This window comes from Talpa occidentalis, unplaced genomic scaffold (genome assembly GCF_014898055.3).
Source record: "Talpa occidentalis isolate TD23 unplaced genomic scaffold, MPIMG_talOcc4v2.1 talOcc4.4, whole genome shotgun sequence".
Classification (NCBI taxonomy): Eukaryota; Metazoa; Chordata; class Mammalia; order Eulipotyphla; family Talpidae; genus Talpa; species Talpa occidentalis.
The window spans coordinates 33,322,041-33,382,988 of NW_023604295.1; the positions used below are offsets into that span (position 1 = coordinate 33,322,041).

General features: G+C 41.0%; 3 protein-coding genes across 3 annotated transcripts; all 3 read left to right on the forward strand.

The window, feature by feature from the left end:
- The first annotated feature begins 7,062 nt into the window (after positions 1-7,062).
- Positions 7,063-16,475, forward strand: LOC119257378 (fetuin-B-like). The gene is made up of 7 exons (XM_037525254.2): positions 7,063-7,352; positions 7,666-7,776; positions 8,990-9,077; positions 10,971-11,134; positions 12,104-12,205; positions 14,971-15,054; positions 15,943-16,475. The coding sequence occupies exons 1-7, from the start codon at positions 7,128-7,130 to the stop codon at positions 16,339-16,341; spliced, it is 1,173 nt and encodes a 390-aa protein (XP_037381151.1). The 5' UTR covers positions 7,063-7,127; the 3' UTR covers positions 16,342-16,475.
- Positions 16,476-27,255: 10,780 nt separating this feature from the next.
- Positions 27,256-37,769, forward strand: HRG (histidine rich glycoprotein). The gene is made up of 7 exons (XM_037526590.1): positions 27,256-27,453; positions 30,222-30,338; positions 31,070-31,160; positions 32,576-32,742; positions 33,961-34,041; positions 35,737-35,838; positions 36,930-37,769. Exons 1-7 carry the CDS (start codon positions 27,256-27,258, stop codon positions 37,767-37,769), a joined length of 1,596 nt encoding a protein of 531 aa, XP_037382487.1.
- A 3,147-nt stretch (positions 37,770-40,916) lies between these two features.
- Positions 40,917-58,498, forward strand: KNG1 (kininogen 1). The gene is made up of 10 exons (XM_037526591.2): positions 40,917-41,129; positions 43,441-43,551; positions 44,555-44,639; positions 46,893-47,065; positions 48,403-48,510; positions 51,736-51,840; positions 52,735-52,890; positions 55,924-56,031; positions 56,148-56,216; positions 57,675-58,498. Exons 1-10 carry the CDS (start codon positions 40,935-40,937, stop codon positions 58,482-58,484), a joined length of 1,920 nt encoding a protein of 639 aa, XP_037382488.1. The 5' UTR covers positions 40,917-40,934; the 3' UTR covers positions 58,485-58,498.
- Positions 58,499-60,948: the final 2,450 nt, after the last annotated feature.

Genomic DNA, 60,948 nt, shown 5'->3' on the forward strand with positions numbered 1-60,948 from the left:
TCTCTATAGACAACGCAAAACTGAAAGCTAAGTCCTTTCTGAGTCTGCCTCACACATTTTCCTACTGTCACAGAAAATGGACAAATGAATATGCCTTATGGTCTGTTTTCTTTTCTGATAACAAACCTATACCTTAAAAGGAACGTCACTGATTTTGACAATCTAAATAAACTGGCATCTAGTCCCTGACACATGAGAAAATAAAAGAAGTCAAGAGACTGAATGGTGAACTTACTGGGTAAATAATAATAATCTCCAAAAGTCAAAGAAGAACAATTGAAAGAGAGACTGGTCAGAGGGAGGAAAATGGGAAGTCAATGAATTGCCATCTGTTTCTAAAATGACCTATATTATTTTTATTTATTTTATTATTTTTTTACATCATTGTTCATTTTTAAACAATATTCCCCCCACGCCCTCATGTGTAGTCCCCATAGACTTTCCATCACCAATGCAGTCCTTTACCATCACCTCAGTCCCCTGTGCTCCTCCCTCCCTCTGACCCCTCTCCCTCCTCCTCCCTTGCAGGATGTCTCTGATTTTTAATTGTCTGTTTTTTTTTGTTGTGTTTTGTACTGTTATTTTTTTACACTGGTGTCTTATTTGGTTCCCCTAAATTCCTCCTATATGTGAAACCATCCAATATTTTTCTTTTTCCTTCTGACTTATTTCACTGAGCATAATTCCTTCTAACTACATCCATGTTGCTGTGAATGGCATCAGTTTATCTTTTTTGAATGCTGAGTAATATTCCATTGTGTGTATATACCACATCTTCTTGATCCACTCATCTATTTTTGGGCATTTGGGTTGTTTCCACATTGTACCTATTATAAATAGTGCTGCAATAAACATAGGGGTACAGGTATTCTTTTGAATCAATGTTTTTGTGTCCTTTGGGTGGATCCCTAGGAGTGGAATTGCTGGGTCATAGGTAGCTCCTAAAATGGGCTATTTTATACCATATAATTATGCCCACTTGACAAAGCTAGTCTAATAATCTTCTTTCTCAGTAAGAGTGTTTCTCATAAGTCAACATTTTCTGTTTATTCATTAACTATTCTTTGCAACAGACTCAGAGTTTTCTGTTTTTGCTGAGGCTAGAATGAGTAATCCTTCGTTTTCAACAGATCTGAGTTTAATGAAAAATATGAAAACAGAGGAAGAAATATAGAGGCAGACTTGCTAAGAAATTCCCCTTTTTTAATAATCAGTAAAGGAATATCACAAGATGTGATACAAATTGTTCCGGGACAAAATGAAGAAACAAAATGAGGAAATGCCTCCATGACCTTACTTTATAATCACATCATCTTTTTGCTACTAAAATTCCATTGCCTTATCATGAGAAGGAGATGTACATTTTATAACCTGTACTGTGATGTTGCCTGGAGAAACAAGAGAGGGCTTTCGACGCTACATTCACCTGTGCGTGTGTGCACCACTGCCATCACTTTATTGCATGCTTCTGAGCCTGAGTTTAAAATCTTTTCAAATATTATCTGTATTTGTAAACAAAGAACCAGTGTTTATTGGTTCTTAAAGTCTCACCTTGTCAACTTCGTTTTTTCTTTCATTGAATGCTAACATCAGATTAACAGAGTTCTGCTATATTTACAGGGGCTCCAAAAGTCCTGCGTGTACCAGGTCCATCCTCGGGAGGCAGGGGCTGGAGCAGCTCCTAAGAATGAGGCAGTGCCCCCACAGCAGGCACAGTAACCCCACCAGCCCCTCTCAGCAGCCCCGAGTGCACAGACAAGAAGATGAGATGGAGTTTAAAGAGAGAAGAATGTCATTTCATCACTCTGTTGCTGAACCAAATAAAGTTCTGTGTTGATAGTCTCAGTCCTGATTAATTCACAGTGGTTTCCTTCAACCACACCTCCTGCAACAGTCAGGCGATGGAGTGCCATGGCTGGTGCTGCTGGGACTCAGAGCTTGCTTCTGAAGCACCCTTGCTGACCAAGGCAAGAATCCCATAGATATTGTATTTTTCCCATGACAAAGGTAGGAGAACACATCTAGGTATCATTCACATGCAAAATACATAAAATAATTTGTTATGTATTGGGTAGTAGGCATAGATTTGGCTTATAATTAACTTTTTATTCATGTATTATAGCATAATATGAGACCCATTGCTTTTAACTTCATTTAAAGGAAGTCTTAATTCTTCAAATGGAAGCTATACCATTATAAGCAATCATTTTATAATTATTGTAGATTTATTAATCTTTTTTACCTGGCCATTTCGTAACTATTAGGTGGGTATCAATTTGCCTATCACTAGTTTTTCATTATAAAATTAAGGGGAATAGCAGGTTACTCAACGGATGTTAAATTTTCATTATTCTCATGCAAAATATTTTGAGTTTATATTAGACAACAATAAACATACAGCTGAAACATTTATTAAAATTTACTTTCCAGAGGCAGGGATGGATGATACATAATGATTAAGGGAACAATACATAAGGAAACATAATACTCTTCAATTTATACACATCAAATGAAGGAACATAATGTATCAGGTAATTACTATCAAACGTGAATACAGACACCGGGAAAAACACATTAGTGGCTGGAGACTTCACTTTTACCAATGGAAGACTCAGCCACACGGTAAATAAGGACACAATAACCTTAAACAAAGACTTACACTGCATAGGAAGGGCAGGGTGGGCAGCACAGGACACCAGACCAGACAGCAATGGAGGCAGCAACACCGGGAGGTGGTACCAGGAGGTCAGGAGCTGTTAACAGCCCTCAGAGGTGACCTGGACACAGAGTGCTGGTCACTCTCAACAATAGGTCACCACTGGTCACTAGGAGGCAGCAGTGTCAGAAACACCATCTTAACATCTCTTTGTAAGTTGTTGGCCCATCGCAACAACAAACAGCTCTTTAGGACACCGGGCCGGGCCTTTGGAGTTCTTTCAGGTAATGTCAGAGACAGGCTAGAGGCAGGTGCCGCCCGCCCAGCTGCTGGGAAGCTCTTTGGGTCCTCTGCAAGGCTTTCAGCATCGCTTCTTTCTGAGGTCAGCTGCTTGTTCTTCTTTCTTCTTCAGAGATTAGGGACAGAATCCTTCTGTGAGAGTCCGAGTGTCTGAGCATCCCAACCTATCTTCTGCACTGCCTTATATTCTCTTCCCGGGTTCTCCACCCCTCCTCCAAATCTGATTGGAGTGTTTTCAATTTTATGGCTGATTGAACCATTCCGCAATCAGCTCATAGCACACACCTTATGGTTCCATGCTATGATCCAGGCATGGGCCTCTCTACTCCTGGCAGCTGCAGCCAAGGCATTGGGCCTGGCCCCATGGAGGTCTGTGTTCCTCCCTACAGTCTCCCTGCAGCTGCATGCCCTGGGGCGGTGTGGTAGGGGAACCACTGCCAGCCACCATCACTGCCCACCTCTGCCTGTAGTCTGAGCCCCAGTGGGGCCACTGGTGACTGGTGGTAAAATGCCCACCACCCACAGCCGCTTGCAGTGCCCACAACAGCTTCTGGGGCCAGCCACTGGTCTTGCCCTGCACAAGCTATTAGACTCTGGCTTCAAAAGCACTCTCAGAAAGTGCATAGTTCTAAACCTGACTTCACAGATAGGAAAACTGGGCTTCAGAGTGCTTATGCCACTCACATTTCACCACACGGCTAAGGGTAGAACCATGACATCTGGGTCTGCTTTCCTCTCCCATCAGGGTCAGTCATCATTTAATCCATTTTGAGTTGTTTATTATAGTTCTGCTTTTATGTATATCTGTATATTTATATATCTATCTCACTATATATAAATATATATTCTTACATTGTTAATTTTTGCACAGTATTTGATTTCTACCCTCAGGTGTAGTCCCGAGTTCTTGGGAGTCCTGCTTTTCATTCTAGCTGGAGTGATGCTCCTTCAGCGTGCACACCTGATGCGCTTCCTCAGGCCTCACACCTTTCTTCCCCTCCCCATGCCTGTGGTCTCATCTTTCCAACCTCTTATCATACAAAGCACAAGACCTGTGAATAATTGTTCACTCACCGGTTGAAGCTAACTCTTTGTTGTGTGCAGAATTTGAACACATAGTGTCCATAACCACTGTCATTGTGGATAAAAGAAAATGCCCAATGCCCAGCTGGAGGGAGCTCAGGTCATTAGCTATGGGTTTGTTAATCAAGCCTTGAAAACAGTTTGTGTCTGGAGTTATTTAAGAGCTGTAGATTAGTAATCTAACTAGATTTATTGCCCCTTGATTCCAGAGAACCTAACAATTCCTAGCATTGTGGAGTTGCACAATAAGGTTTGTTGAGTTTCCAACAATTATCGTGATATTCTTGTAGCACAGCTGTCTCTTTGTGACACGTGTGGGTCTAGCCCTCCCTGTACAGAATCTCCTATGAGGAAGGTGCTAGGATATGATAAACCCATTTTACAGATCTAGATACTGAGGCTTATAGTAGTTATGTGACTTTCCAAGTACTTTTGTGGATAATTGAAGAGTTACAATCAGGCTAGAGGTTTAATATTTGGTCTGATGAACAGCGTTAACACGAGCAGATTTCTGTCCTGGTTCTGTAACTATTTCATTCATGATTTTTATTTAGACATGCTTCCTTTCCACCCTCAGTTTTCTCACCTGGGAAATGGGCCACTTGGATTTATTAAACTACATTCAGAGGTGATTGACTAATTTACCTTTAAGACAATTATCACCAGTCATTTACAACACCGTGATTGGGTTTTCAAGAGCAGGTTTATCAAATTGTTATAGGGCAGCCCCGATATTGAACGGGTTCCTGGCTGTGGGTCCTCACCCGCACGCTTAAAAGGGACTTATTAATACTCCACTGCAGGCATACACAAAAGGTTAATACAAGGTTTATTTACAAGGGAAAAGGAAATAAGGAAAATCTACAACTAAGGGAGAAAATAGGGAAATAAAGTCTTTAATGCGTCCTACCTGATCCGCCGAACTGGAAACACAAAAAGCACTCTCAGAGCTGGCCAGACACTGCGAGCTGGCGGAGAGTCAAAATGGGGGATCCCTCCAAAGCCCACATGTCTGGCTTTATACCAACCTGGCTGCTTAACCCCACCCTCAGATCCCAGCCACCTTCCCTTTGGTGGTGATGGGATTTGGAGTTCCCAGTGTCTTTGGCTTTGGCCTGGGGTGGGGGTGGTGTCCACAAAGCCTGTATGGAATTAGCTTTAGGACATCCTTTTCCCCCTAACAGTTTATTATGGAAAACCTCAATGAGAATGATCCCTACTTATCTGCTAGTGCAGCAATTCCAATACTGTGTTTTGTGGTTCATGGCAAATACCTAGTTTATAGTCAAGTAAATGTAGGAAATTGTGGTCTAAAATAGGTTTCTTCCCCTCAAGGCATCTGAGGTGATACCTTTAATGTGCTAATGAATGCGAAACCATCCTAGATCCTGCTTCTGTGGGTGCAGCAAGGGCTATGCTTACCTAAGCAAAGACCATTGGGGACAGGGGTGGGAGGAAGTATGAAGTGGGGGGCGCAGGATACAGATCCATGGACTACACTTCCATGATATTCCAATCTAGATGCTTCACTCCATTTCTGACTCTTTTTTTTTTCTCATTGCATGTACAGTTTTTAATTCTTTTTTCTTAATCATTTCCCTGAATCATAAAAAAGCTTTAAAAATGTGAGTCTCACAGTTATATAACATCCCATTTTATAAATGATGTATTATAATTTACTTAGACAATCTCCTGTGTTGAAATCAGTATTTACATCCAACTCTCTACTTTCACTTTAATTTATTTTTTTATTTTTTTAAATAATAAATTTTATTTTTATATTCCCCATACAATTGCAACCCCCCATTCTGACCCCAATCCCTCCCCTCCCGCCCCCCACCCCCCAAAAAGTGTCTCTGGTTCATAGTTTTTTGTTGATTTTGATTTTCACTTTCTTATAGTTATTCATTTTCCTGGTCCCTTATTTAAGTTTTCTAGATTCCTGCTATGAGTGAGACCATCCGGTATTTTTCTTTTTCTTTTTGGCTTATTTCGCTGAGCATGTGTGAAAGCACTTGTAACTGCAACAGGGTGGTCCCCAAGAAAGGGGGAGCTTCCAAGTTTCTGCCCCACCCAAAGGAGGGTGGAGCTGAGCAGAGAAAGAAGAAGCTGCAGAGGAGACTGAGGAAGGAAGGAAGCAGGATGAGGAGCTAGAAGCAGACCTGAAGGAGGCACATGCAACCGAGAGACACGTGAAGAAACTACACTTGCCTTTTGGTCGTGGACTGGTTAAAACAGATGTGGGTAAGACACTGTGGGGAGGTGACGGCGGGTTTTGTCTTGATTTTGACTTTGCTCTTTTCCCTCCAGACTTGTCTGCTTGTTTCTGATACTTTTCTGTGCGTCCCCACTGGAAGGTGCTTTAGACTTGTGACAGGCTTTGGGGCCTTGCTCTGGGCCAATCCTGCTTGGGTGGACTTTTACCCACGAAGGGATGGGTAACTTTGAATGCTTGATTTAGAAACTATATTCTTTGCCTTTCCTGTATTGTTTCCTAATTGTATTAAAGTTCCTTCCCATTAAAGTCTCATATGTTTTGTGTTGATGTGGCAGATGGCAGAACCTATTTAAAGCAGGCAGGTTTGCCGGGTCTGGGATGCACCTCACCCTGCCCTGTAACATAACCACTGGCACCAGGGCCCAAGCTGGTTCATGTCCGAGCATGGCTGAGGATTTCAGCTGGAAGGAGGTGCAAGAGAACCAGGGAGGGTGTGAGAATCCTGCATATTCTGATGCAGGTGGATACCTGGACACAGCAGAATCCAATCACCACCAAGAAGGAGACTTGACACAGGTGTTTATTATGATTTCATGGGCAAAAATTAAGACTTAAATTTGTTTGCACACACACGCACACACACATACACACACGATTAGGTTAGGTAGGATTGATGGGGAGATCTAAAGTTAGAAATACTGGCAAAACCATCCAATACTGACTTAGAAATATAAAATTTAAAATTCAAACTCTGGTCACCAGATTGGACTCAAATTACGAAACTGTTTGACTTGACCTTTGAAAGCCTTATAAATAGCTCGTCCTTAGAGCTGCCTGCACTGCCGCCTTCTGGGATCTGCTCCCCACAGAATGGGTCTGCTCCTGCCCCTGGTGCTCTGCGCCCTGGCTGTGGGCTCTGGGGCTACATCTCCACCCCAGCAAGTCTTCAACCCTTCGCCTTTACTCTCCCGAGGCTGCAATGATTCAGATGTGCTGTCATTTGCTAATTTTGTCCTGAGGGACATCAACAGGGACCGCAAGGATGGCTATGTGCTGAGCCTCAACCGAGTGAGCGATGTCCGTGAACACAGACAGGCAAGTGATGGTCCCCTACCCGGGCAGGTGCTCGCTGGGCTGGCCAGGGTTGGGGACCAGGGACACATGTTGCCGGTGCTTTCCAAATTGAAAGCTGCTGAGCAGCTCTGCTCTCCTCTGCTGTGTCTGCAATGCTCTCACTGTCACTAGAGACAAAGCTAATCGCTACCCCTGTCTAGTATTGCAGATGTGATGAGAAGTTTTGACAGGCATCTTAGCCTTGACTCTGCTATAAAACAGAGATATCAGTGGCCAGTCTGTAGGAGTTGCTGCTCATGTGGGATGTGGTTCCTTTCTCCACCTCTGCCTACAGGACGGACCAGCAGCTGTGTACTATCTCACCCTAGATGTGTTAGAGACTGACTGCCACGTGCTCAGCAGGAAACCTTGGAAGAACTGTGGAGGGAGAGCACTGCATGAATTAGTAAGTGCTTGTGTCCAGGGGCTCAGGGGAGAAAAGAGGTGTCCTCTGTGTATGGGATGAAGGTTGTTCGGGGTAATCATCTTTTTAAATACCACTCTTTATAATCACCTGAACATGGTCCCTTGTGCTCATTCTAGTTCCATAAACAAAATAGTTTAACTTATTTTCAGAAGGGTTTCTGAGGGTCCCTTTGGAATTATGAAACCCAGAATGAAAAGTGGCCCCAAATTTATTTCTACATCCAGGACCCTCCTGTAGATGCTAAGCCACTGTTTAACTTGTGAGATAAAGTTCCGAGGTGAAGTCCTCTGTTGTGTGTTTAAGGAAAACTGTTGGGTGATTGAGGGAGATGGATGGATTTGCCAGAATCAATAACACTGGATGGATTTGCCAGAATCAAATAACCTAAAGATTTAAAGGCCTTCAGAATTAATCATTTTAATGATGACCATGGGAGAGGCTTAAAAATAAAAGTCAGTTTATTCTCAACATGCTGGGCTTATTTCGTTTGTTAATAGAAAGCTTATAATATGAGTGCAGGATCACGTTAACAAGGAAGTTATTGGATCTAGATATATTTTCTTATTATTTACTAAAATTGTCAAACCAACCTGATTTTGATAAGCAAATCATCTGTTTACCCTGCTGGAAATTGTATACTTGTTAAGGTCGCACTAGCTGTGATAACAATAGACTTAAAATTGTATACTGAGTCCAATATGACAGAAGTTTGTATCTTTTTCATGTGAAATTCAAAATAGAAATGTGTGATCAAGAAGTCATTTTCTCCAGGAGTGATTAGGGGACCTGAGGTCCTTCTGCTTTGTGGCTGTGACTCTGCCACCTCCTACTCCAGGCTTCTGGGGTCACAAGCACATCTGCCTCATCTCTGGCAAGAGAACCAGCAGCAGGAGGGCAGATGGCTCAGGGGAGGTCTTCATGGGCCTGACCTGGCACTGGTTACAGTCACTTCCGCTCACCTTCCTGTGCCCAGTCATGCGGGACCAGGAAGGAGTGTGGGGGATGAGGTCTGGCTGTGCCCCAGAAGTAGGTTAAACTGCTTGATAATCAGCTGGTGGTTTCTCACAGTCAAAGCCACCAGAATAGTCATTCAGCTTTTCAGAACTTAAAAATTAAATGTTCAATTTGGGTTTTGTTCTTTTTAAGTCTTAGACTCTTCTTCCATGTCATAAAATGCCTGTGTTTGTTCCAGGTTTATGGTCAATGCAAAGCATTATTTTATATGCACAAGACAGCAAGAATCCTCCATACACTTTCTTATAACTGTACTCTTCGCCCAGGTAAAATGTTGCTTTGGTTTTGTTCATTTTAGTAAAAGATGAATAAGAAGCATTTAAGCAGGGCAATGCCCACATGTGCAAGGTTTTCTTTTCTTTGCTATCATCATTCCAAGACCATGTTTCCACTATATCCAATACTGGCACTTCCCACTTCCACAAGTCACCTGCAATAATTGCTCAGCATTGGGTACTGTATGAATCCTAACTCATTGGTAAGTTACAAATGTCATAATTTCTATGTCTGGTGCCCAGGTGCCCTTTCTTGCCTGTTTGCAGATATTCTGACTCTACCGCTCTGCACTCCACCAGGCTGGATGCCCCCCTGTTTTCTGAACACAGCTAACATTTTCCAGCCTGTGCTTCTTACTCATTTGGCTCCCTCTGCTCAGGATGCCTCCCCTGATAGCCTCTGATTTGGAATTCATATCCATTCTGTGAGGACCATTGACACAGATGCTTCTTCCACAATGTTCTCTGTTCAAGAAATGACTGAAATGACTGGTGCTGTCCTTTCTACATCCCTGTAAAACTTTAATTAGGCCACCCTTGGAGCTCACACCATGCACTGCCTTGATTTGGGGGTCTTTAGTCATCTATCATGGAAACCTTGCATCTCTTCTTGCTGCCTGTTACAACCCTCCCTTATTTCTGTCATATGTATGTCGTCCATTATGATGTCTAAAAAACAAATGTCCTAAGATAATGCTAAAAGTCATGATTTTTGAAATATGTAAGAACATGCATTCTGGATCCTGCTTGAATAAGCATCAGTCAGGACCTGGGATATAGGATATGGCCACTTATCAAGCTATTATGTACATAGGATACTCCTTGCCAATTATATTCCACTGCAATTTCTGATTCCCTAAGTCTGGGGTGGGACTTGAGAGTCTGTATTTCTAACAAGCTCCAGGTGATAACTGTGTTGCATTTTTCTTGAGGGACAATGCAACAGAGCAAATATATTACTTACCATCAGTTAAGGTTCCTGAGTATAAAGATGGGACTTGCCTAATATAAATTAAATAACAACCATTAATCAGAATCAGGACTTAAATAATTTAGTCAGAATTGACCCCAGAATGGTGCCACGAGTGATAAGCTGGACATAACTACCCCTTAATCTAAATCACCCCAAACTCCAGCACAATAAATATGCAAATAACTAATACAATTGTCTAATAACAGTTGTCTGACAATATATATACTCTAGAAAATGAACTTCAGTCAAGTCTCTGATCAATTTTCTCACTAGATTTGCCACCCCCTTCTGCTTCCAGTCAGAAATTCTGACTGTACCACTAGTGTGATAATTCTGTCCAGTCACAGACTGACCTAATCAATTTTTGTTTTCTGACTCATTTGCATTTTCTAACCAAACACCTTCTGCCCCCACCTTCAGTTGGGTTATTTCTTCTTTCAATCAACAAATATTTGCTAAGAATTATCATGCATTAGATATTACGTTTGATGATAGGGACTTAAAGGTAAAAAAAAAACCATGGTGGTAATGAAATCTCAAACTTTTAAGACACCCAGACTCCCTTACAGAGGCAATGCTTCTGGATGTTATTGAACCCACTGGAAGTGAAGTATTTAAATCAATATAAACATGAGTTTTCAGCAATATCCCATCACATACATAAACCAATGTGTGAGAGGGAAAAAAACTTACTTTGATTTTACTTTAATTATCAAAGTAATACATTCTATTGCACAAAACTCACTGCTGACAGCTTTCTATTCAGAGAGTGCCATTTCCATTCCATCCTTGATGAAACTCTGCATTATCATTTTTCCTTACAATGTCTGTCTCTGTTGTGGTCATACAAAATTGGGATTAAAAATCATAAAGGATCTTTGTGGCTCAAGTATTCTTTTTGTCATCAACAGTTTCTCGAAGAAGCATTCACCAAATCTGCCCCGACTGCCCCAGCCCCATTGATTTATCAGATTCCAAGGTCTTGGAAGCTGCCACTGAGTCTCTTGCAAAATACAACCGCGAGAGTGCCTCAAAGCAGTATTCTCTGGTCAAAGTCACCAGGGCTTCCACCCAGGTGAGACGGAACGCCCCTGGTGGTTACACCAACAGTGAGTCTCCCACGTGTAGCCATGGAGCCAGACCTGAGAGGAGACTGTCAGTGGTGCCCTTTGATAAGCAGCCTCTTGGATTCTTGTCTTGGAATACCTGATGCCCGCACAATCGTGTTTCAGTGTCTGAGCTTCATGGGATTTCCACAAGTGTGTGACTCCTTTATTTCATTGGCCTTAAGGCAAGGAGGGAAATGTGAAACCCAGTCTCTGGTTTCTCTACTTGAGGTCACTGTTTATTGCTACATTTCAGATCTGAGTGACCAAGGGCCATTCAACAAGTCAGCTTCTGGTCATGTTAGGGTTGGGAGTGGATGCTGAGGGAAATGGAGGCAAAATTGTATTTGCATTATGTTGCTATCTATCAAAGTGAGGAAAACTAATCTAAAAATAAATTTACCTGAGGAAAAATGAGGTCACCCAAGTGAAGGCTTTTATTTATTTTTTTTTATTAATAATAAATTTTATTTTTATATTCCCCATACAGTTGCAACCCCCCCTTTCTGATCCCAATCCCTCCCCTCCCGCCCCCCACACCCCCAAAAGTGTCTCTGTTTCATAGTTTTTTGTTGACTCTGATTTTCACTTTCTTATAGTTATTCATTTTCCTGGTCCCTTATTTAAGTTTTCTAGATTCCTGCTATGAGTGAGACCATCCGGTATTTTTCTTTTTCTTTTTGGCTTATTTCACTGAGCATGATCCCCAAGTGAAGGCTTTTAGAGCCTGTTCATTCCTGAGAAGGGGAGGGAGGAGTGGTGGTTGTTTTCTACATATCAGAATCCTATTGCATGCTTTGTTCATGGTGGGGTTACAGGGACACTGGGATACCTGTGCTAACTGCAACTTGGGTGTGTACGTTTCTGTAAATATCATGCTGTCAATCATTTCCCCATATGGAAAGTCTGATTTTTACTGCTCAACTATTGTCTTACAGTGGGTGGTTGGACCTTCATACTTTGTGGAATATTTAATTAAAGAGGCACCTTGTACCAAATCCCAGGCCAGCAGCTGCACGCATCAGTCTCCTGACTCAGAGGTAAGTATCTCTGAATTTCTTCAGAATTTAAGATTTGTGTTCACAGGTGAGAAATATTTAGTAAGCATATTTATTTATTTATTTTTAAATTTATTTTTTTTTAAATAGAGGCATGTTTTATTTATTTATTTGTTTGTTTGTTTGTTTGTTTGTTTTGTTTGTACATGCACTGGGTACAGTCAGAAGCGCGGGAGGGTGAGAGAATTCACCAGAGCCAGAGCGGGGAGCAGAGCAGGCAGAAGGACCGAAGTACACTGCTGAGGGGAGCAGCGGGCGGCAGGAGAGGTCTGCGCGCCATGTGGGACCCTCCTCCGGTGGCCGGGAAGCAGCCGTGGATCGAACTGGCGCCGCAGAGGCTGCGGGCAGCTTCGCAAGCCAGCGCTCAACCGCTGCGCCACCGGGGAGGCCCAGCATATTTATTTTTTATTCTAAATTACACATGAGGTTTTATAATGCATGAGATGCTTTTGTTCACCTCAAGGGACAACTGACTAATAGAGATTGTGCTGGCACACCTACACTGACAAGATTTTATTTCGTTACAAAAAAGTGATGGTTTTGTGAAAATGAGCACTTAAGGTTGTAAAGTATAAATGAATCTCCTCAATGACTGTCCTTAGCTGAACAAATCCAGTTATATTTGGAATCCATCTTGGTGTTCTTTTCCCTGGACTACTCCTTCAGAAGGAGCAAGTCAAAACAAGTTAAAACAAAACAAGCAAGTCTTCATCAACAGAAAGCATCCCAGGTGAGGAGGGATCCTTGAAGCCATGGGAATTCCCACACCTGCCGGGAACATCAGTGGCACCGTGTTTTATAGTACAATTGGGCAAAATGCATCAAAAGTTCTGTTTTGTTCTTAGTCAAGATTATTTGGGGTATCATTGATCATTTGCATCTTCACAATAATCTTGGTTTCAACTTAGCAATTTCATTCTTTATTTTTTTTTATTTAAATAATAAATTTTATTTTTATATTCCCCCATACAACTGCACATGCCCCATTCTGACCCCAATCCCTCCCCTCCCAGCCCCCATCCCCCAAAAAGTGTCTCTGGTTCATAGTTTTTTGTTGATTTTGATTTTCACTTTCTTATAGTTATTCATTTTCCTGATCCCTTATTTAAGTTTTCTAGATTCCTGCTATGAGTGAGACCATCCGGTATTTTTCTTTTTCTTTCTGGCTTATTTCGCTGAGCATGATCCCTTCCAGCGCCATCCATGTTGCTGCAAATTGCATGTGTTTATCTTTTTTGAATGCTGAGTAATATTCCATGGTATATATGTACCACATCTTCTTGATCCAGTCATCTATTTTTGGGCATTTGGGCTGTTTCCAAAGCTTAGCTATTGTAAATAGTGCTGCTATAAACATAGGGGTGCAGGTGTTCTTTGGAATTGATGTTTCTGTGTCCTTTGGGTAAATACCTAGGAGTGGAATTGCTGGATCATATGGAAGCTCTATGTTTAGTAGGTCCAGAAATCTCCACACAGCTCTCCATAGTGGTTGGACCAGTTTGCACTCCCACCAACAGTGCAGGAGAGTTCCTTTTTCTCCACACCCTCGCCAACATTTGTTGTTGCTAGTTTTTTTTAATATGTGCCATTCTCACTGGTGTAAGATGGTATCTCATGGTAGTTTTGATTTGCATTTCCCTGATTACAAGTGATGTTGAACATTTTTTCATATGTCTGTTGGCCATTTGCATTTCCTCTTCAGAGAAGTTTCTTTTTAGCTCTTCTGCCCATTTTTTGACTGGGTTATTTTCTTTGTTGTTGTTGAGTCTCATCAGCTCTTTGCAGATTTTTGTGATCAGTCCTTTATCATTAGTGTTGGGTGCAAAAATGTTCTCCAAAGGCAGTTGGAAATTTCATAGGAGTATAAATTCATTTTTGGTTTCTTTATTGCAGATGTGTAGAAATACTATTGCTCTCTCTATATTGACCTTGTATTATTAAACTTGCTGAATTCATTTATTAGCTCAAAGCACTTTCTACTGGATTCCTCAGGTTTTCCTGTACAGGATTATGTCTTCTGCAAATAAACAACTTTACTTCTTTCGTAACCTCTCAATCGACTATTTTCAATTTGCTTAAGGACTAATTGGGAAAACATCTTCACCATATTCTGGGGAATCTCTCTTTCCTGTCAATGACATCTAGGGATTTCTGATCATTTTCAGTGAGACTGATTTCACTTAGGTAACTAAGGTTGACTTTCAGGTATTTTATGAAAGAATCTGTTCAGTCAGTTCTGAATCAAAATCCTATCTCATGCACAATTCAAAGATTTTCTCTCTGTACTTCAAACCTGATATGGAGCTTAAGGACTTTTGAGGGAAAGGCATCAAGGATGATTCTTTCACTTTTGCATCTTTTGCTTACACTTGCTCTTCCAATTACCAAGAATATTGGAGAAAAGAGTACAAAAGTATTTTACAGAATTAAACCTGCTGTTGTAGAAATAAGGTCAGGTAGGAGTTGTGTGACATATATTTCTACTCATTTCAAAGAATTTACTAATAATCAGACTTGTTACCTAGGAAATCCTGAGGTTTCCATCACTGGAGGAAACTTTGCCTAATATCCAGGTGATTTGGTAGGATGATCTAGAGGAGACTGGCAAATAGCTTGCCTGTTACACAGAGGGAGCATAAAATATTGGTTGTCATGTATCTATATAAGCAGGAAGCAAATTGATTAGCTTTATGGTTGTTATAATTATATTCATGCCACATCATATTTTTTTCTCTTTATGTTTTCAGCCTGTTGGCCTTTGCCAAGGGTCGCGGATCCAAGCTCCAGGAGAAACCTTTGTCTCCGTGACTTGTAAATTCTTTGAATCACAGGTATTTAAAAATTTGACTGTTTGTCTTCCTGTAGATTCATGAACCTGCAGATTTATCTTTATTTTAACTTCCGCTAACTCAGTTCTCCTAATAATGTCCTAAAGTCTAGGATCACCACTTCACTCACGATGCCCTAATGCTACACCCACAGGGTCGCTGGTGAAAGACATGTAAGGTTGTGTTTCAGAAACACTGTTGTCCTGCAGAATAAGCTAAGCTCCTTCAGAGCTAGGAACCTACTAGTTCGGGTTACTCAGGCCTCTGACATTAAATTCAGTGTCCTAAACACCATATGCAGAATCACTGGGGTAGTTGTTTCCAGGAAATAGTCTCTTCCCAGAAGTATGTGTTTATCACTTACTGTGAGGCAGCCTAGTACAGTAGAGGAGGTGGTGGAGATCAGCCTCCTAGGTTTGATTCCTGTCTGCCAGCTACAAGATGTGTGACCAGGGTTGCAGACTGCCTCTTTGAACCTTGGTTGTTTCACCAACCAGAGATTGCAACCGTTTCCTCATCCAGATCACTGTAAAACCTATCATTAGGACCTGAATTGAGGGCCTGGAAGAAAAGCCATCAAGAGGTGACTACTGCTGTCTCTTCTGGGAGTAGGGGAACACCTCACTGGGGATAGAACAAGTCATTGGACCTCACTGGCCCATTGTCAGATCTGAGTTTGCACAACTTATCATCAAGCTTCTATATGTTTAGTTTCTCTGTTCCTTCTCAGACTTACTTTTTAACACTTTAAAGATAGACCCATTCCTACAGCTGGTCTCCCTTTGAAACTTTCCATAGGAAGGCATAGAACAGCTTGTATGGTAACAAGTATGGCAGAGATTTCAAGGTGGGGGGGGGGTGGACATTCTCTTGAAATTGTTCTTATTTCAGGCTCCTGATCCTGGCAGTGAAAACTCTGCTGTTAACCAAGGCCCTGCACACCTGCCCAAGGTGGAAGAGTCCCAGCAGAAACAGGCAGCTCCCACTGATGCACCAGCCACAGCTGTGCCAAAAGGAACTGTCCAATACCTTCCTGACATAGATGATGAGAAGCCCCGATCAGTTGCTAGTTTATTAATTGAGCCAATGGAAAGTGTTCCTGTGGGGGCCATCCCTGTGCATCTGGATCTAACCAGGAATCCCCAGGGAGATACCCTGGATATCTCCTTCCTCTTCATGGGGCCTGAGAGGAAGACAGTGCTGGTGCTACCTTTCCCCTCCAAAGAACAACGCTCTGCTGAGTGCCCAGGACCAGCCCAACAGGAAAACCCTCGTGTTCTTCCTCCATGAGAATCACATCGAGGACCCTGTGGTCATCTGGTGGCTGAAGGAGATGAGAGGTGGTGGGAAAAGGGGAAAGAAACAATTGAAATGTAGAGAGTTGCTAATAAATACCTCTGACTCCTCTTGGTCTCAACGTGTTGACTGGAAGTGGAAATAATGAAGTCAATTGTCCACTTGTGCACTGGGCTGCCGACCTCCTAAACCTCCAAGGCCTTGGGCTGTGGCTAGATGTCTGTCTTGTCTTTCTCTCACTGATATTTTCACCCTTTCATCTATGGATATGCTTGACTCTTTCTCTCACTGATATTTTCACCCTTTCACCTATGGATATGCTTGACTCTTTCTATGACAGCAAATCATCAATAACCCTAATACCATTAATTTCCCTAATACCACCTCGTACAAGGATCAGAGACACAGCAGAGGGCTAAATTCTGTGCATCCCTTTTAGTTCCAAGTTCATTAACTGAGCATTCCCTGTACCATTTCCAGCCTCTGCCACTTTTCCTTTGCCTGGAAATCTGTGGCTCTCAAAGTCACATAAAGAAAAGTATATCTGGGCTGTGTTAAGCACCTAGGAACACAATTTTTATTATCTTTACAATTTCTCTGAGGACAGTATTAAAGGGTCCATCATGACATTCATAGTCTTTCCCCATAGTTACAAACCTGTATGAAAAATTTTACATCAGGTTGCCCCATGTGCAAGCACATGCACATGCATGCATGCACACACACAAACCCCTATATAAAAAATATTGATATTTTGATGAAGAATTTACAAGTGTAATCATTGTCTTCCATCCTGGCAGCTGTTACCTAAAAGATGCTCATGGGCTGTGGCATCATTAGCTTGAGAACAGTAGGCAATAGTCACGTGTTATTACTCTTACTTGCTTCATATAGATGGAGAAATGATTTTGTGGGGGTGTCATGTGGTGTCACAGACCCCCTTTAAGAGCCTGGCAGAGTCACAATTGCATTCCTGTGGCTCAACTAAAGACGCTTCAGTGAAGGAACCTCAGAGAAGGCTGTGGGCCAAGTGAAGGGACTGGCCGGGGTTGCTGCTGAAAAGCAGCAGCAGGAGACGTCAACCAGTCCAGGCCTCCCAAGGCAGAAGGAGGCATGGCCTCACCCAAGCCAGGGAGCTGGCCTGTGGACAGGGACCCCCCTGTGTAGGGATGCAGCCACTGCCAGATCCTGGTTGAAGCAGAAGCAGGTAATAAATACCCTGATCTATCTCTCCTTCCCTCTGATCTCCTTGGCCATTGGCTCTTTGACCCAGCAGTATACTTGCCAGCAGGGGAGTCATCCTCCTAAGACAGCGAGAAGAGGAAGAAAGGAGCAGAGCAGGTGCAAAAAGGAAAGCTACTTCCAGCCCATGAGGATTTTCCCACAGGTGCTGCTTAACACATTTACTGAAGAAAGAATGCAGAAGGCACCTTGACGTTGCATCCCTTGTTCACTGACAGTAGTGCCAGCAACAGAGACAGGGGATGCAGGAAGAGAAGTGGGTTTGACTGTGGAGTTGCTGAGTTAACTTTATTACATTTAAAGGAAGCACATCATGTCATTCACTTTCACTCATCAGCAATACTAACTCTTGCTCTTAGTCAAACTTCCCATGTACTTTTCCCCATGTCCTTCCCTGACCCTTTTGCAATGTCCCCTAAAGCCCTTAGCTTTCTCTTTGGCTCTTTCTCCTACATGCTGTTTCTCTTGCAGTTGAGTCTGTTCTTCCTTTCTTACTCAGCAAACTCCATCAGGTGCTAATTCTACAGTCTTGCCTATTGTGTCAAACTGCTGCAGTCATGAAGCATTTGAGGTCCCTGTGTTCAAATAATCAATAATTTGCAAATTGCTGGCATTCGTGTAATGCTAATGCTGAAACTTAAATAACTTAAGTTATTTAAAACTTAAATAACTTAAAACAACCATGAGATAGCATTATGCACCTTTCAGAATGTGTCAAATCCAGAACAGTGACAATACCCAATGCTGGTGAAAATATGGACCAACAGGAAAGTTTCCTTCATTGCTGTTGGGAATACAAAATGGTACAGTCACATTGGAAAACAGTTTGCCATTGTAACAATATACCTTTCACGGCCTCTTCCATAGGAAGCCCAACAAAAGTTGCAAAATCATAGGTGATGATGGATGTGTATGTTTGAGAGACCAGAGCAAAGACTCTTCTTGTTGCATCTCTAAGTGTTTCCACAATTGGCTGAATCATCTCAGATCACTGCTGAGCATTGCTGGTGCCAGAGATCCCAGGGAAATCTCTCCCCAGGTTATGTGGCCTCCTGAACCAAATTCCTCCAAGTTCAGAACTTGCAGATTTTATAGAAGGTGGTATTACTTTCCAAGGATTGTCATCACAGAGCAGATAGATAGCTGGAAGTTGCCCATAAACAAGGTGGGTAGTAATTCCTCCACGAGCTTCTAGCTGCTGGTTCTCCCACTGATCCAGCAGCTTTGTAAAACTAAAGCCACTATGCACCATCACTGTCACTGGCCTTTTCTTGCACCAGGGCAGCAACCGCACCTTCCAGATAGCCAGGCTATTGAACAAGGAAGGAGTGGAAAGAGGAAAACAGTTTGTAGTTCTGTGCACAAAACTTCTTGGAAGTTTAAAGAATTGTCCTAGCAAGTTTCCTAGAATTAGTTTCTTTATCTTGAAAATAAGAATGAGTAGATCTCCCTCTGAGGGCTGGTGAAAGTGGGGTGTTGAAGGTGATGGAAAAGTTTCTATTTTCCTCCCATAGGATGTCCTCATACTTGTTGTGTGTGGTTATATCTTATAGAATCATAGACTGCTATAGATTGAAGTGTTCTAGTTGGCCTGGGCAGGCCAACCCCCTCTTTCTTTAAATGACATAACAACATCCTGAGAGAAGAGATGACAAGCCTGAATCCACATAGCCAAGCAAGGGTTGAACTTAAAACCCCCAAATCAGCTGTTTTGTCAGTGAGTGGGTGGTGTTTGTTGTTCTCCTTCATGGTGAATCTTCTTGGCTCAATACTATTATCCATTAACTACCGGGCAAAGCCAATATACGCCCCCATTTTTTGATCTAGTTCTGCTAATGCAAGAGGCCCTCGCCTCAGGTTGGGTTACGTCAGAGGCCATGGCCTCTGGGTAAAGTCTGCTGTCACCCTTTTCAGTGCCCGCCTGGCCTCAGAGGTGGGTGCTCCCTAATGACACCTCCCTGGGGTTGATCACAGGCATTTAAAGAAATAAAATAGATTTGAGTATATTTATATGCTATGGGTGTAAAGGCATTAAAGAAGAGTCTGTTAAAAATACAGCAGAAAGAAGGAAATATATAGGATAAAATCTCTTAGAGAATTAAAGTGATGCAATAGCTGAGAGAACCAGGTCTGGGTCAATATTCACAGAAGATAATAATAAAGGATCATTATTATGACTGACTGGGGTTGGAACTCACAGACAAGGAAGTAAAACTAGGAGAGCCCAGTGGATTAGACTAATACATGCAGACAGAAGGACTGAAGGGCTCTGAGGCTGAAAATCAGGTTGAACCTGACCAAGGATTAGAGAGAGGTGGATGAAAAGGGCAGAGAAAGGGTGGAGCAAGATTTGCTGTCCATGAAGGAGACCCGTGTTCCATGAGGGTGTGATGGTGGGGACATGAGTGTGCAGAAACAGAGGCGTCATAGAGGAGGGGAGGTGGGGGAGACACTCAGATGGCGGGTGGGTGGCCATCAGCAGGGGAGTTGATGGTGACAGGACAGCAGAGGACAGACTAAAGCTGTGGATGAACGTGGGGGCGTCTCCAGGGATGTCAGAGTAATAGAGACAAGTATGGGAATGGGCAGCCCAATGGCAGAGGAGATGAGCATGTCAGGGACCTTAGTAAAATATCCTCAATGTGGTGCAGAGGGCAGAGTGTCAACCTCTGTTGTGGGCCCTGAGGGTAGCAGAGAACACTGAGCCTCCCTGCTCTCCCTCTGCCCCTGGGGCGGTGAACAGAGCGGTGTCTTAAACCATGTTCATCTGAACAGAGATTTTGTCTGAGTCTTTGTAAAACAAGGCAATGTCCTGTGTAGGCCAAAGAATAAAAGACTGAGTTAAATAGACCAGGCAGTCTGAGACATGCCAACAAATAGCTGCAAAATACAATTAAAAGGCGCTGTGCACAAAATAGTCCAGGAAAAGGTGAGGTCTTTCATAGGAACATAGGGGAGATTTTTTTGAAGAAGAAGGGATTTGAGGTGGGTCTTGGAAGGGCGCTGAGACAGATGGTGTTGGGGAGAGGAGAGGAGCGAGTGCGGACAGGAGAAGCGTGAGGTGGCCCAGGGACAAAGAACACCAAATTTCTCAGACTGATGTAGCAGCTGAAACTGTGTAAAGCCCAGCATGTACAAGAAGTAGGACAGAGCAGGGGAAGGAACAGATTTTGTAAGAATCTGAAGGCCATGTAAGGAATCTTGTGCCATGCATTAGTGGTTTCTAAATTTTTGATCATTCACCCTATTATTTACATTCTTGAATATGCATCTAGCACATGTATGACTATTTACTATGTGTATTTACATCATTAAGATATAAACGAAATTATATCCAGGCTTACTTCCTTTCTTTGTCCTAAAGGTAAAAAAAAAAAAAAAAAAAAAAAAAAAAAAAAATTGCTTGAGAGGCTAAGTGATAAGCCACAAACCAGGAAAAAATGTTTACAAAAAGCACGTGTGGTAAAGGTCTGCATAGAAAATAACAAACCCTCAAAAATCAGGAATAAGGAAATGAGCAACTCCATTAAAAAGAGGTAAAAAATAACCTGAGATCACCAAAGAAGAGAGACAGATGGCAAATCAGCACATCGAAAATCTCTCTACATCGTGTCATCAGGAAACTAAAACTTAAAGCAGCACTGACCTGGCACCACACTCCGTTAGAAAGGCCAGAATCCTCTTCAGAGAAGTTTCTTTTTAAGCTCTTCTGCCCATTTTTTGACTGGATTATTGCTGCACCTCCCCCTGCAGTGACCCTTAGGGCTAATGGCTTTAGTCACGGTCCCTAGGTCCGGCTGGGCAAGGAACCAGCACGCAGGGGGAGAACAGCAAAACTCCCTGAAGCAGGGGGAGAACAGCAAACCCCCCAAAGACATAGATAAGATGGAAGCCTGTTGAAAGATAACACCCCAAGGAGCCACTACAGGAATGCTGACCGCAGGAACCTTATCTCACCTTCTCAAGGCCCACAAACTTTATTCTAATACAACTGTCTCTCTAAAATCTTTTCTCTTTCTAAAATCTTTTCTCTTTCTCTGTCTAAAAAGGTCATTGGTTTGCTGATTAAAAAAGAACATACGAAATCTAATAACTAGGCTAATTCAAATGAAACGTTACTAAACTCTGTGTATTAATAGAACTGTTAGCTTAATAATTTCTCTGTTGTATGCTTAGCCTTGTTAGCATTAATCTCAATGATAAAAATATTACATTGTGAAAAGTAAAACTCACCCGTGCTAATTAATAGTAATTTAGTAGTAGTGAGTAGTTTAAACAAAAATTAATCACATAAAACAAAAAGAAAAATTAATAGCCTAACTACTTAGGAATGCGCCTGGGTCCAGATATAAATCACTGCCCTGTCAATGATAAGCTAAACCTATAAGCAAGCTGATTTCTTCACTGATGTTTGCCATTCCTATGCTTTTAGAAAAACATATATATACTGGTCACCAACTCAAAGAAAATTACACTCAGATTTACACTCTCTTAAAGTGTGTCTGTTTGTCATTTCTTTCGCCGACTCCCTGACCACCCTGCACAGTCTCTCAACCCTGAGACGGCCTCATCGCTCACTGCTGTGCTAGTCTGCGGCAATTATTTTCTTTGTTGTTATTGAGTCTCATCAGCTCTTTGCAGATTTTTGTGATCAGTCCTTTATCATTAGTGTTGTGTGCAAAAATGTTCTCCCAGTTGGTGGGGTTTCTCTTTGTTTTTGTTATTGTCTCTTTTGCTGTGCAGAAGCTCTTTAATTTGATGTAGTCCCAGCTGTTTATCTTTGCCTTCACTATCACTGCTTTGGGTGATGTGTCTGTAAAGATGTCTTTGATGTGAATATCACGTCAAAGACATCTTTACAGACACATCACCAAGGAAATGCAAATGGCCAACAGGCATATGAAAAAATGTTCAATATCACTTGTAATCAGGGAAATGCAAATCAAAACTACCATGAGATACCATCTTACACCAGTGAGAATGGCACATATTAAAAAAACTAGCAACAACAAATGTTGGCGAGGATGTGGAGAAAAAGGAACTCTCCTGCACTGTTGGTGGGAGTGCAAACTGGTCCAACCACTATGGAGAGCTGTGTGGAGATTTCTGGACCTACTAAACATAGAGCTTCCATATGATCCAGCAATTCCACTCCTAGGTATTTACCCAAAGGACACAGAAACATCAATTCCAAAGAACACCTGCACCCCTATGTTTATAGCAGCACTGTTTACAATTGCTAAGCTTTGGAAACAACCCAAATGCGCCCAAAAATAGATGACTGGATCAAGATGATGTGGTCCACATACACCATGGAAGATTACTCAGCATTCAAAAAAGATAAACACATGCAACTTGCAGCAACATGGATGGCGCTGGAAGGGATCATGCTCAGCGAAATAAGCCAGAAAGAAAAAGAAAAATACCGGATGGTCTCACTCATAGCAGGAATCTAGAAAACTTAAATAAGGGACCAGGAAAATGAATAACTATAAGAAAGTGAAAATGAAAATCAACAAAAAACTATGAACCAGAGACACTTTATGGGGGGTAAGGGGCGGGAGGGGAGGGATTGGGGTCAAAATAAGGGGGTTGCAATTGTATGGGGAATATAAAAATAAAATTTAAAAAAAAAAAAAGGAAAGAAAGGCCAGAATACAACGTGGCAGCAGCCAAGGCAGGTGGGGACATGGAGCAACAGCACTGTTCCTGGCTGGTGGGAAGCAAGAGGACAGTCACTTTGGAAGACAGTGGGGCAGGTTCTGCAAAACTAAACACACTCTTATCACCTGGTCCAGTGGTCACAATCCTCGGTATTTACTCAAATGAGTTGCAAATTTAGGTCCACACAAAAACTGCCACAGATGTTTATGGTAGCTTTTTTCATAATTTCCAGAACTTTGCAGTGACCAAGTGTCCTTCCTTAGTGAATGGATGAATAAACTGGAGTATATCCTGACTATGGAATATTATTCAGAAGTAAAAAATATGAGCTTCAAGACAGGAAAAGCTATGGAGGAATCACACATGCATATCACTGAGAGAAATTAATACACTGATGATTGCAACTATATGACATTCTGGAAAAAGCAAAGATATGGAAACAGTATCAGTGGTTGCCAGGGAATTGAGAGGAGAGAGGGAGGCACAAGCAGAGTATGGAGGATTGTTATGGCAGTAAAACTATTCTTTAGGACATTATAATGATAGATACATGTCCCTAAATATTTGTCCAAACCTAAAAAACATGCAACACTAAAGAGTGGACACTAATATGACCTATGGACTTTGGGTGGTAGTGAGGTGTTGGTGTGGCTTCATTGATCATGACAAATGTTCTTTCTACCTCATGTGGATATTTACAGTACAGGTGGGTGGAAGGGTGGAAAGTAAGCAAGAAGTGAATTGGAACTCTTTGTACCTTCCATTCAAGTGTGCTTTACCCTAAAATTGCTCTGAAAAATAAAGTCCATTTTTTCAAAATTAATTAACAAAGTACAGACATCTAACACCTGATAAAAACCTGAATCTTTTCTTTTTAAAACAGAATGTCTAGTACAAATAGCTAATGTTACAAAATTCTGTCCACTAATTTAGTCATTCTGAAAGAATTCAGAAATTTAAAAGGATGTTTACTGTAGCATTTTTATAAAAACAAATAATTGGAAACCACAAACATGGCCAAAAAAAGGAGAAAGATAAATATATTATAAACAATATCATATATATTATATCAGATATATAACATACAATATCATGTCATCCTTCCAAACAATCTTTTTGAAGAATATTTATTGACTTGGGAAAATCCTCTTGGTATAATCTTAAGGGAAAATATAATGTTTAAACTGTACATAATAAGAAATCATTGAAAGTTCTTCCTTTGGGAATGCATAGGGAGAATAACATATGGGAGAGAGACATCACTTTTACCTTACATATGTTGTAAAATTCTGGTTTTTCCTTTTCCCTTGTGCAGGGATTATGCTCATTACTAAAAATTATATAATTAAAATTACAGAAAATAAAATCTTATTGAAAATATTGATATTATATTGCTTTTATTAACTCCTGAAAAAAAGGAAAATACACCTGTGTGTACAGAATTATCCCAATAATATTGCAAGTATCTGAATTTTAAAAAGTCTATGAAGAAGCATATAATAGTTAATGTTTTTTCTCATTTAGTGAAATTAGAGGTAAGTTTTTTAATGCTTTTTGTATTTTCCACATTTTTGCAAAGAGCATATTCTTTTATGGAAAGCAAAGCTTTAAAGATTAAAATTTCTGTTAACTGGTTTTTCAGATACTGTGGCAGGTCCCCCAAAAGCAGAATGCCAGAATAACATTGTGCAAGGGAAGATCATTCTAGTCCAATTTTGCCCCAATACTCTCTCAGGAAAAGTTATGCCCCCACCCCCAAGATTCCATATCTGAGGCCACTCTCCAGTCTAGAACTGTCCAGAAAGCTTTCCCAAGGCAAATGTCCTTTCCTAGATCTTCTGACAGTTCCTCAGGACAGACCGTATGTCCTACTCAGCCTCATCCCTCCTCCCCATCATGGATCCAGCACCCTCAATCTGCTCCCTGAGAAATCTTCCCTGAAGCACCCTGGTAACCAGGCTGTCATCACTAGCACTGTGTTGCTGTTCAGAGTTCAATAAAGCAAAGGAAGAGAATGCATGGCTCTTGTGAGTACCCTAAGTCCCAGCAAAGCAGTAATATAGGAAAAGATTATTCTCATCTCGGTGGCTTTTCACATTTCATCCCTTTCCCTCCACCAGCACTTGGCTCACCCAGTCACTCCACACCGGGTGTGGCGAGTATAGAAACCATAGAAGGGTTTACTCAAGAACTTGACTCTTGGAAACATAAAGGTTCTGTTTCCATTACTCTGTCCCCTGGGTTGGAGTCCCTTAGTAACACTTTGGCCAGACTCCATGCTCTTCTTGTCATTCTAAATGATATTTGGTGGTCCTATTCAGGCATTTAAAAGCAAGTGTTGCTAATATTTAAAGATCCATCTCAAACAATTCAGAATGTGTTTCTTCTACTTTTAGCACAGGCTCAACCAATCTGTGAATCTGAGGAGTGAGTCTACTTTTCATATTCCCTCCATCCTTCTCTCTTCAAACTCATTCATTCTGTCCATCATCCTCAGAGACTGAGAGTGACATTTCTGACTGAGAAGTTTCTCTGAGAATCAGAGAAGTTTTAGGTTGTTTCTCGAGCCCAGTAGTTCTCAACCTTGACTGTGCATTGGAATCACTTGGGAGTTTTGAAACTACCAATATTCTGGATCTCTACCACCCCCAGAGATCCTGACTTACTTGCTCAGAAGCAGGTGCAGAACCTGAACATACGGATTTTTAAAACCTTCTGGGTCGGTTCTTGTCTGGAACCATTGCTACTGACCCTTACAGAGAGGAGAGAGAAGAGCAGGGAGGAAGGGAGATGCTGTTTGTGTGATTGGAAATTGGGAAAGAAACCAGGCTAATCACCTCTTGTTCTTTCTGATGCTGCTGTTCTCTGCCGGTGTAAAGGGTGCATACAGGTATAATAGTTTCTTTGGTGGGGAGAGGGTGGAGGAACCACTTAATCCCCAACTCTGTCCCCTGATGCTGAGCTCCACCCCAAGAGGTATGTTCCTCTTCACCTCTTCTCTGGGATGGGCATCAAATGCTTGACTCTTACCCTCACCACTGTCCTCTTCCACATGAAGTAATTCTCTCTGGCATGGATTGTGTTTCATGGGAAACTGGAATGACATGAGGGTGCCCCCAACTCCTCAGGCACTCTAACAACAACCTAAATTGCATCATTTGTTCAGCACCTGAACCTATGTCAAGAATTGGATTGCTTGTTTTATATATTTTCTCAATTTATTATTATACAATCCTGCTAAGAGGTATTAATCATCATTTTTTTATACTTTTTAATTATTTTTTACATCATTTTTCATTTTTAGACAATATTTGCTTCCCTCCACCTCCTCAGGTGTAGTCCCCATAGAATTTCCTTCACCAATGCACTCATAATCACCATTTTTTAAAATGAGGAAATTGGGAATCAGAGAGGGTTTATAGTTACCCAGCACCACATGGTAAGAAATAACAGACAGCATTGAAATTCACATCTGACTCCAAAGCAACAGCCTCTTAATAATTCTATTCTACCTGTGCCTTTTATGGTGTCAACTGTTTTACCCCCTACTCCCTTAGATAATGCAGCTGTGTTCTAATAAGGACTTTTAATGCTCTTCTCCACACAGGAGATTGATGGTAGAGCCTTTTGACTAAGGCAGACAAGCAGATGGAGGATGTTTTACTTCTAACCCCAACCCTCACAACTAATGCAGGCAGTGTTTATGGTCAAAAGCACACTTTAGAACTGCTACCTACCAGAAATATCTAGATTCGTGCAGATACGGTTTCACCCATTCACTGGTGACATGTCTCAACTTTCTGATCCCAGGATCCAGTAATCATTTACAACATGTTGACAGACATTTTAACCAGGGTTCAAGGTGAACATCCCAAGTTACACAATAGAAATGTATAAAGAATTTGTTCCATCAATTGTGATTGTGAGTGTGCTTTAGAAAGTCTGTATAAAATTCTCTACCGGGTACACCATAACACAGGATGGTTTTTACACTGTAACAAAATGAAGGCTTTCTTCTTCGCAGTTGCACTGTTTTTGCTCCTTTCCATCACACTGCAGGATTCCTCCCCTGTGACTCCAACAAGCTGCGATGCTACTGAGCCCTTGGCTGAGAAAGCTCTAGACCTGGTCAATAAAGGACGACAGGATGGCTACCTTTTCCAGTTGCTGCGGGTCGCTGATGCCCACTTGGACAAAGCGGTGAGGAATCGCTAATGGCAGAGTTGAGTTGGGAGACCATGCACCAGGGACAAATGTGACTCCAGCCCCTCACTCTACTGCTTTGCACAATGGAATGACTTTGATCAGGGTTCTCTGTTGAGTTTCCTGTTGCTCTCAACTGCTTTTTTTCCCTTCTAGCTAATTTTTGTTATTTGTGTGTACTTAACTCTGATTCCATTTGTAAATACTTATAAATACTTAGGCTGAACTCGATCAAATACTATGTAGTATAAGAGAAAAATTAGGACAAACTGTGGGTCTTGCCCTCACATGTATACATAGGTGCTGTTAGATAGGATATATTCAAGTGACCAAGTGAGTGATAGAGAGGCTAGAATAATTTAATGAAAGCAGGTCTATTAATATTTGATGGGAGAAGGCTTCATTTGGGGCCTGGAGAGTGAGTAGAATTTGAATAGGAAGATGGATTGGCACAAGGCATTCCAGGAGAATTCCAGATACACCACCTATATTGGTTTCAGGAAGAAGGGTGTAAGGGAGTAATTGAACATAAGTAGAAGGGTTCCAGAAGTTCTGGGTGGACTTTGGAGCACCATCAGGCTGGGAGAGAAACTGTAGGTTTATCTTGAAGTAAAGCAAGTCTATTTCTTCACTCAGATTATATGCTTATTTGGAGTGGATTTGAGGACTTGATAGAAATTACAGAGGTAAATATCCCACCAGCTCCACACTTCAAAAAAATCTACCCTAGGTGGAATCACTGAAAATGGGAAGCCAGATCATGGAGCATCACAGGCGACAAGCAAAGAAATGTATACTTGTTAAAGTATTAGAGCTAGAGGTGCTACAGTTGCAGAGAATAAGAGTGCAGGAATTTAGGATTCAATACGTAATTTAATGACAATTAGTCCCACTCCAGTCTCTCTGCTTTAGGGATAGGACATAGGATGAGTCAGCACCCTGCTCTCTCTGAGTGGTAAAAAGGGTGTGGGGGGCTCCTTGTACCTAGGGAGATGGAGGCAGATGACAGGGACATGACGTAGGAAGCTTTGTACACATGTTACCAGTAATGCCAGGTTCTGCTGCCTGTCACTACTGAAAGCCAATGAACAGAAACAGGAGTTGATTCTGTAGCTGGCCAGCAATCTGAGAATGGTGGGCATATCACCTTGAAGAAAACATTCTATTGTCTCATTTCTAGCTGGCTGTTTTATAGTGAGTTGAACAAAAGCAGTCATAAGTGAATTGTTTCATCAGGACAGCCCATCAAGTTGAATCAGTTTATCAGAATAGCTCATCATAGTCGGTATTCTTGGTATTTGTCATGTTTACCCCCAGAAGTTGTTATCTTATCCTTGGTACACCCTGGCCTGCTTGGTTAATTTCTGATGGTATCAATGTCCAGCACTCATTTGGGCATCATCAGGGTAGGAATCTCAGTTCAAAGTAGGAGTTTTAGTTTAAAGAATAAAGATCTGGGCCTCCCTGGTGGTGCAGTGGTTGAGCGCTGGGTTGAGAGGCTGCCCGCAGCCTCTGCAGCGCCGGTTCGATCCCCGGAGGGTCCCACATGGCGCGCAGACCCCTCCTGCTGCCCGCTGCTCCCCTCAGCAGTGTATCATCAGTCTGCCTGTTCTGTTTCCCGCTCTGGCTCTGGTGAATTCTCTCACCCTCCCGCGCTTCTGACTGTACCCAGTACTTGTAAAATTAAATAAATAAATCTTAATAAAAAACAATAAAGAATAAAGATCATTAGTCATATAGTGTGTACGTATAGCCTATATTAGTCATGTATGTGCAGATTCATACACTAAGGATGATGTTCTTTCCTTCCTCCTTGGCCCCCATTACACATTCAGGAATGAAGAAGTGATGACCAGACACAGGCAGAATTAGGGCAAGAATAAAGAAGACATGAGATATTTCCAAGAAAGACCAGTAAGGTCTGGTGACTGGATAGCAAAAGCAAAGAAAAGGAAGAAATCAAAGTTGATTTTACATTTTTCAAACCAGAGATTAAAGCAATAAATAATTGATAGTACCACTGACAAAAGTCAAGGGAATTTAAGACAGGGAACTGATGTGCAAGAGAGAGGTTTAACTTGTGGGGACAGACTGAAATCAAAGCAAGAAATCCAATTTCAGGAGTAGAGCTGGGTGAGAGGGTATGACTGCACATACAGATTGGAAGCATTGACATGGCCATCGTCACTTACAGTTCTAGGCTGGCACCTTCAACACCTCCTTCCAAGCCAACTCTGCTAGTCAGTGATGGCACTTTAAAGCTAAAGGTAGAAGCAACATCCGGATCAGTTAAAAAGGATATTTGGAAGTAAATCTTTGCTGCTATTTGTTAAGCTACTTACTCAAATAAATAACTCAAATGACAAAAGGGTCACCTGCAATGATTTGGAGAGGAACAGAAATTCTTTTTTTTTTTTAGATTTATTTATTTATTTATACAAGCACTGGGTACAGTCAGAAGTGCGGGAGGGTGAGAGAATTCACCAGAGACAGAGCGGGGAGCAGAGCAGGCAGAAGGACCGAAGTACACTGCTGAGGGGAGCAGTGGGTGGCAGGAGAGATCTGCGCTCCATGTGGGGTGGCCGGGGAGCAGCCGGGGATCGAACCGGCGCTGCAGAGGCTGCAGGCAGCTTCACAACCCAGTGCTCAGCTGCTGCGCCACCGGGGAGGCCCAGAAATTCTTAAGAAATAAACGATTGCTTTTGTTGAGAAAACCTCTAGGGTGCTTCATGTTACTCACTTGTTGCTTTCTTGTCTTTCTCCAGGAATCCACAACTGTCTATTATTTAGTTTTAGATGTGGAAGAAACCGATTGTTCAGTCCTATCCAGGAAACACTGGCATGACTGTAAGCCAGATGTGTCTAGACGTCCATCTGAAATAGTAAGTCAACAGGATACTAGTTCCCTCCTCTTATGATACTTGACTTCTGTCTACTCTGCTCACTCAGGATAGCCACGTGCCTGGGCTGAGAGAGTAAAAGAGTAAGAGCAAAACTGTGTTGAACTTGCACAATATTCTCTTGAGAGTGATACCCAAGAACTCAATTCAAAATATATTAATGGGGGTTGTGACCCATGGTGGCATGACTAACACAAGACCTTGGGCAAATCACCTGATGTCTTTTGACATTTTCCCCCTTTGTACAAGGTGGGATAAGAGGGCTGGAGTATGTGAGCTCTTGGGTTCTTTCCAGCACTGATAGCCTGTGAGTCTAAGAACTTATGATTGTAGTCTTGCCTTATGAAGACTGGTCCATTAGCAGGAATGGCCAAAGGAATTTGTTGCAGTTACTGTGAGGAATAGGGTTTTGTTATGGACATTATATCCAGGTACTTAGATCCCAAGCTTCCTGCCACAAGGGAACACAGAGATGAATATGCATAGATCTAACATTTCAATTCCAGAAAATAAGACATTTACACGCAAAAGTATTTGGGATATGGACATGATTCATTTAAACAGTTTCTCCCTGGTTCTTATGAGGGTTTTGAAGAGAACTGGGTAAGACAAAGCACAAATATTTTTTAAATGGATAGCAGGAATATGTGACAATACTTTTTTTTGTCCCCTGAGGAAAGCTATGTGCATTGACAAAAACCTCTTTCTTACAGGTGATCGGAAAATGTAAGGTAATAGCTACAACACATTCAAATGAACATCAGGATCTTAAAGTGAAGGACTTTAATTGCACCACAAGTTCTGGTATGGTAACCTTACCTAAATTTTTAATTTTAGATTAATATAGAATTGAATCATACATAGTACTATGATGTACATATTAGAAACAGTTTCTGCCCTTATGGACTTGATTATTTTTCATTCTCTTCAGAAGAGAGGGAGAGGGTTATCCCTTGTTATTGATGCAACTTCCTTTAAAGAAACTCAACACATAAAAATAGAAATTATCAGAGGCAGTAGAGCATCATTGTTGGGGACATAAGCGCTGGCCAAATTTGCTTGAGTTTGAATCCCATCCTCATCATTTACAAGCCTGTGGTCTTGAGAGCAATTGACTTAACTGCTTTAATCCTTCCTTCATTATAAAATGAGCCGAAGTTAGGGTAGAATCATAGCAATGACCTCCAAGTTCTTGTTAGCATTAAATAGGGTGATCTGTGAGGCATACTTTGCAGAGTACTTAGTAATCCATAAGTATAGATTTAACATCTAAATATGTATTACTCTACAGTTTTTAAAGAAATTATTTACACCTCATTCCATTTAATCTCACAAAAGGACCATGAAGTAAAGATGATGATGCTTTCTATTTTAGAAATGAAATGAAACTAAAAGAAGTTCAGTGACTTAATCTCAGGAACACAAGCAAAATGTGCTGAAGACATGACTCTGTCCTACCAGGGTTGACTCTAAATTCCATGCTCTTTTAATTTACTTTTTTTTTTTTAATTTTTATACAAGCACTGGGTACAGTCAGAAGCGCGGGAGGGTGAGAGAATTCACCAGAGCCAGAGCGGGGGACAGAACAGGCAGACTGACGATACACTGCTGAGGGGAGCAGTGGGAGGCAGGAGAGGTCTGTGCGCCATGTGGGACCCTCGCCCAGTGGCCAGGGATCGAACCGGCGCTGCAGAGGCTGCGGGCAGCTTCGCAACCCAGCACTCAACCGCTGCGCCACCGGGGAGGCCCTCTTTTAATTTACTTTTTCAAAAAGAATTATCACAGAATTTCTTTAAAGATATGAAATTTCAAAATGACGCAATATACAAAAATTCAACAACCAAGCTACTGCTTCAGGAGGTCACCTTTAAGAAAAGTTGAGCTGTTTCTTCCTTCTCTGGGCAAAACTTTATTTAATGTGCCTTCCCTTCCTTGCTAAAACATGAATACTTTACGGGTGGGGTGCGGGGAGAGTCATCATGAATAGGGGTCTCGACAGAGACTTGAGCATCAGAAGGGCCTGGGTTCAAGTTCAGCTCCACTGTGGACTGGCTGATTGAATCTTTAGCAAATAACTTAGCTTCTCCAACCCTTAATTTGTCCATGTATGAAAGGGAAGCTATTTTTGACCTTGCTCCCATGCTTATATGTATTAATCCCAGCACTGTCACTCCTACTTTCATTCCAGTAACTACAAAGCTGCTGTCTTCTTTCTCTAGTCTCTTCAGCATTGAGCAATACCAAAGATAGCCCCGTTCTTCTGGATTTCTTTGAGGATACTGACCTCTACAGAGAACAAGCTGACAAAGCCCTTGAGAAGTATAAAGGAGAGAATGCTGACTTTGCACATTTCAGAGTGGACCAGGTGGAGAGAGTGGCGCGAGCAGTGAGTGTCCACAAATGCCCAGCCGGAGTCTAAGGCACAGGCTCCATCCTGGCAGGCACAAACAGCAGCATGGACCAGCCCACTGCCCTCACTGGCCAGCTGCCTTTTAATTCAAGCCCCTGTTGCAGTCTCTTAGATAGGCGGTAAATACCAAAGGTCTGCTCTCTCGTATCTTCTTATGATGTGGAGTGGGACAAGAACACACACGGAGGAAGAGAAGAAACACCCAAAAAGGAAGGAGGGAAAGACAGAAAAGCATATTAGGGTGATGTGAGTCATTAAAAACAATGGGTCCTAAACTCCTTGCTATATGGGAAACCAAGACTTAGAGAAACTCCCACACCACACCCAGTTGTGTGGCTGTAAGTAAACAGGTCTCTTGTGTCTCAGTTCCAGGATCCACCTGCCTCTCACATAGAGTGGTTGTTGAGAGAAGCTAACACGTTTGTCATGCATTTTTTTTTAAGATTTATTTATTTATTTATACAAGCACTGGGTACAGTCAGAAGCGCGGAAGGGTGAGAGAATTCACCAAAGCGGGGAACAGAACAGGCAGACCGACGAAATACACTGAAATACACTGCTGAGGGGAGCGGCTGGTGGCAGGAGAGGTCTGCACACCATGTGGGACCCTCACTGGTGGCCGGGGATAGAACCGGCGCTGCAGACGCTGCAGGCATCTTTGCAGCCCAGCGCTCAACCGCTGCACCCCCAGGGGAGGCCCTGTCATGCATTTTGAAAATAGTTAATTAGATTATGGTGCATACAAGCAATGGAATGAATACAACAAAATTACAAAAAAGAATGTTTTGGACCTCAGTGCACTGGAAAGAGTCCCAGCCATACTGATGAGGGAGAAACAGGTCACAGAACAATACTTAAGATTATGAGCCGACTTAAGTGAAACAATTAGACATTTGTGTGTATGAGCAACATATTTAGGAGCGTGCTAGAGGGAGGAATTCATCCAACAGATGATAGTGATACCTCTGAGGAGAGGTTGGGGTGCAAAGAGACTGATTTTTCATCAGTCCTCTTCAATGAAATTATATTCACCTAATCACTTAAGTTATGAAATTTTAAAAAAGGCAGGGACTATAAGAAATATGGTCCATATGGGTTGCCTTACAGTATATCGTATAATATATGCATGTTGCTGTTGATTGTTTGTCTACCTTTTTAATGTTCCTGAAACTGCTTTGATCCAATCTGTTCCAGAGAGGAGAGGAAGGAACCAATTACTATGTGGACTTCTCTGTGAGGAACTGCTCTGCTCATTATTTTCCCAGACACTTTAATGTGAGTATGATAAAAATCTGCGAAATGCCAGGGGATATTTTGAGAGCACCTGCTATGTGCCAGGCAGTCTTCTAAATGCTTTAGATATATGATAACATATTAATCCCACCACCATCCTGTTTCTACCGCAGATTTACATATGGAGAAACTGAGGCACAGAAAAAAGCACACAATTATGAGAACATGATTTTATTATATACATGATATATACCTAAACTTAACTGAGTGTTTTAACCCACTAAGTTAGAAACAACTAAAACTGTAACTAGCTGTTATTAAGAATCTACCTATTAATTCATTTCACCTTATTTATGGTTCATGTGACAAATCTTAACAAATTAAGTCTTGCCCAGTGTTCCCAATGAAGCTGAGATTAGAATCCAGTTCTAATGCTCAGTCCAGTGGGCTTTCTCTCCCTCATCATATATAACTTGATTACCTGCAGGAAGATCTTAACAATACTTGCCATTTTTACAGTGACCTATAGTTAACGAAACACCTCCACATATATTACTGTCTCATTGGAAGCCCATGGCAACCCCCTTGAAGAGAAACAAGTGTCTGCTCCATTCTCCCTAGAACAGGTGGGCCTGGAAGTTTAGCCACTTACCTAAGGATACTTAACTAGAAAGTGTTAGGATGTAGGATTTTAATGGTGATCTCTTCTGATTTTAGGGCCAGAACTTTTCTGACATTTAACAGCACATTCTCCAGAGTTGGAAGATTGAAAATATTCATTAGGAAAGTTCAAAAGAAGCCATTCCTTTTCTGTTTGTCCAATTTTTTAACCTGAAGCAATTCTAAAATTCTGCTTAGTGGCCACCTCCTTCTCCACCCCCATCTGCAAATAAGTGCAAGTTCAGTGCACACTGGCTGAAGACAAGCTCAGTGCTCAGTGTTTTACAGCATTATCTCATTTAATTAAGTCCTGCCACCATGTGTGGGTTGATAGAATTATACAGATCTTTTAAAAAAACTGAGTTTGGGGAATTTTATGTAATCTGCTTAAACACACTGCTAGTAAATAGTGAAACCAGAAGTTACATAGGTATGTATAGCTCCAAAACTGTATTCCAACCTTCAGTGCTTAATAGGCTCTTCTAAAAAAAAGGTTTTCTTTTTGTCCTAGTTGAAGTTTGACAATTGGGTTTTAGGGTTTCTGGGATACAGGGGTATCAGCCAATTGTAGCCTCTGTACTTCGGGTAGGGCCAGCAGACACTTATTCTGACAGGGTTCATGTAAACTCTTCTTTATAGTATCTCCCTCCTTTTCAGCAATCCAAACGACTGATTTAAATTATCCAAAATCCCTCTGCTATACCAGTCTTCATTCTCTCTAGTCATAGGCAACTCAAATCTTCGGTGCAGCAGGGCTGAATTAAAGACATTGATAATGTGGTACTGCCACTCCCACCCATGGGGAAGGCCAATGCTCATGTCCACTCATGGAAGAGAACACAGCAATTTGTGATGAAGTCTTAGGAAATGATACTTTCCCAAAAGCATTGTTAACTAGGGAAGATTGATAAATAACTGGTGGAGATATTTGATAATATAACCCTGATTTTTCTAAGCTCTTCTTCTTTTCCCAATGTCTGGAAGTTCACAACTCTACCTGGGCACCATCTTACTACTTGTGCAGCCATGTGCGCGCACACACACATACACACAAACAGGGTTCTCTCTTCTTTATAGGCTTTTGGATTCTGCAGAGCAGATTTGTACTATGTTGTAGGAGCCTCTGACTTGGAAACCCCAAAAGATATTGTCATAAACTGTGAAGTGTTCAACCTTGAGGTGAGTTCCTAAGCAGCCTTTGTCATAATCAGTGCCAGATTAATTGTATTTTATTCTTATTGCTTTGTGTATGTGTGTGTGAGAGAGAGAGAGAGAGCGAGCGAGAGAGAGAGAGAGAGAGAGAGAGAGAGAGAGAGAGAGAGAGAGAGAAAAGATATTATATGGTGGAGTGGGCAGAAGTACACACAGAATAGGCCCCTGGGGAAAGGAATGCAATTATTAGTATGCCACAAAAAAATACGAAAATTTTCCCAAGAATTGGAGAGGGGTAAATTTGACATAAAAGTAAAATCATGACTAATTCAATTAGCCGTTAATGAATTTGAAAGTGGCGTCTGTAATCAGGACTCCAGTGCTGATACTATTTTGTAGGCATGGAATCTAAGGGGAGTAAATTAGCCTCAAATTTATTATGTAAAGATGTATAAGGAAAGGTGTAAAACAATATTTTTTATCTCTCCCAGAAAGCTTTATTTTATACCAAAATACTCTTTACAGTAATTTTGGTATCAGGAAAAAGAACCTAAAGGATCCAAATATCCAAGTACCAAGAGGGAAATGGGCAACTTTGTCCCCATGAACATCACTCCATTGATTTTTTTTAATTAAAATCTAAAAAAGAGAGTAAAGGTGACGTGCCCATCCTTTAGGTGTAAGGGATGCTTATATCACAAATTTTAGAGCTCTGTTAAGAATATAAATTATAAGACATTAGTTTTCCAAATGTTGGTTTACAGGTGAGTGGCAGGTTATAATTTCAACACTTTCTGTTGAAATGAGAAAAATAATGGTAATAAGGAGTTTTTCATAATACACTTACTCCATCAAAAGGACCAGTTTTCACTCTGACTCTAGTGTTGTCACAATATTATTCCTATTGTGAAATGATGGTAGTGGTAGATGATAATTTTATTTTCTATTCTAAATGCTAACTTTGCTAGATAAAAATTAAGAACTCTTTTTGCTATCCTACTTTAAAAATTCATCTGTAGAATCCAAAAGTCTGTGAACTGTTGGTCTAAATCAAGGTGAACATGTAGCTTATCCTTTTGTGTTACATGTTGATATTCACTTGTTGTGTCCTTTACCAGGAACATAGAAACATCAGTGGCATACATCGCCTTTTGGGTCATCTCCTCTTCTCTAATGGACACAAGCATCCTCCTCCTGGCCAGTCTCCATTCAAGGCCAATGGATCCAAACATCACCATCATTCCCACAAATCACATAAACCTAGATGCCCAGCTCCTGGGGAAGACAAAAGTGACTCAGACAGACCAGTGTCTCACGAAGGAGATCTTCCTTCAGGGTCAAGATGTCATCACTCCCATTTTAGTATTAATGGAACCCGTGGACCCTTTCATAATCACAATTCCAGTGAGCACCATCCCCATGGACACCATCCCCACGGACACGGTCCCCATGGACACCATCCCCATGGACATGGTCCCCATGGACACCATCCCCATGGACATGGACACCGTCCCCATGGACACCATCCCCATGGACATGGTCCCCATGGACACCGTCCCCATAGACATCGTCACCGTGGACGCCGTCCTCACCACCGTCCCCATGGCCATGATTTCCATGATTTTGGACCCTGTGACCCACCACCCCATAGCCAAAGTCACCATCACCCAGGCCATGGCCCACCTCATAGACAATCAGAAGAGAGAGGTCCAGATAAGGGACACTTTCACTTCGAAAGGAGACAAATTGGATATGTTTACTCACTCCCTCCACTGAAAAATGATGAAGTTCTACCTTCACCTGAAGCCAATTTTCCCATCTTCTCAATGCCAAACCACAACTCTCAAAAGCCAGAGATTCAGCCTTTCCCTCAATCAGTCTCTGAATCATGTCCAGGGAAGTTCAAGAGTGAGTTCCCCCAAGTCTCCAAGTTTTTTGCAGACACATTTCCAAAATAAAATCTGATTTCCTTGATGGGAAAATGAATAATGTTCTTAATTAGACAATAAATAAGATGTGACTAGTAATAAATGCAAAATTGCAAACTATTTTAACTTTACTTTCATGCTTAGAATAGGGCAAAAGTTTGAGGAAGAGAGGAAAGATCCTAGGGCTACAAATAAGAAGTTTATTCTGTCACTGGCAAATCTCTGATCTTCAGAATTTCTTTCCTGGACTTGTTTAATTCCAGCCTCTTTCCTTTATTAGTGCTTAAGTGTAGCTGGACATACTAAGGTGGAATGTATTATCATGTAAGGGAGTATTCTTAAAAGAGTGACCCAAAGTTTCTCCTACTTGTAATTTCTAGCCCTCTAAATTTCTCATTGGAAAAATAAGATCCAAATTCAACTATAAGCGAACAAAGCTCAGGTTATACATTTCAAAGAAGTTTGTAGGCATGAACCATAATTGTAAATTCAGGTGCATAAGAAATACCACTTTATTTCTTTTGTTTTTTCTAAACAAATTAATTTTTATTTCTATTTCAAGCTGCTGGGCTAATGAAAAATTTAATCTCTCCTTCTTGGACTTGCTTCATCATGCTACTCCCCACACAAAACTGTGCCACCATTCTAGAATCTCACATACTGCTCACATAGTATGTGGGTGGTGGGCACAAGGAGGAGGTCTGGCTCTTATCACTGGCCCATCAGGGCCCCCTGCTTAAGGAGAATAACTGCTCTCTTCACATCTCTCTTGGGTCTACTTTATCCTTATCAAATTGGGGATAGAGAAGTCTCTGGAAGCCTGCTAATGGGCATGACTGCCTTGTGGCTATTATTTCCTGGGATCCTGTTCCCCTCCAGGCTGTATGACCAGAAAGTAGGGTGAAGGAGTCCTCTCCTTAAGGACCCATCAATTTTCATATCTTCTCCTGAGGTTAGAGGCTCTGGGGTCTCTAATAACTTCTTGTTCATTTTCAGTGTTAGAGGACTCCATTTTCCCCATCTCCTTAATCAGGGCTCAAGCAGGTTAATGAGAATTCAAATTCTTTCTACCTGACTTACACAAGTCATTTCTGGTACAAACTGATGGCAGATAGGCTTTAACTGGGCAGTGAAGGGGAAAAAAATAAAGGGGAAAGAGATTTGCGTTGTTCTTAGGCTGGAAGGAGGAGCCTGCAAAGATGGAGAAACTAAAACTGGGAGAATAAAGTGACCAGTGATGGTGACCTGTGAGGCAGGGCATGGAGAGGAATGAGAGGTTAGTCATGCTGGGTGCTTCCAATGAAGACTCAGAAACAACATGTGCAGTGTTTCAAGTAGTATAATAAACAGGAAAGAATGTGACTTTGGGTTACATTCTGCTTGGGGTTCTAATCCCAGCTCCTCCATTTACTGACTACAAGACCCTAAGCAAGTAATTAGCTTAGGGGCTCCTCTCCTCTTCAAATGCTGACAACACATTTCCCTTTCACTTTCCCAATTTCAAGTTCTCCATCTTTGTAGGTCCCTCCTTCCCAGAGTAAGAAAACACCTGTCTCTTTCACCCAGCTTTCACCCCCAAACACACTGGAATCTACCTTCTGTCATCACCATGCATCTGAAACTGCTTGCTTCAGTCGAGATTCTTAACCATCCATTCTATTATTAGATATGATTATAAGAACAAATTACTAGACCCTGCACATATATTATCTCTAATATTAGGCTATTATAATTTTCCACATTCTACAAAAAAAAAAAAATGTGAGGTGAGGAAGGCTATATGACCTTGATTTGCTTAAGATCACTTGGCAATTAAGTTGAAGAGCTAGATTGGAATCAAGGTTGTACTTACTGCCAAGTTCATGTCCCTGCCACTCTGTTACAAGGCCACTGTTCAAAACACCTTGGCCCGTTTTCTTCAGGGACTCTCAAGGAGACTGAATCATCAAACTAGAAACTCCATAAACAACAACAAATAAGTCAAACATACTTTCTTGGGAACTAAGGGTGCTGGGGGAAAGGAAGGGGTGGGGGGGAATAACACTTGAGGACAAACATCTACTGAGGGTTAGCCCACTTCTTTAGCCAACCTTAGACCTCCCCCCCCACCCCCAAAGGCCTTATTATTGAAAAGTTTGCTTCGGCCCAGTGAGTGAAAGACATACATATCCACCAAGGCAGAAACAAGAAGCAAGGATAGAGATTCATTCAACCTACCCTCTCTGTTTCCCCCGGTCTCCTCACCTGGGGAGAATTTTCCTTCCCAGAACTAATACAAATGAGTGGAGAAAGGCTGTTTTGGACAGAGAATAGATAGGACACTCACATTTTATTTTCAGCTGCTCTGTTGTCATGGTGTGGAATGCCCGGCACTCACTTATGCCCTGTTTTTTGGATCCCAAGCATGCAATATGCTCGGTAGCAGCCCGCTTCTCTGCAGCTAAACATCCTACAAATAACTTTTCTGATAGAGGTAATGTTGGTTTATTCATTGTTCATATTTTAGGAATTGTCAGATTGCCCCCTTCAGGTGTAATTTCTGTAGTGCATACACCAGCAAAGCACCCATAGTCCACACCACCGTAGTCCATTGTGCCTCCTCCCTACCCTGTTCTCTCCCTCCCTCTCCCCCAGATTCCTCACTTCTACAGTCAACTTTCAAGGGTTAGTTTTTAAGTTGGACTTTATCTGCTCACTGAATAATAGTCCTTGTGTATATACAACATCTTCTTGATCCACTTGTCTCTGTCTGGGCACCTAGATTGTTTCCATATCTAGGTTATTGTAAACAGTGCTGCCATGATATTGAAAGTTGTCTGCATGTTGTAGTCACTGTTGCATTGCTGCTACATGCAGTTCCATGGGGATGACAGAGGTGGTTAGGGTTTTTTCTTACTCCTTTATAAGATTCTGCTCTGATTTGCTATATAAATTTATGCAATTACCTGGAACATGAGCTATGTGCCCACAGGCCTCCCAAATGCAAACAAGCAGGTCAATAACCCCAGTGTTGTAATGCTTGGACAGCCCAGCAGAGTCATTTGTCCTTTTGGAATAGGGCAAATAGTGTACGGGAGCAGGGATCCAATCAGCGCCCCAGAGTGCTAAGGCAGAGGAAATAAGAGGCTGGAGGTGGTTAAAATCAAGTTCCAACTCTTGGGGAGATATCCTCAACACTTAGGAGACTGTTAAGTCATGAGATTAATTACCATCCTTTTCCTCTGCTCCAGGCTGCTATCAAGTTTGAGCCAGGAGTCCTTCTCACAGGAAATTGGCTGCGATGATGAGGATGTATTTAAGGCTGTGGATGCTGCGCTGAAGAAATATAATGATGGAAACAAAAGTGGCAACCAGTTTGTATTGTACCGTATAAGTAATGTCACCCTGATTGTGAGTATTCTATGAAACCCTGACAGCATTTGAAATTTGCTTTCACTTGGAGCCCAGGCACCCTCCCCCATCCCCACCAACACGCTCCTCTCCCTCCTCCCCTCCCCCCACCAATCAACAGAACTGAAAACCGTAGGAAAAGTTTATAGCCCTTAGAAGGGACCACCGCCCTCTGACTGGTGGTGAGGGGTAGGGATGACTAGTCCCTGGGCACCAAGGCTGCCTCCCCAGGTGGGAAGAGAGGCAGAATCCTGGGGTGAAGTAGAACAAAGGTAGATGCAGTCATTTGAAAGGGACTTGCTAGAGAGGACTTGCTGGTGACTGTTAAAAAACCTCCAGACCTCAACTGGGGAGGAGTTCATAAGGGGAACTCCTACAAATACTATATGACCTTACTTATACCAGAATCTAAAAAAGTCAAATTCACAGAAGCAGAATGTAGCATGGTGTTTATAGGGGCCGGGTAGTAGGCAAAGTGGAGAGATTTTGGTCAAAGGGTATAAACTTTCAGTTGTAAGTTGAGAAAATTCTAGGAGCTGGTGTATAGTATTATGATTGCAGTTATAACACTGTATTTTAGATTTGAAATTTGTTTAAAAGTGATATTGAATGTTTTTACCATTAAAAAGCAATGAATGTATTAATTAGCTTGTGCCTGGTCATCACTACACAATGTACACATAAATCAATTTATGTTGTATACCTTAAATATATATAATTTTTACTTGTCAGTTATACTTTGATAAAGCTGTGAGAGAGGGGGAGTTAGGTCTAAATTAAGCCTGAAATGAGATTAGCATGGTTCTATGCCATAAACAAAGTATCTACCTTGAGGTCCATTTGCCTGAATACATCAAGGGTAACAGCTGTATTCTGGGTGGTTTTTAATATTTTTTTAATCACTGATTGATGTATGCAGGTTGGTGACAAATTCTGATAAGAAATTTCATATCAGAAATATAAATCTCTCAAATGAATTTCACTGTAAAATACTGTGTCTCTGTGATAGCTGTTTAATTGTTTACTTTGGTGAATAATAAAATCAGTCATTTGACATGAGGATTAAGACAAAAGCCCAGGAGGACAGCTTTTTCTGAAAATGAAAGGAATCATGTGGTTCCATAATCTAGAGTCATCAGGTAGGAGTTCCGCTTCTAGGTCTGTCCAGTGTGTTGGTGGCATCTTCACTGGCTGCCATGGCAGATGTCAACTTTCATTCAAAAATATCTGTAGAATCACTTATCTCTCCTTTCCAGTGTGACCACCGCCCACACTGCTACCACTTCCTGTTTTATTAAAATCTGAGACCTGGAGTGGACCTCAGAGAGGGCCTGTCTGACTCCAGCCCCTCCAGGTGCTAAGATTATGACCCACCAGGCTCTGAGAGAATGGCTCCTGGGTGTCAGGAGCCCAGGACCCTCAGCCTCTGCTTCTCCAGGTGGCAAGGCTGCCTCCTCCTGCCGTGAATGCTGGCCTCCTGGCTCTCACCTGCAAAGTGGGGGGCTGGACAACACCACCTCTGAGGTCCTGCATGCCAGGATTGTGCATTTGAAAGCTCATCCAAATTCACCACCTTTGAGTTTTAAAAGTTTTATTTACCATTATGACATGATTCAAATGTTGACAGTAAACACAAAATGCAAATAAACATACTAAACTCACCTAAATCCATCCTACTATCCAGAAATAACTGTTATCATTTTTTGCAAAAGTGAAAAAAGCCCTTTAATTTGTTTGTTATCTAACTATAAAACTAATATATTTTTGTTTAAAAAACAGCTTGGCAATTCAGGAATGTTTGTTTAAAGAAGAAAGTGAAAGACAGCTGTGATTCTACCACTGAGAGACATTTTAACCCCTTTGTAGCACAATTTTTCAGACATTTAAAAATCACATATCTATATATAAACTGATTTCTACAAATATGACCTAATGCTATGGATACTACTTTGTAACTCAAATATATATATATATATAAGTGTATATATATAAGTATATACATATATTCATAGAAGAAATTTGTTAACTGCTATATCCCCAATACTGGGCAAATAATTGCTCAATTTGTTGAAAAAATCAATTAACTCATATTCATATAATATGTATACATATATTAAATATATGTATATACATTATGAACATTTGTCTAAGTAAATATTTGTAACTTTTGGCATTTTTAATGCATGTTTGGCTCCAATTGTATCAAACCATTATTGAATATTCCTAACCACGACAGACCATACTCAAATGATTCACTGTTGGGTCACATCAGTAGGATGAACCTTTTGTATCTTTGGTTGCCTTTTTCCAGGATGACTTGAACCAATATTATTCCTTCAAGTACCAAGTCAAGGAGGGTGACTGTCCCGTTCAAAGTGGCAAATCCTGGCAGAACTGTGACTACAAACAATCTGCGGATGCTGTAAGTGTGTCAGCTATTTCCAAGCCTCTGGTTTTCTGTGTCAAGACTACCAGAAATTTCTTCTGGTGCTGGGATGAGAAATATTGTGAGTCTGTTTCTGAGGTTGCCCGTGAACCATCAAATGTACAGAAAAGTCCCATGCTTGATGTCTGTGTTGCCACATAGACATAAAGGGCAGGGAGAGGCCAGTGGTTAGACACGAGGAAAGTCCCCCTTGAGAAGGCGACTCTGCTGACCCCCTGGGACACGTGGACAGGCCCAGAGACATCAGAGCCCTTGGGCACAGGTGAAGGGCTGGTGAGAGGGGAGTGGGGCCCTTCCCTTCACAGGCCTAAGCTGGAAACCTCCCTGCCTCCAGCTAGCTGACCACTCTGAACTGGCTCCTCCCCTGTAAAGGTAGAGTTCACAGGGACCCCATGGATGGAGGGAGGAGGAAAGGAGACACCTCCTGCAAAGGACTTTGTTTTCATAGTAGCGATTATCTTAACCAAATGCCTGGCAAGGGCCTGCCACTCCACAGCTGGTTGTTTTGCCTCAATTCAGGGAGATTGCAGATGGGATCTTCTCAGCAACAAGCTAGTGTTTTCACTGTCATTGCATTCACCTCTTCAGTGTGAAACATGGGCATCTTCTACGCAGTTTGAACATGGAAACTGAAAGGTACATCAAGAGGAGAGTTAGAAGTTTGGTTCTAATGCACTGTGTATATTTTGTTAAAAAAGGAAGTATTTCCAGGCCTCAAAGCAAAGACTGAGATTTAAAGCCTCACCATTTATAGTGCCTCTCCTCCAAGCTCTCATGAATGTCAGTGGTTGGTAAAAAATGATCATTCCATTATACAAACATTCATTCTTTTGCCTCAGAATTCTGTTAGGAAAAATCTTAACAAGCCATTTTTTTAAGATGAAATTGTATTTAGTGTTAGTACTACCCGGATGTCCTCATCTGAAAGATTAAGATAAATGGTGTCTTTTATAACAATTTTTTTTTTTTTTTTTTTTAGTCCACAGGAGAATGCACAGTCACCGTGGCAAAATCCAGGAATAATAAATTCACCATAGCTACCCAGACCTGCCAGATCACTCCAGGTAGTGGATATATCTGGTGGGGCTGTTTTAGGGGGAGAATCAGTCATTTTTGTGTGCCTGGAGCAGAGCCAGGGCAGTGTCCCCTTCCTGCAGGGAGGGCAGCAGGAGCTGTGCCTTTTGCAGCCTCAGGGAGAGTGGGGTGGATACAACCCCACACTCCTGACCTGGGCCCAGGCTGCTGCCAGTCACCACCTCAGTGCTACCCCCACCCTCTCCCTGCAGTGCTGCATTGTATAGATGTGCAGTGGGGTCGGGGTGCGGAGTCCTGCTTTCAGTTGTAGGCCCCATCCCCGAGAGGAAAAAGCTTGAGGTCAGACTGGGCCCATATTCTTTAAACTTCTTTACCTTCTCGGCTTTCCTTTTTCATTGTCTTATAAAGGGGATAACAAGTGGCCTTCCAAGTGCCAGGATTGTTGCAGAAAAATGCTAGATGATGTACCTGAAGGTACAATCATACTAATGTATTAATTATAATCAGGATTCAGGTAATGTTAGCATTTGTTGAGCATTTATGTGTTATTTAATCTATAGTAGCTCCTTTAGTCCTCTATAAGGAAAATATTAACATTCCATTTTACAGATGAAGAAACTGAAACCCACAGCAATTTAGTATGTTGCCCAAAATTCCACAACTAATAATTAGCAGAGTTGGTAGAATAGACCCCAGATAAAAAAAAAACAAAAAAAAAAAACAAAAAAAAAATGCCTTACATATATAATTAGGAGCAATTTGTCAACACATTTCATCACTATTAGTACCTTCCCTAATGTAACAGAGGTGCTAGGAGGAAAAAATGGTCACATTTAAGTGATGTCAATCACAAAAACTCTGCTGGGATTTATCGTCTGCACCACTGAGTTTAGAAAATGAGGCCCTGAAACAGCATCTTCATCTCACTACAGAACATCACCATAGTGGTGGCTGTTCTGTGTTGGCCTTAGTTGTCCATATGAAAGCCACGAAAACTACACTCCTGGAGTTCTGGTTCTTGCAAAAAAGTCACATTTGAAGAAAAACAGCCCCCTCCCCCCCAAAAAAAAAAGAAAGAAAGAAAAGAAAAACAGTCCAAAACAGAAAAGAAACCATAAGTAATTAAATTCTTTTTTTTTTTTTTGGAGTAGTTTTTTATTTATTCAGTTTAGGAACTTTCTCTCATAAGCAAATTATAACATTATCCAGAATAGAGCATTATGTACTATGAGAGAAAACGCTCTTTGCCACAACTTTGGAAATTCCTTTAGTTTCATAGTCCCTTATCTGAAAGTTTTTTTGGTCAGTGGAGTTTCAGAATTCAAAGTTTTTAAATCTTTAGCTAAAGAAATCTCTTTGGAAATGCTAGAAAAATTTAAGGCAAGGAAGAAAACCATTTTGTTCCCAGAAAAATTGGTTTTATATTTTTCCCTACTCCTCTCACACTGAAAAGGCTGCTTCTTTTCTCTCACCCCCAGTCAGAGCTTCTTTGAAGTCAGAACCCACTTCTGTTTGTTTGTCTGTTTGTTTTTTCCATTACCCCTTTCAAATCCTGTCTTCATCTTTCCACATTCTTCCATCAGGAATTCCTCAATTTCAGATCCAATTCCCCTCTAGTTTTTTAACTTTACCCATTTTTCTGATTCAACATAACATCTGCATGTGGGGCATGGACTATGAGTTTTCACCTCATAAATCGTTTTCCTGACACACATACTTATGGAGAGAAAGCCAAGTAATATTTGAGGGGACTGACACACATACTTATGCAGAGAAAGCCAAGTAATATTTGAGGGGAGTTGAGTTGTCCTGCCAGCAGAGCTGTCAGACACTGCCCGTCTCCTGACCCTGTTTGGATCTTGCATGCTCAGGTATGGGGAGTCTACCAGAACCCCACATGGGGACTCAGCACCTGGCATCACAGCAGGGGCAAAAGGCATGTTTGGTGGATTGCAAAGTTACAAAATGTGTTATACCCCAAGTCAATCTTCATAGAGCTTTAATTAATACTCAAAAAAAAAAACCTGCAATGTTTTCATCTCTTATAGGATAAATTCATGTATCCTATAATTAAAGGACTTTAAAATAACCATAAAATAATTGTGCACAATGCTATACTATACATCTAAGACAGTCCGAAGGAAATAGCAGTTTTTTTCTCTCTGAATAAAAATAATTCATACCTGGATTTACTATAAAGTTTGTTTAACAGGACCTTCTAGATTGTCTGACTTGCTGGTTTTTTCCATTAATACTTCTTCTTTTGCCTGCTCTCTGTCAAGGGGAGGGCCCCATGTTGATGACCCGGTACAACTGCCTGGGTTGCAAGTACCCAGTATCAGCTGCAGACTCCCATGTGCACCATGCCCTGAATCAAATCATCACGCATTTTAACAACCACAGTTCGCATTCCCACCTCTTTGCTCTTAAAGAAGTAAAAAGTGCTTATAAACAGGTTTGTTCTTTCATTTTTCATTTTGCACAGTATTGTTAAAATTTGTTAGATTTTTGTGCTTAGGATTTCATCAACTGAAGTAAACTATTGGCTGAACAAAAACACGGGGTTCCACAGCTGGAGGGGAGGCCCTTCTGTGTCCTCTTCGGTCAAAGTGACCGAAGGAAACTGCAACATGTAAAGGCTCTGCGGTGGCTCGTCAGGCTCCCTGCTTGGAGATTTGTTTGGAATGAAAGGGTGGTCAGCATTAGAAGTTCTTTCTAGAGCTGGTGAAAGAAGTCATTCTGGCCTGAAGGTTTTAAGAAAACTCTAACACCACCTAGAAAAAGCATTTCCACTTTTTTGGAAATGCTAGAAAAATTTAAGGCAAAGAAGAAAACCATTTTGTTCCCAGAAAAATTGGTTTTATATTTTTCCCTACTCCTCTCACCCTGAAAAGGCTGCTTCTTTTCTCTCACCCCCAGTCAGAGCTTCTTTGAAGTCAGAACCCACTTCTGTTTGTTTGTCTGTTTGTTTTTTCCATTACCCCTTTCAAATCCTGTCTTCATCTTTCCACATTCTTCCATCAGGAATTCCTCAATTTCAGATCCAATTCCCCTCTAGTTTTTTAACTTTACCCATTTTTTAACTTTACCCAGAGACAAACATGGCTCCAAAATATTAAATTCTACCTTTAAAAAAGTTGGCATTGCTTTCCAGGCACCCTCTAAATTAGTTTCTGTATTACTGGGGGTTCGCGGGGAAGCAAATATCTATAGAACATCCTTTCATTGCCTCAGATCACTATGCCTTGGCTGACAATTGGCTGGGTCCATTGTAGTTCAACTTTAATCATGATGACTCAGCTTTGGCTGGCAACATTCCCTGCTTTTGCTCCGCCTTCCAACTTGTCTTCCTGAAGGATACATGAGCTGCTCAATTATGTCCATATCCAGCTATGATGGCAGGACTGGCCCACATTAAAGCAAGAGAAATGTTATTGCCAGCTAGTCCAAGGGCCTGAGGACCTAAAGGTTACTTGAGCTCTAAGTTTTCTTAATCTATCCAGTATAGCATTACTTCACAAAACGAAATAGAAAATATTTTCCTGCATCCTGGCTGAGTATCCATAGTAACTCCAACTATATACTGCTTTTCATTTTCAGATGAATGTGTGTATATTGTGATAAGGGTTGTGTGAATCATAAAATGCTCGATATTTTTTAGTAATGACTTTTGTCTATTAATAATTACAGTTGATACTTCTTGGGTGTTTATGATATGTGAGGCATTATCTTCATAACATTGTGAATAATGTTTCAACTGCCATTTAAATATTTGATCCAAAATTGTTCCAGGTGGTTGCTGGATGGAACTTTGACATTTCTTACTCAATTATGGAAACAAATTGTTCCAAGGCGGACTTTCCGTTATTAACTCCAGACTGCCAGATCCTGTCAGATGGCGTAAGTAAGCAACGATCTAATTATAATCTTTTTAGCATCGTGTGTCCAGGGTTTACAGGAGAACTCTCCAGCTATGTTAGAACTCTGCCACTAAAATGTTAGATGTCATTCACGATCCCTTGGGAAGGCTGAAGGTCACATCACTGGTCAATATGCCCTTACCTACATGATCAAAGAGTTTGCACATCTAGCAATAAGCACTTACAGAGATAACCAGGGACTGGGAATAGCGTGAGACAATGCAACATCATTGTCAAGTTTATCTTTCCCCATCTTCAAGTTTTCCTCCCTTTCCTTCCCCACATGCTCTGTCCCTCTGGTGTTCCAGACGCCCATTCAAGGCAGCTCCTCTGCTGGTACTGTCACCTTCCTTCCCCTCCTTTTGTCTTTAATAAACACATCCTGAGTCTCTATCCCTAGTGAACCTTTCCAGTATGATATCTTATTATTTGAACAAGATATTATGTTAATTATGTTAATCTGGGTAGCAGTAGTCAGTGCATATTAAGATGGCTAAGGCATAGGGGCCTCCCCTGGTGGTGCAGGCGGTTGAGCACAGCGCTGTGAAGCTGTCTGCAGTGTGGGTTCAATCCCAGCTGGCCGGCAAGAATCCCACATGGTGTGGCAGACCTCTCCTGTCTCACCCGCTGCTCCCCTTAGCAGTGTATTTCAGTCAGTCTGCCTGTTCTGTTCCCCACTCTGTCTCTGGTGAATCCTCTCACCCTCCTGCACATCTGGCCTGTACCCCGGTTCTTGTATGCATGAATAAATAAATCTTAAAAAAATAAAAAAAGATGACTAAGGCATAACTTTCTCTGGAGTATTTGCATTTCAGCAGAAGTCTGTGCTTTAAGCAAATGATTGTTGCAAAGCCTTTATCAATGGTAATTCTACACCTAAAATTCTATTAAATGCAAAAAAAAAAAAAAGAAGAAGAACTCCAGACTGCAAGAACCTAATTTCAGTGTTGTTATTATTAGGAAAACATTGGAAAATAAATTATTTTCAACATTATGGAGTAGTTAAGTAAATGACAGTATATCCATAAAATAGAAGATGATGCAGCCATCAAAAATTAAGTTGAAGTTTGATTAATCAATCAAAAAATTCAGTTTTTTGTGACATAGTAAAATGGTTAATGTAAACAAAATAGTTTCACATAAAACTATATACACAGAGTTGATACCAAATGCTGGCCTCAGTTTCCCTTAGCCAATAAGAGGAAACAAAGTTTGAGGGGAAGGAAAGTAATTTAATTTGTTGGCAAACTGAGGAGGACAGCAGAAAGACCACTGTCCTGCTCTTTGACAGAGTGCAGGGTTATTTATACAGAGGGAAAAAAAGGGGAGATGAGCAAGGGTCTGTAAATGGGAAGGGAAAAGGGGGGAAAGGTCAGCAAGTCCTTTTGATGCAGGCATACAGACATTTCTGAGATTTCCGGTGGGCGCCAGCTTGCTTTGTCAGCAACTGCTCTTTAACTCCCTTTCCTTGGACTTAAAGAATATAAACGTGTTAAATGCAACAGATAGGAATGCTTATCTGATGGGGCAGGAAGAGAAACCTGTCCTGTTTCACTGCATCAGTCATAAAAATACAGTGGGATAAATCTGAATGATTTGGGAAACAGCATTCATATTATAAAGGGATCAGTGCTTTATTGTGTGTCCTCGGTTATTTACATTTTAGTTTTCATTAAATACTTCTGACTTACAAATAGTTTTGTTTATAAGTGACCAAATCTATTGATATTTTCCTTCTAAATTCTTCCACCATGTGTTCAGCAGTTATTTTAGTTTTCTTTCTATTTGTCAATGTTTTCAGAAATAGTTTTAAATTTTATGTGGAATTAATTTTATTTGAGGGAGCCAACTGATTTTCCCCAAAGAGAACACCAGATATCTTAGGTTTCTTCCCTTCCACGCACATTTGAGATGACATTTCTCCCGTAGTGGTTTCATATGAAAGATCTGTCCTCTATTTTTGTTCCAAGGCCACCATTTGTTCATAGCCATAGCTTCAAAGTATATTTAAATATATGACTTACTGGTCTGGTATTTATATCTTCAAAACCAACCTTTCTTGTGACCTAATGTAAAGGTGATTTAAATTATTTTGTGCTCTAGCTATAAAAGTATTATAAATTGTGTTTTATATGAAAGTGCCATTTAAATAAATGCTTATTATGTTATTCAACTCTTTTATAACCATATTTTTTATCATCGGCCTTCCTTCATTAATAGCGTATATAAGGTTCTCCTACCGCATTTATTTTTATCCATTTCAACTCACATAGTTTATAGTTTCTACTTTATTTTGATTCCATACTTCTGGACTGTCTCTTTTAAAAGAATAACTTAATCTTTTCACTACCTTCATGAAATTTTTGCTATCTTGAATCTTATTATTCCCAGTATTAATAGTACTCTGCTCCTTTTTTGTTTGTATTTGCTTTCAGTTTCCTTTATCCTAGTATAAGATATTATTCTTTATTTTTAAGATACTCTATTTTAATATCATAGTGTTTATTTTATTGGTTTACAAATGTTTTGCATAATTATAATTTGAGGAGGGCAAGTTGACACGTCCCTATGTGCGCATGCCTCACTCACCTGCCACCAAGGCTCCAGTCGATGCCCGACCCCCTTTGTGTCCCTCAACCCCTTTCGCTTCCCTGATCCCCCTCCAGTAGCCAGTACATTTTTCACAGAGCCTAAGAATGATGTTGTTGTGCTTCATCAATTTTTTTTTCTACATCTATTTTCTGCAAGTGAGTGAAACCATCAGAAAACTGTCTTTCACTTTCTGACTTATTACAGTTTGCACAATCACTTCAAGATCCATCCATTTTGTACCAAAAGGAGCTTTCACGGATCATTTCTATAGTTTGTTACAAGATATTTTTCTTAAAGTTACAAACAATTGATTTTTTTAACTTATCTGAAAGTCTTTGCCTTTCTAAATGAAAATGTTGCCATTCATTTATATGGTTATTATTTCTACATTAGATTTCCTTGCCATCTTATTTCATATTTCTATGTATATGTGTATGTGTTATTATTTTTGATGCTATTACATAACTGTTTCTTATTCTTTTTTAAAACTAGACTTTCATTTTCTATGCAAAGATTCTAAAGTTAATCTGTTAGTAAATTTATTTCACTACTTGTATAAAGTTTCTTAAGAACATTTTTTAACTTATGCACTTGTGTACTTTTTTAAAACCAGGATCTCGCTGAATGCACAGATAAAGCATTCATGGACACTTCGCAAAGAATTTCTTCCCTCACACAGAACTGTGAACATTTTCCAGGTATGAGAAAACTCACATTGGTGCTTCAGTAGTGTGTGCTGAGCCACACCACTCTGGTCATGACACAGCAGCTGTGACATGGGCTCCCACCCTATGCTGCAAAGTCTATGTGGCCTCAGAGCCTGCTGAGGACACTGTACCTCATCTCTGCCGTGCTGTGGATGCTGTACCCCATCTCAGCCCTTCTGACAATGCTGAACCCCATCTCTGCCCTGCTGTGTGGCAGCAGGTGGAACTGAGAGTGCTCGCCCAGGGGTCCACAAGGGATATTGTGCCACAGGGGAACTTTCTGTTCTCTGAGCCTGCTGGGCCTCCTTGTTACGAGATGTCCCTAAGCCCTGGGATATTCAGTTAGGTAAAGCTGACCACATTTTTAACTGCTCAGAATAAAATCCTCTCAATTAAAGTTTTTCTTTCCTCTCTCTCCATGTTATAATCAGGAAAATGGTTGAGTTTATGATCAAGTCAGTATTTCTATACCAAGAGCTGGCTTTTATCCCACCTGCAAGATAGTTGTATGGACTCCACAGTAAGTAGCATTCCTGAAGCTGCCAGCTCACCGGGAACAAAGGACTTAAAATTTTCCCATTAGAGAGTGATCCCTTTAAGTTAAGAATTAATTGCCTTTGACAGTCTCCAACAAAAATACATAAGTTATGAAAAGCACACCATTTTGGTTGAGGCATTAAGACCTTCTGATTGGCTGATTCCCTAAATACCCTGGGGTCAGAGGAGAGAAGTAAGAGGAAAGGCAGCAGGCAAAGGCCAGAAAGTCAGCCTCCACCTACTCACCCCTTGGGCAGCCACACGACCCTCTGTAAATGGATACTGGATCATGAATGAGACAGGTGCAAGGCTAGATTGCTCCTTCTCTGTACACACTTCCTTAAAACCTGATTCTTTCAGCGGTGAAGATTACTCCCACAAAGTGCGCAGACTGTCCCAAAGAGATCCCTGTCGACAGTCCAGAATTGAAAGAGGTTCTGAATCATTCTGTCAAAAAGCTGAATGCAGAAAATAATGGAACTTTCTATTTCAAGATTGACAATGTGAAAAAAGCCACAGTTCAGGTCTGTAAATTATGCTACAAATATAGTTATCTTGCAGCCTGGGTGCAAACTGCTTACTGATTGTACCAAGATCTTGGTTCTGGATTGGGAAATAATATAGCAGATGAATGAAATTTGAAAGATATGAAGTTCACATAATAACCTCGCTGCAAGCTTAGTGTGTGATCCTGAACAAGTCACTCAGAATAGTCTCTCCATTTTCTATCTGTAAAGTCTGCAGTGATGATCAAATAAGGGGATGTGTGGTCATCACTTTTTAAACTCTCAGGTGCTATATAAATACTAGTAGCTGTTACATGATTAATCAAATTCAGGGCTAAGAAAGGGAAGACTTATTTTATGCCTTTCTAATTTCATCTCTCATTGTAACATACTTAGTTCTTTGAGCTCAGTCACAACAGTGAGTTGCTATTACCCAGACTCTTCACATTTTCATATCCAAGTCATTTTTCCCCAATCTCCCTGTCTGGGGTAACCACTGGGGTGTCCTCTGTCTTCCACACCTGTCAGCAGAGGATAAGGTGAGCCCTGGTCTGGGGCTCAGGACACCCAGCTCTATCACTTATCCAACCACTCACGTCCTGGATGCCCCTGGACTGTCCTTCAGGCTCATGCGGTCTTTTTGGCCCCATCTCTAGCAGAAGTAGCTGGTTGAGTGGAGCCCAAATCCCTTCCAGCTCCAGGGCCTCCCTGGTGGCGCAAGATCTTAAGCACCGCACCATGAAGCAATCCACAGCCTCTGCAGCACGAGTTCCATCCCTGGACGGCCAGGCAGAAACCCACATGGCGAGGCATACCTCTCCTGTCTCCACTGCTGCTCCCCTCAGCAATGTATTTCAGTCAATCTGCCTGTTCTGTTCCCTACTCTGTCTCTGGTGGTTCCTTTCACCCACCACATCTCTGGCCTGTACCCCAGCTCTTTTTTATGCATAAATAAATCTTAAAAAAAAAATCCCTTCCAGCTCCAACAGCCTAATGTAATTGTGGCATATTATTATTACAGAACCTCAAAACTGGTTTCCTTAAACACAGGCTTTAAAAAAAATAATCAAAATAGAACCAACTGTCAGACCAAGCCAACATTATCTTTATAATCTGGACAAAAAGTCTTACTAAGAAAAGTTCATGCTTGGGCCTCCCCAGTGGCGCAGCAGTTTGATCCCCGGCCATTGGGTGAGGGTCCCACATGGCGCGCAGACTTCTCCTGTTGCCGGCTGCTCCCCTCAGCAGTGTCCTTCATCTTTCTAATTTCCTGGGGAAATAATCAAACTGTGTTAAAATAAATCAAAAACTGACACTTTAATCTCTCTACTTCTCAGGCACTTAATTTCTGTCCTGGACACAACCCTCTTCCTGATTTCACTGGCATATGACCTACATAAAGTTTCCTTGAAGGGGATCCCAAACCATGCTACTCTTTTATTTGTCATTCTACTTGTTCTCACTTTGTATTTCTGCTTTCTTGTGAAATTCCTTTATTCTTAGTGATGACAGAACAGTCCAAAACTATGCCATATATTGAATGTCAGTGTTTTAGTCTTGAGAGAACCAGCTATTCTCAAGCATGACTATCTAGTCCTCTTAGAAGTTATATCTGTCATTGCAAATTAACTAGTTAACATTATAGAATATGTGTGTTTGTTTATGCTAATGATGAACAACAATAGGTAATGTTGTGTATTGAGGAAAATGACTTACCTTCAGTTGCTAAATCAACATAAAGAGAAAAATTAAAGAGATAGGGAAGATGTTGTGGTTTGCCTTAACAAAAAAAGTGGGATTGTACTCTACACTAACTTCACTCTACAGATCATTTTTCAATAATGATCATCCCTCAAGGTCACAGATCCCTGTGATTATTCCTTTATGAAGCTGCATAATCTCTCTCTCTCTCTTACACACACACACACACACACACACACACACTTAAATCCTGGATTAAGTGCTCAATAACTTGGTGTAGAATTGGGTAATGTCAGCTAACTTTTTAAAATAATTTCAAAACATTATATCAAGTGCCTTTTTCAAGTATGTAAGAGATATAGGAATAGCATTAATAAATGTTGAAAATATCACAATTGTGATTTTGTTGAAATCAGAGTATTTTATAAAACACAATGAGTTTAATTTTTACAATAAATAAATTGTGTGCTTCTTTACAACCCTCCAGAAAAGAAGAAAAGGACTTGAACCACAAATTGCTTAATGGAAAACAGCATTGTATCATGATTTAAACTATCACTGGCAATGAAAATAGTTTTCTAATATAAAAAAATTAACAGGGCCTCCCTGGTGGCACCTGGGGTTAAACATAGTACTGTGAAGCTGTCCACAGCCTCTATAGTACCAGTTCTATCCGCCCCCCTGCTCCACCCAGCCATGGAGCTACCACATGGTGCAACAGACCTCTCCTGTCTCACCTGCTGTTCCCCTCAGCAATGTATTTTCAGTCTGCCTATTCTGTTCCCCACTCTGTCTCTGGTGAATCCTCTTACCCCCTGCACCTCTGGCCTGTACCCCAGTTCTTGTATTCACAAATAAATACATTTTTTTTTAAATTAAGAGAAGCAAAACTGAAAACCCAAAGAGTTTTCCTAATCATGTCATTTAATTAACATAATATCCATAGTGAGACTGTTTTTCTGTTTCAAGATTTAGCAAGACAAGTCATGTATAGAGAAAATGTTTTAAGTTTTTCTTCCTACTCCTTTTAGATTCCAGTACAACTTGAACCTTGAATTACCCGTGAATTTTGTAGTTGTTGAACAATGAAACTCAGAAAATTATAAACATTACATCCTGCTCTTCTTTTCCCATTAGGAAAAGAAATAGGACCAGCCAATAGTAAAATATTTCACACATGCATATAAGCCAGAAGTTTTGCTGTCAGACATTTGAATGATTTGTTATAGCTCCTAATTAGCATGTAATCAAAATGTCAGTGTTCTCTCTTTTTGTCCTTAGAGTAGAAGCAGATATTGGATACAATTTTATTTAGGCTGTATACCTACTTTATTCTAATTAATTTTCCAGGTGGTGGATGGAAAGAAATACTATATAGAATTCACAGCCAGGGAAACCACATGTTCCAAGGAAAGTAATATAGAGTTCTCTATTAGTTGCGAGACCAAAGAACCAGGGGTAAGCAGTAATGCAATTGTCTACTTATTTCCTGGAAGCTTATTTGATGTTTCAAACTTGGTTAAGTATCTCATGAATAACAGTGTTTTCTCTTTTGGCTTCTGTTCTCTTGATAGAAAGCTCTAATCTGTAATGCTTGGATGAACAAAATTGAACTGACTGTCAACTGTAAACCAAAAACAATGGTATGATTCTGATTATAGTCAGCTTGGAGTCAACTTGGCTCATTCGAAAAGTGATATTCAGGGTTTAACATGAACTATTAATGAAATGAATTGGGTCACTATTTTTTACCAATGGGAAGAAATCTCATGTTTCTCTGTTTACTCTCTTTTGTGGCTGGAAATGAGAACAGCAGTCCTCTTAATACTAGTTTCATCTAATTACTAGTTTCATCTAATTACCTCTTAACACTAATTTCATCTTAACGCACATTGCCAGTGTCCAGGGAGAGATAGATTCTCTCCTCATACTGTGCAGACCCTGCTGTGGAGTGCTAACACTAGCTGCACACCTTCCTGGGGTGTCTGAGATGAGGAACAGGACTCTACTGCCCTCTGTTTAGAGCTCAGGATCTTGGGAGAAATGCAGATCTCAGCCCCCAAGCTGCATCTTCTGAGTCAAAACCTGCATTTTGACACCATCCCCAGGGAATCATACCCATATTCAAGTATAAAAAGCATAAGTTTTCATTATTTTTTAAAATTCTTAATAGAATTCTGGGAGGTGAGTAGTATTTTCCCCATTCTCAAGATAAGACACTAAAAATTAGAAAGATCTATGCTCCTAGAGTAAATAATAACATTACCAAGTGCATCCTCAGTCCTACGCTCTGCACTGAGGAATTCAAATGCATTTTCCTCCTGAACCCTACAAGAAAGATGCTGTTATTTTTAGTGTGCAGTTGGAAAAAGTGGTGCTTGGTTCAAATCCAGATCAAACCAGGCTCCACCCTGTTTGCCAAGACTCCAAAAACTGTGCTCTTTATACCACTGAATCCTGCCTTAACCACCACACAGGTAGTAACAGTATAAGGATAAATAATCCACAAATCCATATCTTCATTACAAATTGCCTCTTTTTACTTTTTGCTGATTTAGGTTTTTTTGCTCTGCGTTGGTTATACATAGTCTAACACAAGCAATATAGTCCAAAGACTGCATGGCAAGCAATATAGCCCAAAGACTACATGGACGTGTCTTGAAGTGTTCTCCCCAAGAAAGTATTTCTGGATATGTTAAGCCTATATGTTCAACTCATGGAGCCAGTTAGAGCTTTTCAGGATGAAAGCAGTAATTTTGGTAATAGAAATTGTATCAATTAATAATGTGTTACAGATTTATATAATCAGAAGCTTGGAAGTTACCCTGATATTATATATTTTTTCCAGATGAAATAAAGACTTCCCAGCTTGCTTTAGTATATTATTAAAAACAATAATTAATGTCTAAAAATTATAGTTAATCAAAAAAGGAAAGGATATTATTCATTCCCATACTTTCCAGAATAAAAATATAGTATTTAAAATCTGGCAAAGACAAGCACCCTGTAACTGAGTTAGCCTTGCCTGGTCTCTGTCTCTTCTTTCTTCATTGACAGTGTGCTTTTCAGAGTAATGCATTCATCTTAATATTTCTGTTTAGATTATGATGAGGAAAAGGCCTCCAGGTTTTTCACCTTTCCGATCAGCAATGATGGATGGAATAGAAGAAACAACTGTAAGTTCACCACACACTTCCATGATACCTGTACAAGATGAAGAACAGTATTCAGAAAAAAGCCAAGAACACACTCATGGGCATGGCAGGGCCCATAAAAAACAAATAAAACATGGCCTTGGTCATGGCCATAAACATGAGCATGGCCAAGGCCATGGACACATAAGGGGACATGGCTTTGGTGTTGGACATCAACGGGAACTTGACTATGATCTTGAATCCCAAAGGAGACATGGATTTGGCCATGGACATCAAAGGGGTCATGGCCACGCCCATGGGCATAAACATGAGCATGGTCATGGCCATGGAAAACACAAAAATAAAAACAAAAGCAATGGAAAGCACAAAGGAAGGAAAACAGAGCATTTGGCAATCTCTTCTGAAGACAGCACTACACCTTCTACACAGACACAAACGAAGACAGAAGGGCCAACGCCCACTCCTTCTTTAGCCCAGCCAGAGGTAACAGTCACCTTTGCTGACTTTCAGGACTCAGATCTCTTTGCAGCGGTGATGCCTAATCCATCACCAGCTCCCACAGAGAGTGATGATGATTGGATCCCTAACATCCAGGTAGAACCAGATAGCTTTTCCTTTAGCCTGATACCTGATTTTCCAGAAACAACTTCTCCCAAATGTCCCGGGCGCCCCTGGGAGCCAGTTAATGAAATGAATCCAGCTGTGGAAATGAAAGAATTTCATGATTTTGATCTTTCTGATGCGTTGTATAAGTAATGCTGCCCTGGTTATTTCTTTAGCACTTTATCACCCTCTTCCCCCACTGTCCCAATATCCTGATATCATGTCCCAAACCACATAAAACTTCAGAAGAGCCTAGAGGAAAGTAGTGATCCTCTCAATGCCAACACCGTCAATCTCTATGGACAACGTAAAACTAAAAAGAATCTAAATCCTTTCTGAGTCTGCCTCACAAGTTTTCCTAACTGGCACAGAAAATGAACAAAATAATTTGCTTTTCTGATAACAAATCTATACCTTAAAACAAGTGTAACTGATTTTGACAATCTAAATAAACTGGCATATGGTTCCTGAATCCATGAGAAAATAAAGAAAGTCAAGAGATCGAATGGTGAACTTAATGGGGCAAATAATAATAATCTCCAAAGGTCAAAGAAGAACAATAGAAAGAAAGACAGACTGGTCAGAGGGAGGAAAGTGGAAAGTCAATGAATTGTCATCTGTTTATAATATGGGCTATACTATACCATATAATTACTCCCACTTCACAAAGCTAAAAATCCTCTTTCTCCATAAGAGTGTTTCTCATAAGTCAACAGTTTCTGTTTATTCATTAACTTCATTAACTATTCTTTGCAATAGGCTCAAAAAAGAGTTTTCTGTTTGTTGCTGAGGCTAGATTGAGTAATCCTTCATTTTCAACAGATTTAAGTTTAATGAAAAATAACGGAAAACAGAAGAAGAAATACAGAGGCAGGCTTGCTAAGAAACTCCCCTTTTTTAATAATAAAGGAATATCACAAGATGTGATACAAATTATTCCAGGACAAAATGAAGAAACAAAATGAGGAAATGCCTCTATGGCCTTACTTTATAATCACATCATCTTTTTGCTACTACAATGAAGAGCTGATTTTTGCAAAAGAGAAAATTTCATTGCCTTATCATGAGAAGGAGACGTACATTTTATGACTTATGCTGTGATTTTGCCTTGAGAAACAAAATAGGGCTTTAGAAGCTACATTCACCTGCGCATGTGTGCACCACTGCCAATTCACTTTATTGGCAAGGTTCTGAGCCTGAGTTTAAAATCTTTCCAAATATTATCTGTATTTGTAAATAAAGAATCAATGATATCAGGAAAAAAAGGCTCATCTTGTCAGCTTCATTTTTCTTTTATTGAATGCTAACATCAGATTAACAGAGTTCTGCTATATTTGCAGGGGCTCCTAAAGTCCTGTGAGTACCGGGTCCATCCTCGGGAGGCAGGGGCTGGTGCAGCTCCTGAGAGTGAGGCAGCGCCCCCACAGCAGGCACAGTAACCCCACCAGCCCCTCTCAGCAGCCCCGAGTGCACAGACAAGAAGATGAGATGGAATTTAAGTAGAGAAGAATGTCATTTCATCACTCTGTTGCTGAGCCAAATAAAGTTCTGTCTTGATAGTCTCAGTCCTGATTAATTCACAGTGGTTTCCTTTCAACCACACCCTCCTGCAACAGTCAAGTGATGGAGTGCCATGGCTTGCGCTGCAGGGGCTCAGAGCTTGCTTCTGAAGCACCCTTGCTGATCAAGGCAAGAATCCCGTAGTTGGGGCTTAACAACAAGACCCTGTCATGTTGTTAAGTAAGGTTAGCAGGTCATGTGCCTATTACCAAATACCAGTCTGTCTCCCTTCCCTTAGCCAATGAAAGGAAACAGAGTTTGAGAAGGAAAGCAGTTTGTTTACAAATGGAGAAGGGCTGCAGATACATGTCTTTAAGATCACCATCCTGCTCTTTGGCATAGTGCAGGGGTATTTATCCAGAGTTATAAAGGAACAAGAAAGGGGGAAGGGAATGGACAATGGTCAGCATCTCATCCTTGTGACACAAGAATCTGGAGGTTTTGGGGGGGAAATTTAGGTTGCAGCTTGCTTTCACTGTCACCTAGTGGGACAAAGAGAGAAGTGCTTCCTTGACTTATTTCCACAAGCATTATGAGGACACTGTCTACCTGTTTTTCTCATCCTCTCCTGATTTCCAGCCCAAAGTGAAGAGTAATTTATCTTATTTTATCATTGTTTCTTATGATCCAGATAATAACCAAAAAATAAAAAAATTCCATGTTAATAGGATGTCTACCGGGCCTCCCCGGTGGCGCAGCAGTTGAGCGCTGGGTTGCGAAGCTGCCCGCAGCCTCTGCAGCACCGGTTCGATCCCCAGCTGCTCCCAGGCCACCGGAGGAGGGTCCCGCATGGCGCGCAGACCTCTCCTGCCACCCGCTGCTCCCCTCAGCAGTGTACTTCAGTCCTTCTGCCTGCTCTGCTCCCCGCTCTGGCTCTGGTGAATTCTCTCACCCTCTCGCGCTTCTGACTGTACCCAGTGCTTGTATAAATAAATAAACAAATAAACAAACAAACAAACAAATAAATAAATAAATCTTTTTAAAAAATAGGATGTCTACCAACTTCTCATTATCAGAAAATCTTTTTGTTTTTATTATTTATTTTTATTTTATTTTA

What these genes read in the sequence shown, in the direction of transcription:
- LOC119257378 (XM_037525254.2), top strand. Translation starts at nt 7,128, where the DNA reads ATGGGTCTGCTCCTGCCCCTGGTGCTCTGCGCCCTGGCTGTGGGCTCT. An exon ending in TAACTGTACTCTTCGCCCAG is followed by an intron (nt 9,078 to 10,970) that starts GTAAAATGTTGC and finishes TGTCATCAACAG; the next exon opens with TTTCTCGAAGAAGCATTCAC. An exon ending in ATCAGTCTCCTGACTCAGAG is followed by an intron (nt 12,206 to 14,970) that starts GTAAGTATCTCT and finishes TTATGTTTTCAG; the next exon opens with CCTGTTGGCCTTTGCCAAGG.
- HRG (XM_037526590.1), top strand. Translation starts at nt 27,256, where the DNA reads ATGAAGGCTTTCTTCTTCGCAGTTGCACTGTTTTTGCTCCTTTCCATC. An exon ending in ATGCCCACTTGGACAAAGCG is followed by an intron (nt 27,454 to 30,221) that starts GTGAGGAATCGC and finishes GTCTTTCTCCAG; the next exon opens with GAATCCACAACTGTCTATTA. An exon ending in GTGAAGTGTTCAACCTTGAG is followed by an intron (nt 35,839 to 36,929) that starts GTGAGTTCCTAA and finishes GTCCTTTACCAG; the next exon opens with GAACATAGAAACATCAGTGG.
- KNG1 (XM_037526591.2), top strand. Translation starts at nt 40,935, where the DNA reads ATGAGATTAATTACCATCCTTTTCCTCTGCTCCAGGCTGCTATCAAGT. An exon ending in GACCTGCCAGATCACTCCAG is followed by an intron (nt 44,640 to 46,892) that starts GTAGTGGATATA and finishes CTCTCTGTCAAG; the next exon opens with GGGAGGGCCCCATGTTGATG. An exon ending in TAAAAAGTGCTTATAAACAG is followed by an intron (nt 47,066 to 48,402) that starts GTTTGTTCTTTC and finishes AAATTGTTCCAG; the next exon opens with GTGGTTGCTGGATGGAACTT.